Source organism: Ornithorhynchus anatinus, chromosome X1 (genome assembly GCF_004115215.2).
Source record: "Ornithorhynchus anatinus isolate Pmale09 chromosome X1, mOrnAna1.pri.v4, whole genome shotgun sequence".
Classification (NCBI taxonomy): domain Eukaryota; kingdom Metazoa; phylum Chordata; class Mammalia; order Monotremata; family Ornithorhynchidae; genus Ornithorhynchus; species Ornithorhynchus anatinus.
In genome coordinates, this window is record NC_041749.1 from 95,681,838 (window position 1) to 95,753,926 (window position 72,089).

General features: G+C 41.8%; 1 non-coding gene across 1 annotated transcript; it reads right to left on the reverse strand.

The window, feature by feature from the left end:
• Positions 1-32,196: 32,196 nt before the first annotated feature.
• On the reverse strand, positions 32,197-32,334 carry LOC114806765. The gene has a single exon (XR_003754827.1). It is a non-coding gene; the product is annotated as a small nucleolar RNA SNORA7 (small nucleolar RNA).
• Positions 32,335-72,089: the final 39,755 nt, after the last annotated feature.

Sequence of the window (72,089 nt, forward strand, 5' to 3'; positions counted from 1 at the left end):
AGTCCTGTATCTCTTTTAATGGGCTGTTATTATCCTCATTAAACAGGAGGTGAAATTGAAAACCTGAGTGATTGTTTACTGGAATAGGAAGGCCGTAGCCAATATTTTCTCTCAGTCATCTTTTATATTCATAAAGATATCGATCAATCGATGGTATTTATTGAGTGCTTACTATGTGCAGAGCACTGTGCTAAGCGCTTGGGAGAGTTTCAATACTACCGCATTTTAGAGGGAGGTTTTTTTGTATTTGTTAGGTACTTACTGAGTGTCAAGCTCTGTTCTAAGTGCTGAAGTAGATTCAAGCTGGTTAGGGAGGACACAGCCCCTGTCCCACATGGGGAGCATAGTTGAAGTAGGAGAGAGAAGGATTTAATCCCCAATTTACAGGTGAGGTAACCCAGGCCCAGAGAAGCCTAGTGAATTGCTGAAGGTCACACAGCAAGCAATCGGCAGAGCCAGGATTAGACCCAGGTCTTCTGACCTCCAGTCTCAGGCTCTTTTCCACTAGGCCATGCTGCTTCTCTAACAGAGTTGGTAAAACACATTCCCTGTCTGAAAGGAGTTTATAATCTAGAGATATCTTTTCATTCCCAGGTAGAACAGAAAATAAAAGGTTGCTATTGGAACCAATACACTGAACTATAAAGGACTGTTGCAGTACTTTTTTCCAGAACTGTCAACTTTTACGGCCTGAATTCAAAGGTGGGGCTGGACAAGAGGGTGAGGGGAGTTGGATTTGTCAATAAGTTGATCCAGGAGGTATTTGAGAAAGACATGTCAACCCCTTTAAAAACACTCCTCCCACCATTTATCTTCTCCTAATACCAGTGTTTGATTTCCTCCTGCTGTTGACTGTTGCCATTTACTGAGTACCTGTGGTGTGTGTTTAAGGTAATATACCATATGAAAAGCACTGTGTGCTCTTCCAAACAAAGATTATCAGAAAATCAAATTATTGTTGAGCCTTAAAAGTATTTGAGGCTTCTGAAGACATTCATAGTCTGTTAGAATGTAAGCTTGTTGTGGGTGGGGAAGATGTCTACCAACTCTGTTCATTCATTCAATCAATCATATTTATTGAGTGCTTACTGTGTGCAAAGCACTGTACTAAGTACTTGGGAGAGTACAATACAACAATAAACGGAAACATTCCCTCCCCACAATGATCTTACAGCCTAGAGGGGGCTTGTACTCTCCTGAGCACTTAGTATAGTGCTCTGCATACCGCAAACACTTAAAAATTAAAATCGAAGGATTGATTCAGGCACTTCAGTAAGGAAAGCAACCTCTTTCTGCACCCTCACTTCTTATCGATTTTGCCTTCAAGTCAAAAGGATACAGTCAAAGCAGCACAGCTTAGTGGATAGAGCACGGGCTTGGGAGTCAGACAGTCATGGGTTCTAATCCCGGCTCTGTCACTTATCTGTTTTGTGACCTTGGGCTAGTCACTTCACTTCTCTGGGCCTCAGTTTTGCTTATCTGTAAAATGGGGATTGAGCCTGAGAGCCCTACATAGAACTACCGTCAGACCATCCTCTTCTCTTTAGAGATCAGAGGTTCTTCCTAATTGATCTGAGACTATTTCCACCTGATTGCAAAGTGTTCTTGATCAGAAGTTTCTCAGTGGTGAAATTGAACTATTCCCAGCCCTAATACTCAAGTAGGATATCAGGGCTCCTTCAATCAATCATGGAAGGTTGCTAATTAGAAGATGGCTTAGTGGAAAGAGCACAGGTCTAGGAGTCAGAGGGCCTGGGTTCTAATCTCAGCTCTGCCACTTGCCTGTTGTGTGACCTTGGAAAAGTCAAATGGAGATTCAATACCTGTTCTCCCTCCTTCTTAGAATGTGATTCCGATGAGGAACAGGGACTGTGTCCAAGTTAATCATCCTAAATTTATAGCAGTGCTTAGTTCAGTGCCCAGCACATAGTAAGTGCTTGATGAATACAAGTATCAATCAGTGGTATTTATTGAGCACTTACTGTGTGCAGAGCACTGTACTAAGAGCTTGGGTTAGTACAACAGAGTTGGCAGACACATTCTCTGTCCACAGTGAACTTACAGTCTAGAGGGGGAGATAGAAATTAATATAAACAAGTAGATTACAGATATATACATAAGGGTTGTGGGGCTGAGAGTGGGGTGAATATCAGGTACTTAAAGAGCATGCAGATCTAAGTGCTTAGGTGACACAGAAGGTAATGGGAAAAGAGGGCTTAGTTGGAGAAAACTCTTGGAGGAGTTTAATAAGGCTTTAAAGGTGGGGAGAGTGGTCATCTGTCAGAATCGAAAGTGGGCAGAGTTCCAAGATGATGGAAGGATGTGTGACAAGGGGGTTGGCAGCAAGATAGAAGAGATCGAGGTACAGTGACAAGGTTGGAGTTAGAGGAGCAAAGTGTGGATACTGGGTTGTAGTAAGGTACAGTGAAGTAAGGTAGGAGGGGGATAGCTGATTCAGTGTTTTAATGTTGATGATAAGGTGTTTCTGTTTTGATTTGGGGGTGGATGGGCAACCACTGGAGGCTTTTGAGGAGGGGGGAAACATGGCCTCAACAGTTTTGTAGCAAAATGATTTGGGCAGCAGAGTCATTAAAGTGTGGATTGGAGTGGGAGAGAGAGGAGGCAGAGAGGTGAGAGAGGAGACTGATACAGTAGTCAGGGTGGGATAGGATAAATGCTTGGATAAGCAAAGTAGCAGTTTGGATGGAGAGGAAAGTGTGGATTTTAGCAATGTCATGAACATAAAACTGATGGGATTTGCTGACTGACTCATCTCTCTCATTCAACCCACATATTCAGTCTAAGATAATGTCAAGGTTAGAGGCTTGTGATCCAGGGAGGACAATGGTGTTGTCTACAGTGATAGGATAAACAGGGGAAGGGACAGAATGAGAAGATGAGGAGTTATGTTTTGAACCCGTTATGGTTGAGGGGTTGGTGGGACATCTGAGTAGAAATGTCCTGAAGGCAGGAGGAAATGAGGGACTGCAAAGAAGGAGACTGGTCAGAAATGGAAAGGTAAAATTATTATTTATTATTATTATTATCATCTGGAGATAGGTTGGGAAAAAAAAGTAAAGCATGTTAATCAAAACCTTACTTAAAAATCACCTCCTCCAAGAGGCGTTCCCAGACTGAGCTCCTCTTCCCCCTCTACTCCCTCCGCCATCCCCCCTTTACCTCTCCGCAGCTAAAGCCTCATTTTCCCCTTTTCCCTCTGCTCCTCCACCTCTCCCTTCCCATCCCCACAGCAATGTACTCGTCCGCTCAACTGTATATATTTTCGTTACCCTATTTATTTTGTTAATGAATTGTACATCGCCTTGATTCTATTTAGTTGCCATCGTTTTTACGAGATGTTCTTCCCCTTGACGCTGTTTAGTGCCATTGTTCTTGTCTGTCCGTCTCCCCCGATTAGACTGTAAGCCCGTCAAACGGCAGGGACTGTCTCTATCTGTTGCCGACTTGTTCATCCCAAGCGCTTAGTACAGTGCTCTGCACATAGTAAGCGCTCAATAAATACTATTGAATGAATGAATGAATGAATTAGATTGGAATCATGCTTAAGGTTCCTGGGACAGACTGTGGACCAGAAAAAGGAGTACATGGCTGCGCCAATAGTCTCCACATCCCCAGTGCACTGGCCCCATGGATGTTTATTATATCTCTACAGATTCATCAACAAATATTTCTGGTGAAAAAAGAAATCCACTCCAAAAATATACTTTCCTCATGCACACTCAACCATTCTTCTCATACTAAATCAGATTTCTATTATCTATCCCCCACCTCCAGTGCTTAAGTCTCAGTGATACAAAACACTTGCTGCCAAACAAAGCATCCATAAAAAAAACAACAGAGCTGTAACTGTCAGAAAGCACAAATGCCCTCTACTTGAATGCAGAGGACCAGTGCTAATCCTCTACTTCTGCTTAAATCTTCTGGCTCGGTTTCCCATCAAAGGTGAACACAGGTATTATTTACTGTGTGAGGCTTCTGAATGATTGTTGAATCATTTTATGTTGCTAAATAATTTCCATATTAGGGAAAGTCCATTATTTCCCATAACTGCATCATCTCTCCTCCCAGTCTCCTTCCATTCCCACACTTTTTCTCCCTCATTAAATTTACAATGAAGCTAATTCTCCTTTCCCCTTGCTGCAGTTGTGAATGGAGAGAAAATTTGGCCTGCTATTCCCTTTGCAAGCTATAGCCTCAGGCCCTCCAAATCACAGAGCAGTAAAATGTGTCACCCTTTGTCTTCCACAGTGAAATTCCCTTTCATAATCCAATTAATCCATTTCAGAAAAAAAGCTCAATTAGGAAACAGCAGCTGATCTCACAAGTGTTCATAACACCTTTTCTATATGGTTGCATTGAGAGAACTACATTTGAAAATCACCTGGTGAGTGTGTGTGTAATTCCATCAACATTTTAAGCTGCTCATTTCAGGCACTGCATTATGGCAAATTCCTATTGCTCCTTTCTTTCAGATTTATCCGACTTCACAGCTTTCACCTTCATGAAGCAGCAAATGTTTCAAGGCTATGAGAGCAACACATTTGCTTGGTTATGTCTGCAAAGATCAGGGATCATTCTTTAAAGGCACTGTCACAGGGATTATTCCCACTGTGACCCAGACCTATTTGATACAGGGGTGGCCAAACTGTGACTCTGGAGAGCCACTACATGGCTCTGCTTCACAGCCTGTGTGCCTAGCGATGAAATGCTAGACAGGAAAACTGTTCTGCTATCACTTCAGCAGCAGCAGCACCCACGCCTCTTCCGTCGTTTGCTCATTGATTCATTCATTCATTCAGTCGTATTTACTGAGCACTTACTGTGTGCAGAGCACTGTACTAAGTACTTGGAAAGTACAATTCAGCAAGAGAAATAATCCCTGCCCACAACAGGCTCACAGTCTCCTGCTCACCACCTCCCTCCCCACTACACACCCAAACGTCCCTCCTCAGCCCTCTTGGAACACCCACTTGCCAATCCAGTTGAAGGAAGCCATATTGTGCTTTTGGTTTCCACTAGTTCAGGTCTTGAGGTCCGGCCACCCTTGGCCTAATGCTAGGCCCCAAATTGAAGTTATCATAGGCCATACAATGCCGCCAGAATGCAAACATTTAGAGACATGAGCTCTTAGTCCCACTTCCCAGTCCACTCAGATAACTGGATCTCCCTGTATATGCATGTATGTATGTGAGGGCATTTCAGATTTTTTCAGACCCCAGGGGAAACCCCGCTGGATGCAAGCCTCCATCTGCCTGCTCTGTTTCAGGCTGAGTAGACCAACCAAGTGGAAAGAAGTTTGAACTAGGAGTCATGAGACCCAGATTCTAGTCCCAGCCCCGCCACTGGCTTGCTGTGTGACCAGGAGCAAGTCACTCAACCTCTGTAGGTTTCAGTTTCCTCATCTGTAAAATGAGAATGAGACCTGCCCCTCTTACCACTTAGATTGTAACTCTCACATAGGACAGGAACTGGCTTTGATCTTATTATGCTGTATCGATCCCAGTGCCTGGCACATATTAAGCACTTAATAAATAAGGACTGTGCCTAATATCTTAAATCCACTCCCACACTTAAATCCACTCTTACCATCCAGCTTACAAGGATTAATAAGGACCATTTACATTATTAAGCATTTGGAATCTCAAGCCTTGTAAAATATGGAGTCCCACTATACTATCAAACTCTCCTAATATAAGCAATCAGTGGTACTTATTGAACCCTTTCTAATTTAATTATGGTATTTGTTAAGTGCTTACTATGTGCCAAGCACTGTTCTAAGCACTGGGTTAGATACAAGGAAATCAGGTTGTCCCATGTGGGGCTCATAGTATTAATCCCTATTTTACAGATGAGGTAATTGAGGCACAGAGAAGTTAAGTGGTTTTCCCAAGGTCACACAGCAGACAAGTAGCAGAGCGGTGATTAGAACCCACGTCCTCTGACTCCCAAGCCCATGCTCTTTTCAGTAAGCCAAGCTGCTTCTCTTCTTTATGTGAGCAAAGCACTGTACTAAGTGCTTGGGAAAGTAGGATACGAGTTGGTAGAAATGATCCCTGCCTATAAGGAGCTTTCCAGCTACAGGGGGAGACAGACGTTGAAATAGATTATGGATAGGAGAAATAGTAGAGTATTGGAAGCAGCTTGGCCTAGTGGAAAGAATGGAGGACTGGGAGTCAGAGGCCCTGAATTCTATTCCCAACCCGGCCACTTACCTGCTGTGTGATCTTGGGAAAATAATTTAACTTCTCTGTGCCTTAGTTCCCTCCTCTGCAAAATGGGGACTCAATACCTACTCTCCCTCCCTCTTAATCTGTGAGCCCCACGTGGGACCTGGTTATCCTTTATCTACCCCAGGTCTTGGTACAGTGCTTGACATATAGTAAGGGCTTAACCAATACCACAATTATTATTATGATGATTACTATTATTGACAATATTTACATACGTGCTTTAGGGTTGGTGTGAAGTTTTTAAGGGGTACTTGGCCAAGGTCATAGCTGATGAAAATGGGAGGGAAGGTGAGGGAAATAAGGGATTTAATCTGGGATAACCTTTTAGAGGTGATTTTAGTTAGGCTTTGAAGGTGGAGAGTGGTAGACGGTCAGATATGAAGGGGGAGGAAGTTCCAGGCCCGAGATGGAGAATGCGGGCAAGAGGTCAGTAGCGAGATAGATGAGATCAAAGCATAGAAAGTAGGTTGACGGTAGAGTGGTGGAGCAGGAGGGTTGGGCTATAGTAGAAGGAGGTTTCCGGTGGAGTTAGGAAACAAGTGTATTCCACAAAACTGTTTTCATCTTGTCATTAGGTTTGACTCGTGCAGGCTGTGCCATTGACTCAAACCAACTATATTTGAGAAGATGGTGCTAACTCACTTCCGCTATTCACTTATTTCTATAGTTCTAACTCTAAAGTGCAAAAGTTTAAAAGTCTTGTTATTTCAGTAAACTTATTTTCTTCTTTAAATCCTTGATGCAGTTATTTTGTGGGTTTCTTTGGTTAGTCCATTCAAGCGATTAATCCATAATATAACCAAGACTGTATGAAAACAAACTTGTAGCTTATTTTTGATAACCATTAATGCATTTCTGCTCTTTTTAGAAGACTAGCCTTGCACAAACATGTGGTTTCCCAGATTATATCCATGAAAATTAATTATCCATCATGAACCTATGTTCTAATGAGATATTTAGTTGGAATGACTTTTATCGGGTGTGAGAAGCTGCTTTCTGGTGTTCAAGCTAAATAGCTCCCCTAATTTCTTCCACCAATTCAGTTAGGTGATGATGAAATTAAAAAATAAGTACCAGCACATACCAATTCAGTATTTGGGAGCTCATTTGAAAAAGGTTGAAGTTTCAGAAATGAAATGGAGTGACATAGACGATCCATCAGGAGTTTAAACACAGTTATGATTCCTTTTATTTTGTTAGCCATTAAATGCCCATAAAAGTGTGTGTGAAACATAAGACTTGGATCATTTAGTGAAGCAAAGTAGGGGCTTACTATACTATACTATGTAAGCGCTTCACCCAACAATCCAAGCTGGTGATGTCACACTGTTCTCAAGTGTGCAACATAGCCTGGAGGTTCCCATTTGTTGTCTCAGCCGAGAAGGTGCAACTGGAAAATTCAGTCCTGCTGAACCCCGTTACAGAGTGATATAAGGTAGGCTCTAAATTAAGCTAATGTAGAACACTAGATAAATTTATAATATCATTTGGGCACTAGCTCTGGTTTACTGCTCTAGTAACCTTTAACCCAAAACTCGCCAAAAAGCTTTTAAGAGCCAAGAGAAGGAAGCCTAAATTTGGTTTACTGGGATGCAGTGGAGTTAAGATTTATATGGACAGATCAAAGATTAAGGGCAAGGTAACATCACCCCTAAGGGGTTAAAATAAGAGAGAGTGATACCATTACTTTTGAGGGGACCCCCAGTTCTTTGGAGCTGGAAGTGGAGGTAAGATAGTTTCAATTTTTTACCCCCTGCCAGTGGGCTACAGGCTCCACCTCTCAGTCATTAGGAGAAAATGCTAACTGAGGGCCAAATTAGGTTCTCTCTGGGGCAATATCAGGGCTGTGCTCAAGATAAGGCATACTGCTATAATAATAAGAAAGAATAACAAGAATTGTGGTATTTGTTAAACACATTCCACTTAGAAAATTGGGGATTTTCTCCCTGTTCTACCTGTTCTCCCTAATAATGATAACTGTGGTATTGGTTAAATGCTTACTTTATGCCAAACACTATGCTAAGTGCTAGGGTAGATAGAAGATAAGCAGATTGGACACAATCCCTATCCCTCCTGGGGCTCACAGTCTAAGTGGGAAGGAGAACAAGTATTCTACTGATTTTACAGATGAGGAAATGCTGAAAGAAAAGTAACTTGCCCAAGGACACACAGCAGGCACTCATTTACCTCCAACTTTCAGGGGAAAAGGATCCATTCATTTAACCCTAATTTTCCTGGGGCTGGAAACCTAGGTCCCAACTCTGAGATTTCACTAGCCTCCTTCCACCTATGCCCTGCCCTGCTTCAAGAAAGGAAAAAAGCCACGGCATTTGCAGGAAAGTGCAGGAATTGTCACCTGTTATTGCAGAATAATTAATAATTTGTGGTATTCATTAAGTAATTACTAAGTGCCAAGGACTGTACTAAGCGCTGGGGTGGATACAAGATAATTAGATGAGACACAGCCCCCATCCCATTCATTTATATTGATGCTATTCATGACTGTTCACTTGTTTTGATGCCTGTCTCCCCCCTTCTAGACTGTGAGCCCATTGTGGGCAGGGATTGTCTCTGTTGCTGAATTGTACTTTCCAAGTGCTCAGTACAGTGCTATGCACACAGTAAGCACTCAATAAATACGACTGAATGAATGAATGAACTTAACAAATATCACTATTGTTATTACCATTATACGTATTCATAATAAGTAAGCCCTTGGTCTGGCAATCCAAGTTTGACATGACAAATTGTTCTCGGTCGGTTACTTGGCAACCAAAGGTTGGTAACATTCCATTGCATTAAATACTTTTGTTTAAAAAGTGAATTAAGTTTGTTTCAAAAGAAATTCTAGTGATGAAGGCAATTTTTAAATAGCACCAAAGCAATGAGAAGCAGCATTCTTCACGTAAAGAGACAGGACTGGGTATCAGAAGAACTGGGTCCTAACCTGGGTTCTAGTCCCAGCTCTACCACTTGTCTGTTGTGTGACCTTGGGCAAGTAACTAAATTCCTCTGAACCTCGGATGTCTGTAATATATTTGCAGGACTGTTTCACAGGTCACTGAAGGCAGGGGTCATATCTACATACTCTATTGTGCTCTAATAAGCATTAAGTACTGTACTCTGAAAGACATCAATAAACACCACTGATGATAACGATAATGACTTATTGAAGCTCTCTGGGTGCTTTGCAGATGGAGAAAAATGTGCCCTCATAAGACTGGGATTATTGGGTAAAGAAAAGTCATACATTACAGTATTATGCTAAGTAGGAGGTAGTCCCAACAATTCATGCTGATGATGTCACAATGTCCTCGGTGTGTCAGTTGGCAAATAACTGAAGCAGCCAGGCTGTTCCCATTTGCTGTCGCAGCCTAGACGGAACAGCAGCAAAATTCAGCTCTGCTAACCGAGAGACAAAGTATCATGGTAGGTTCTCTGGTAGGAAAATGTAGAAAACTGAGTTCCTAATTTAATGTGGGCATTTGGTCTGGGTGACCACTCTAGCAACCAATTACCTGAAACTCACCATTAATGTTTTAGAAGTCAAGAGAATGAAGTCTAAATTCGCTTTATGCAGAATGCAGTGGAGTTTAGTTACGATTTAGGTGGGTAAGTAAACATTTAAAGAGAGGGGAAGGAAGACCACTGCCCCCATAGGATTAGGATGGAGGGAGTGATGCCATTACTTTTAGGGGGGAAGAGGAACAGCTAGTTGTTTGGAGCCTAAATGAGGTAAGATGTCAGTTTTCATTTCTGTCCTCTACCAACGGGCTACAAGCCCCACTGAGGTGTCATGTGGATGAGAAAATTTTAAGCCAAGGCTGAGGTAGGTGCTCTTTTGAGCAAATCCGGTCTGCCATACAGATATAATGCCAAGGTTATGGGCTTGTGGGAGAGGAAAGATGGGGGTGCTGAGAAAGTCAGATGAAGGACAGGGTTTTGATGGGAAGATAAGGAGTTGTGTTTCAGACATGTTAAATTAGAGGTGACAGTGGTATATCCAAATAGAGATGTTTTGAAGGCAGGAGAAAATGTGAGACTGCAGAGAGGGAAAGATTTGTGAATCATCTGCATAGACATGGTAGTTGAAGCCAGGGGAGCAAATGAGTTCTCCAAGGGAGTAGGTTTAGATGGAAAATAGAAAGGGACCCAGAACTGAACCCTGAGGGACACTCACAGTCACGGGGTGGGAGGCAGAGGAGAAGCCCGTGAAAGAGACTGAGAATGAGTAGCCAGAGAGAAAGGAGGAGAACCAGAAGAGGACAGAGTTGGTGAAGCCGAAGTTGAATAATGTTTCCAGGAGAAGGCGATGGTCTACAATGTGGAAGGCAGATGAGAGATCGAGGAGGATTAGGATGGAGTAGAGGCCAGTGGATATGGCAAGAAGGAGATCATTCATGACCTTAGAGAGGGAGGTTTCCATGTAGTGAAGGGGAGGGAAGCCAGATTGGAGGGGGTCGAGGAGAGAGTTGGAGGAGAGGAACTTGAGGCAGTGGGTGTAGACAACTCACTCAAGAAGTGTGAAGAGGAATAGTAGGAAGGGGATGGGATGATAACTGGAGGGAGCTGTGGGGTCAAGGAGGGGTTTTTTTTAGGATGGGGAGAAATAGGCTTGTTTCAAAGCCATGGAGGAGAAGCCATAGACGGAACAGTTGAAAATAGCAGCTGGGAGGGAAGGAAGAAGAGGGGCAGTTTTTTGATAAGGTGCAAAGGAATGGGGACAGCTGTGCAGTTGGAGGGGATGGATTTTGAGAAAAGGCCAAAGATCTCTGGAGATACTGCTGGGAAAGATGGGAGAGTTGAAGAAGGGGCGGGAGGTACGAGGAACTGGGGAAGGGCAGGGGAGATTTTAGGGAGATCATGCCTAATGTAAGTGCTGGATCTATCCATGCTCGGCGGTAGGGGTGGCAGAAAAGGGCCCTACTAGAATTACCCCCTACATCTGGGTAAAGTCCTACTTTGTAGCTCAAATATTACTCACATTCTTCTACTACATTGTACTCTCCCAAGTGCTTAGTACAGTGCTCTGTGCACAGTTGGTACTCAATTAAAGCCACTTATTGATTTTTCCAAGAGTGAATTCAGCCTTCAGGAAGAAAAAGAAACTTGGTTTAGATTCTAAGGAACACTAAAAACCTAAACAATGAGAGTCAAGTCCCACAGAAGGAAGTACTAAGGAAGTCATTCTTATTTTATTAGTAGCAATGCTGTATGGATGAATCTATGTGGTTTGAAAGGAGTTATATCAGTTTTTTAAAAAACTCATCATTATTATTACTACTTCTAAGAAGTGATTGGTGAAGAAGAGCATTACACCATTCTTAGGTTGTCTCATTTTTCCTCCAGGATACAAGAAATTCCTCTCACTCCGAACCGATCAACCCGGATAATAGACCCGACAATGTGAGTGCTGGGCCTATACAGGCTTAAGGGTAGGGAAGGCAGAAAAGAGCTTTATTAGATATTGCCTTCATCCGGGTAAAAAACCTTCTGTCTAGCTAAAATATTATACTATTATACAGCTCATTATACAGCTCATCCAGAAAATCCTGGACAGAGCCTCACCACAGGTTTCTGGCATAACCTCCCATTTCATAACAATAATAATAATAATAATAATGATAATAATAGTCTTACGAAGAACTTACTACATGCCAAGCTCTGTTTTAAATGCTGGACTAGATACAAGTTAATCAGGTTGGACATAGTCCCTGTCCCAGATGGGGCTCATACTCTCAATCCCCTTTTCACAGATGAGGTAACTGAGACCCAGAGAAGTTAAATGATTTGCCCAAGGTCACACAGCAGACATGTGGAAGAGCTGTGATTAGAACCCAGGCCCTTCTGACTCCCAGGCCCATGTTGTATCCACTAGGCCATGCTGCTTCTGTATTTCCATCACCCCAGTTAGGATCCGGTCGGTAAAATGTAGGGCGAGAAGGTGCCTGCAGGCTTTGCACTTGACTAGATTGATGAACCTTGTCCAGTGGCAATGGGGACAAGGAGAGAAGGGGATAACAGAGGAGTGGTGTAGACTGGTCATATCTGTGGCTCCATTCATTTGAAGTACCAGGTAGTGGGACTGAGCCACTAATTCATGTTTCCCTGTTGCAGGATTTAAAACAGGAGGAAGAAAAACACCTCACTAATCGGAGTATACTGGTGTCAACAGACCAGAAAGATTGCCTGCTTGGCCAAATAAGAGGCCGGAAAATGCAGCAGTCCAAAAGTGGACCTAAATGCAAACCACCATCAACCGTTCACCCAGGTTTATATGACCATTTTGAAAATGCTCATGGCAGTGAGTCAGGAAGCATAACTGAAAAAAAGGAGGTACATTCAACATCCAATTCCACACTGGTTGAAGATCCGATGCAATATGCGGCAAGGAAGAAACTGCCAACTAAGCGATACTCTGTAGCTGAATGTTTAATTTGGTCTACTACGTTAAAGTAGGCAGGTTCAAGCTGTACATATAGAATTGCAATAAAAGCCCAGTGGGTTTCATTTTGTCCACTGTTACTGGGCCACACATCACAGATTCTGAGAATCTTTCCCTTAGCTCAGATCACCATTGCCAACACCTCTATATCCAAAATAACATATGGCAGAGTACCAACCACATTGAAAACCATCAGGGTTGCAGCTTTAACCACTCAATGGACTCCATGGAAACACTGCACTTCCTTCGAGACCCATGTTTCATTTTGGCCAAGTCAGGATGGCAAAGAAAAGGTCATCATCAATTTTCTCCTGTGCATCTTTTACTCTCAGAAACATCCAGTTGACACAGTCCAGTGAACCAGAAGCAGGAGAGGCGGTTGCAGAGGTGACATCTTCTGCATATGGCCATGCTAAGATTACCGGTAGACTAAAGCTCCTTGAGGGCTGGGATCACATCTACTAACTCCATTGCATTCTCCCAAACTCTTAATACCATGCTCTCTACACAGCAGATGTACTTACTGATGGATGGATGGATGGATGGATGGATGGATGGATGGATGGATGGATGGATGGATGGATGGATGGACGGATGGATGGATTGAGAGGGACCTCAGAGTTCTGGTCTACTCCAATAATCAGTGGGGGACCTGGGGCTGATTCAGACAGGTCAGCTTCCTCCTCCCAGTTCACCCCACCAAACACATTAGAAAGTGTTAGAGAGGAGACATAGTCCACCCTAACCATTAGACTGGATGTCATTCATCACAATTTCTCTCTAAGCATCCTATTACTGGCTTGGGTGGATCATAGATCCAATGCCAAGGAATGGCCCTGCTGATCTCATATTTAGCCCCTCCAACAGAACAGATTCAACCTTGGCATTTCCTTCACAAACGTCTCCACCACCTCAGAGGCAGCAGCTGCTTTCTCCCCAAACCTCTATGGATCTACATTCCCTTAGAGAGGGTAGTCCCAGAATACAGCACGCATGTCGATTTTTAGCCTTCCTCTCTTCTAGTGCCTGAGGCCACAGAGAAGCCAAGGAGAGTATTAGAGGGCCATTTGTGACCCTGAAGTGAACTTTGGAGGAGAACTGCCTTTGCTTGGATCCCAGAATCAAGGGATTCCCTGGACTTTCTGCAGATGTAGATTCTAGTCATGTTCAGGGGCTCTAGGAAACCAGGGGCTCTGGGCTTTGACCAGGACAGTGTAAGTTCCTTGTGAACGGTGCATGGGGCATTTTTTTCTTCTGTATTTTCCAAGTGCCTAGTTTAGAGCACCACACCACATGGACTCTCAGTAAGTACTATTACTATTATTACTCCTATTACCTGACTCTTCTGTAGCTCCTGGATTCCATGGCTCCAGAGAACATAGAGGATGTCTGGATCCTATTTAGGATTCTGGGATAGGATTAAGCAATGGGAGGGAAGAGCTGGAATTCCTTACAGCCCATCCCAGGCTTAATTATACATAATAATAATGATGATGGTATTTGTTAAGCTCTTACTATGTGCCAAGCACTGTTCTAAGCACTGGGGGGGGATACAAGGTAATCAGATTGTCCCACTTGGGGCTCACAGTCTTAATCCCCATTTTACAGATGAGGGAACTGGGGCACAGAGAAGTTAAGTGACTTGCCCAAAGTCACACAGCTGACAAGTGATGGAGCTTGTCTCATCTAATATTCTTACTATTCAAAGGGGGGAGAGTCAGGGGTAGTGTGACTCAGTGGAAAGAGTCAGAGTTCATGGTTCTAATCCCTGCCCCACTGCTTGTCAGCTATGTGACTTTGAGCAAGTCACTTAACTTCTCTGTGCCTCAGTTCCCTCATCGTAAAATGGGAATTAAAACGGCCCCACATGGGACAACCTGATCACCCCTTGTATCCCCATCATATCAGGCTGTGTTCCTGGTATTTCACACCCAGAGTCAAGTGACCTGAGGGAGTGGCAAATTATTCCCTGCCTTAGGGTTACCAAATGTCTGAAGGTGGCTCCCAGTAAACACTGCTTCTGTGGGGAGCTCTTTGCAGAGAACAAGAGTGCAAGCACCTCTGTCCTTTTATTCCCTCCACCTGCAGAGATTTTCTGGGGTAGTTAATGGCAGAGATGGGGACAGGCATGGAAGGGGGTGGGAGTTGGAGTGATGCAAACTGCAAGATCTAAACAGTTCCTCTTATCTTTCTTCTTTCTTTTGGTTTGCCCTTCACTATCAAGATTGCCAGGTATTTTCTTCTGTGCCTATTATATTTTGTCTAGTAAAAGGGCACTGTATTCTGATACACAATAAAGGTCCAGATATGTAGTATAAAGAATTCTATTCTGGGGTGTCAAATGTTGAAATATAAGATTCTGTCACTGACACAAAAATATTTCCTAATAAAAGGACATAGACTCCCTATGGATGGATATAAATAAAATCAAAATAGTATAATGAAATGATGAATAGTATTTTATTTTCCTATGGATGTTGAACTAAAAGAAAAATCATCTGATTTGAAGAGTTTTTTCATCATCAGCCTAGTCTAGTTAGAGAAGCAGCATGGCTCAGTGGAAAGAGCACAGGCTTTGGAGTCAGAGGTCATGGGTTCAAATCCCAGCTCGGCCACTTGTCAGCTGTGTGACTTTGGGCAAGTCACTTAACTTCTCGGTGCCTCAGTTACCTCATCTGTAAAATGGGGATTAAGACTGTAAGCCCCATGTGGGACAACCTGATTCCCCTGTGTCTACCCCAGCGCTTAGAACAGTGCTTGGCACATAGTAAGCGCTTAACAAATACCAACATTATTAGTCTAATTGTGTTTATAGATTATGATACAACAGCAGACCAAAGCTAGTCTCATTATTTTCCCCAGAGACTTGCTGGGCTGATCACTCCATATATGCATAGAATTAAATCAGTCATAAATTCAAGTGTTGAGGAGTTTTACCAGGCCTATGATGAAAAGGAAGAGATAGAAATACAGCAAACCTTTGTTAGTTGTTGGAGACTCCTGTCAAGAATAATGAATGAGCCTCAGTCCAGAGTCCTCAGGTCCCAGGAATTGATTGTTTTGATCATGAAGAACATAGAACTGCCAGTTAGTCAAAAATTCTGGATGACTAAGAGTTGAGGAGTCAACAGGTTTGGGAAACTGTTAGCTGGTAGCAGGGTTGGGTCGGGGAGGTGTTCAAAATAATCAATGGGATAGGGAAGACACCTGATGAAGCATTTGAAGAGAAGTAGGAAGGGTCCACGTGAATTCCCTTAGCATAATTGCTTTTGTATTTGTAAGCAAAACCTGCAGGTGGGTAGGGTTCCCCTATGAGGGATGTTGATTACTGGAGCTCTCCAGTTAGCAAAGGGCTAGGATAGGACAGGAGACAAAGAGAGAGAGAGAGAGAGAGAGAGAGAGAGAATATATGTATGTAGGGTCAGTCAGTTTACAGTTGAAAGTTTTCTGTATGATCTGTCTCTGCCTTCATCAGAGTAAAAGAGGTTTTTATGTGTTGTGCAATATCCTGACAGTAGGAAAGTAAATAAAAAAAGACACATTTCAAAAAAGACAACTTCACAAAACAAGCCTCTGTGCCAGGCATACTAACCCTGAATCTCATTTTGGCCCAGTGCACACTACCACTGCTTACAAAAGTAATCTTTATTTCCTCCTCAAAAATTGAATTTATTTATAAAACAGTATCATCAGGTGGAAAGAGCAAAGAACTGGGAGCTAGGAGACATGAATTGTAATCCCAGCTTTGCCCAGTTCCCTGCTGTGTGACCTTGGGCAGTCACCTACTTTCTCTGAACCCTCAGTTTTCTCATCTGTACAATGGGGATTAATCTTATGATCTCCCTCTCTCTAAGACTGTGGGCCATACCTAGGACAAGGACTGGGTCCAACCTGATTATCTTGTGAAGCACAACTCAAAGTCGCATCAGTATAAGCAGTTGGGCAAAAGCACCAACAGACAAACCAGTCTGTGATCCCCCAGAGACAGGAGACTCAGAAGTGAGCTTCATTTAGGTGGTTAGCTCAGATGGTGCAGCGAATACAAGCTGGGGTGTACCATCAGTTTGGAAGGGATTGCCAGTTACATTTTCTTATCACACAAGGATCAAATTTCACCATCAGTTGTAGCATGGGCAATACCATAATGCTGATATCAGGTAAAAATTGGCTGGGTGTATATGAGCGAGAAGAGAAATTATAGATGGTAGAATTCTTGTCATCTATTTGGATCAGCGGCACATAGGGAGTGTTCAAAAATGGGAAAAAGATTTGGAAATGGCATCAATCACCTTCTGCCTTCTGCCAATGGGCAGGTACATATTGTGATGGTTTCCGCTGCTACAGGAGGCAGCGAACAGCTCTCAAATGTCTTAGTCCTTTGGAGCCCCATACTCTTCAATCAATCAATGGTTTTTATTGAGGTCTTCCTGCATGAAGAGCACTTCTATGCGCTTGGGAAAGTACAACAGAGTTGATAGACATGATCCTGGCCCCCAAGGAACTTACTGTCTAAAGGGGGAGAGAGACATTAAAATAGATTAAGGATGGGGAAATAGAGTAAAAGAATATTTATATAAGTGCTGTGGGGCTAAGGTGAGTATCTAAGTCCATAAGGAGTACACAGCCAAGTGCTATAGAAAATTAATTGGAATCTCAACATCGCCAATCACGGCAACTTTCTAAACTCCCCACCCACCCAAACCTCCACTATTCATTAGAGAGCAGAATCACTTCTTACAAGTTGATTTTTATTCCTGTTATAGTACATTTCAGTCTCATTCCACATCGTTATAGTTGATGCCTGTCAAAAACTTGAAATCATTGCTATTTTATTTGTCCAAGTCATTCCGTGTCAGGCACAATCAAAAACCCACTGTGAAGTTACCTTTTGCCTTTGATACAAATACTTGTATGGGTCATCCCTTTCTAAAACAAATGAAGAATCAGACAGACTCAAGAGACCCCATCACTCCGGGGTTTTCTTTTACAAAAGCTGACCCCGAAATACCACCATTCTCTGTATTCTAAGTTCTGGTTCCTATTGCCTACAGTTCAGTGGATGGACAAGTTAAATATTTATGAAATACCCATCATGCTTAATGGCTTTAATTCCTTTTGAACTAAGGTTTCCATCTGGACCACTTATCTGCTGCAACTGTATTTTGACCCTTAAATAAGGCAGCATTGTCATGTCTCTGGTGAATTTATAGGCATCTTTCATTATACAACTGGAGTCTTCATGCTGGACAAAGTGCCAAAAGAAAGGCAACCAGATGCCTACCCCCACCCCCCTACAAGAAATGCAACTCCCACTCCTGCCAGCTAGCACAATGAACAACTGGCATCGGAACTTTTCCAACTTCTTCTTGTGTCTTGTCTTGTGCATTGACAGCAGGAAAGACCAGACTAGTGATCTTATCCCACATGGAAATACTATCAGTTCAGCAAAATCACTTGTCAAAAGATGGCAGAGATGATTGGGTAGCAAGACATTTTATTTTACACTCATCAATCATTTAAAGTACTTGAAACTGTTTAAAGTGCTCAAGGCTTTGAAATTGTTTCAAGTTTTTTAAAATGCATTTATCTTTAAAGCATCATGAATACACTGTTCACATAACAGAACATTGCTGGTGAGATAAAATGAATCTTAAAAAATCACAACTGTGAAACCTTTTTCTAAAATAATTTGCATTGTTTTTAGAGAAAGAGTTGGGATTGATACTATTCCCAATTTTTTTCCCATCTTTGAACACTTCCTATGGTCACTGATCCATATAACTGACAAGAATCCTACCCTCTATAATTTCTCTCCTTTCTCATATACACCCATCCAATCTTTACCTGATATCAGCATTAAGGTTGTTAAGAAATTCAAGGACTAAGACATATCTAGATGAATGACATGCCTTCTGGAAACCCATCCGTTTCCTTCCTTAATATTTTCAGATAATGCTAAGTTTGCATGTGTTCATGTGTGCAGTAACAGGGGAAGTGGGTTGGGTGCTGGGTGGTACAACTGTCTCTTCCCACACTGGGCTTAAGTAAATATCTCCCATTGATATATTATGTATTCACTATTTAGAGTACCACATACTATTTTCAATTCTATCTTTTGGCATCATATCCTTCCTGCATTGGAAAGTTAGTGAGGTCCCACCTGCTTTACTTCTTAGTTCAGTTTTTTTCCAGAGCAGTGAATAATAGTACTATCTTGTATTTATATACACAATATTTTCCCAAATAGCTTAAAGTGTCATCAGGTAATTATTGTCACCACAACCTTGAAAAGCAGGATGGAGGCCAATATCATAATCTTGGCTTTATTAACTCCTGCAGATTAACTTGTGGGCAAGCAACAGTAGAATACAACGCCTTTCCTTTAAACATTCATTTATCATTAAAATGTGTTGGCATATGAAGAAAACTGAGACAGGAGCTACATGTCTTGCCAGAAATTAAACCAGGAGCAAATGGGAGAGATGAGGAGAGCCTTGAAGTTCCCTGGCCCCTGTACTGAGGATACAGACCTTGGTCTTTCCACCTATCTCTCAATAAGGAAAAATAAACACAAAGGACAGCATATCGCTAGAACTTTATGATCATGTAGTCTTCATTTACATTAACAGTGCTATCTCTGCTTGTAAATGTAGACTGTGTCTGACTAAACAAAAGGTAAAATGTCACAAGATACATGGTGAATTCAATCCAAGGTAGAAAGCTAGTTTGGATAATCCACACTCTCTCCACCCCAAAGAATCATCACACCAAAAGAAATTTATAGAGGGTGGGCTATATGAGTTATTTTTCCTGAATTGTCCAGGTATTTGCTTCAATTCAAGCACTCTGCACATAGTACAGTGCTCTGCACATGGTAAGCACTAAATAAATATGATTGAATTCACTTTGACAATGTAGGTTCCAGAACTGTTCTATGGTTTTCATTATTCTTCTAAAAAGAAAGGTGTGTCTTCATATATTTTTAAGAGTTGAGAGCAACAGAGTAGTGATTTACGCTTTTTTTTTCCAGCAGGGGATGGGAGGGCGTTGGGTGGGGTTTAATGGTATTTATTAAGAGCATATGATGTGCCAGGCACTGTAGTAAGTGCTGGGGTCCCAGTCCAAATACCCATTTGACAGATGAGGTAACTGAGGCACAGAGAAGTGAAGTGACTTGTCCAAGACCTCACAACAGACAAGTGGCAGAGCTGGGATTAGAAACCAGGTCCTCTGACTCCCAGGCCTGTGTCCTATCTGCTAGGCCATGTTGTAAGACACACACAAGCACACATGTCCATTTTTGAAGACGGTACTACTGATGACAATATTGTAGCTGCATGCCAGTGTAGCTGAAAACAATTATACATGACCTATATACTTTTATTTGCATTGTTTGCATGTGAAGCTAGTTATTTCCTGTGCAGATGCCTTTTCCATATTGGGGGCTTACCTCTACTTTCAAGCCTTCCTCTTGGGATCCCAATCTTCACAAAGCCTTTGTTCGATTTTGATCACCCCCTTTCCTTATTGTTGCTCAGATGCATGATCCTTAACCATGTGATCACTCTTTTCTGTCAAAATCTTTACTGCTTTTTTTACTCTTTTTCAAGTCCTTCTTGAATAACTGAGTTATAGTCTGCTACCAACCTAAAAATCAAAAGCTTTTCTCTCCTGTTCTCCTCCTCTGACCACTTCTAGACCATTTGGATAGGAAGTAAATCCCTAACGACAGAATGAACACACACCCCCTCTGGGAGGAATTTTCAGTAATAAAAAAAGGCTGTACGCTGCTAAAAGCCACTTTTTGGTGACTTCTTGTCCTATTAATGGGGAAGATGTTGAGGAACTAACAACAGGAGAGATAAACTGAAAAATGTTCTCAATAGCTCTCAGTTCTGCAGTGTATCAGTAACGTAGGGATCAGTGGAGAATGTGTTTAAAACCCAAAAAGTGCAAGTCGAACTGTGATGCCTTTCCAAAGTCCTTCCTGTCAATCCCTACAAGTGATTCTTGGATTTTAGAAAATGTGTGAAGTCATATGACATATTGAGAAATTGAGATAAAAGATATTAAACTTAAAAAAATGCATTTTTCCAGCATGATATCCAAGATTGTTTAAAGAATTAAAGAAGGTTACCACTGTGGAGTATTTTGAAAATACAGGCAGAAATAGTAAGATGAAAAGATAAAGGAAAACAGAAGGACTTTCTTAGAGATTGTATTTTTCTTGTAGAAATATATTGAAACTAATTTAAAAAATTTAATTTTCAAACTCCTCAATCACAGCTTGCAGAGAAATGACCAACTTGGCTTTATGAAGAATAAATGACAACAGACTAACATAGTTTCCTTCAGTAGAAATTGAACCTGTAGATGAAAAAGAAACAATATATATGGTACAACTGATTTATTATGTCTGATTTCCACACATGACAAATTCATCAATAAGTTGGGGCAAATGAAAATGAATAATTATGTGATAGCACAACTGATTAGGACAGTTCTCAAATAGCTTTTCATGCTTTGTTCTTTTTTTTGGAATGTATACTAATCATCCACAATCTCATACTAGGGCAAAGACTGTGTTGAGCTACTCTGTCATATTCTCCAAAGTGCTTAAGTGCAGTGCTCTGCACCCGATAAGTGCTCAATAAATACCACTGATTATTTAGAATACCACATATTTACATCAATGAGCAAAGCTTTGCAGAGCAAAACAAGCACCCTTTTGAAGAAAAATCCCCAAATTCACATTTTTTGGTGGCAAAAATATTTTCAGCCTCATCATTCAATCCAACAACTGGGTGATTACAATAGCAGTTTTTGTTCTGCTGAGGCCATACAGACAAGGTGTTTTGAATGTGAGTGCAGATCTCATCCTCTTGTGTGCTGCCAAACTTGCCCAAAATACTGTCAATACTTTTAAGTCGGCCTCTTCTAATACAGTATAAACTCCACCTGGACAGGGAACATGTTACTTCATCAGTGGTATTTATTAAGTATTTACTGTGCATCAAGCACTTCCCTAAGTGCTTGGGAGATTCCAATGCGACAGAGTTGGTAGGCACGTTCCCAGCCCACAACGAGCTTACAGTCTAGAAGGGTGTCCTTCCTTCCCAACTGTTTACTATAGTCCAGTGGACTAAGTGATTAGGGTAGATGCAAGAGAATTAGGTTAGACATAGTCCTGGTCCCACATGGGGCTTCACAGAGTCCTTTCCCATCTAAACAATCGGAGGAGAGATCCATAATCATGGAAATTGTCCCAAGGAGGTTTTCACAGAAAACTACATTACATGGCTGGGGATTGAGTCCAAAATGAATGGATGGACTGGGGATGAGTCACTAGGATGGAGGGAGGAAGTGAGCAGCAGAGGATATAGAAAGCCCCTTCCCCTGCTAGGATGCCCCAGCAGCCACCCTCCTGCTCTCTCTTTTGCAGCATGGAGCAGAGGACATGGCAGCTGCCTTCGGAAATTTTTAGAACTCCCCCAATATATATCAGGCTCCTAGAAAGTCAGAATCATGCCTACTATCAATGGTATTTATTGAATGCTCTGTGCAGAGAACGGTACTAAGAGCTTGGGAAAGTATAATACATCAGAGTTAGCAGACATGTTCCCTGCCTACAATGATCTTACAGTGAACTATCTCTACTGTTCTCTCCCAAGCACGTCAATAAGCATAAGTTTACTAAATACTCTTGATTTTAAGTGGCTGGTACAGAGGTTTTTGGGGAGCAGGAGTTACATAGTCCCCTTTGTTATTTTGAATATGGGATCTGAGCGGGATCATTTCCATCAGCCTAGCAGGTCTAGCCTTCAACATCCCCATTTTCCCTCTACTCGTATCTTAATACAGAGGGGGTTGTGACCCTGGCCAATCAGATATGGCAGGCAATCAACAGGCAGACCTACACACCATTCAGAGCTGGCCTGATTCACTCAATCCGACGAGTGGCTCTACAGGCTGGAGGAGCTGACTGAATCACTCAAAAGGCAGATTTTCCTACCATTCTCACTGTGGCAACCATTCGACAGGCAGATTTTTACATCAATCAGATCCTGCCTGGGGAAAATCAGTCAGAGGAGCGGGCAGGAGTTGTGGCTATTAAAACAATACTCTAATTGGAGGAATTTCAACAAAGGCTCCCGAAAGCCTATCAAATGTAGAGGGAGTCATAGATTAGCAAGTCATACTCTTTTCACACACCCTGGTGAATTTATACCTGTAACATATGTTACATAAATCATACTGTGAAAGACTTCTGTGACCAAACATAAAAACACCGATCTCTCTCACCCACTCTCCCTTTTAATTAAACATGAGGTGTTTGTTTTTATTTCAGTGATAATCACAAGGTACTAGGTTTATGCCTATTTTGTTATAAAACCAGATTAATTTCAGAAATAGAAATGATTAATACTCACAATAATTGCCTTTTAATCATAAAAGCCTCTAAAATGTATTTTTCTCCCTTGCATAAAGAGACTACTATGGGCAACAAATGATTGAACCATGAAGGTACTATTACTCTCAAAAGTAGGACATCTTACTCTATACTCATTTTCATGACAAAAGCATTCACTTACTGGTGTCACCTCTCTATCTTCTGATGACCTTTCATCTCTCATCTCATATTTCCTCCTGACATACATTTCGATGCATAGTGGGTATTTCTAGCTTAATATTTAGAAAACTGAACTCCTCATCTGCCTTCCTTAACATTCTCTTCCTAACTTGCTGATCTGTCTATCACCCTCTCTGTCCTATAGACTCACAACTGCAGTGTCATCTCTGACTCTTCACTATCTTTTAACCCTCAGATTCAGCCTGTCATTAAATCCTGCTTGTTCTTCCTGTTTTAGTACAGTATTCCATAGCTCTTCTCCTTCCTCTCCACTCTCACAATCACCATCCTGGTGATCACCTTGCAGCTGGACTTGTGAGGCAACCTCTATCAGTCTTCCTATCAGCCTATCAGCCTCGTCCTTCATCAGTCTATTTTAGATAGAGTTGAAAATATCACTTTAAAATGAAAATGGGAGCACTTCACTCCCCCATTCAAAAATGTTCAAAGGCTTCCTGCAAGAAACAACATCCCCTAATACCAACTTCTAGGGAAACAGCATAGCCTAGTGGATAGAGGACAGGACAGGGAGTTAGAAGGACCTGGGATCTAGTCCCAGCTCAGCCACTTGCCTGCTGGGTGACCTAGGACAAGTCACTTCACTTCTCTGGGCCTCAATTACCTCACCTGTAAAATGGGGATTAATTTCATGAGCCCCATGTGGGATATGGACTGTTGTCCAACTTGATGCTCTTGTATGTACCCCAGTGTTTAGTTCGATGCCTGGCACAAGCTTAAAAAATACCATTAAAAAAAAAAAAACTTCTAGGCTCTCCATCACTTGGCTCTGTCTCACCTAGCTCTCTCTTCCCCTACAGTATTCCAACTCAGCCTCTTTCCTCCTCATAAGCAAATCCCCTAACTGCCCTTCACTCTCAACTCTCACATTTCCAACCCACTGCTAACACCTTTCGCTCTGTCTGAACCACCCTTTCTCTCACCTTCACCAACTTATATCCTCCTCTTTTCAAAGTCCTAGAGGTCACCAACTCTAGAGGCCATTCTTAGATTAATCCTCCCTTCCTGGTCATGCTATCCCATCAGTCACCTGTTTAATAGAGATGGGGTTATTCACTTGTGTTTATAATATTTAAAGCTATTTTTTCAGTCTTAAGTATATTTGCCAATTCATATCTGTTGTGTACATGGCAGCTCCTTAAGGGTAGGGTTCCTGTCTTTTGCTTCTCTGATATCAATCCATCAGTGGTATTTATTGAGTGCTCACTGTGTGCAAAGCATTGTACTAAGCACTTGGAAGATTACAATATAACAATATAACAGAGGTGGTAGACACATTCCCTGCCCCTAAGAAGCTTACAGTCTAAAGGGGAGAGGAAAGAAAAGGGGAACAGGGGCTCTTTTAACTCTTGCTCCCCTCCTCGAACTGTGTCTCCTGCACAGAGCCCTGGCCGCAAATGGTTGTGCAGGCCAGTAGCCTCGGCCCTGGCCAGCAGCTGTCACCCTCCCCCAGGACTAGGAGAGGCAGAAGGGAGGTAGGTGTGAGGTGGATGGGCAGCGGGGGAAGTTCCCCACTCACCTAATTGTGTGCTTGGCACAAGATAAGTGCTTAAATGCTGTTGAATAATATTGGGGCAGCTAATTGCCTTCTCCATAGTTTAGGTCATGTCAAGTGTATTCAGGGTTCTTCATAGAAGCTCACAGTCTAGATTTACTGGAATGAACCTGCACTGAATTACGATTAGATTCAGACATGCTATCTGTTCCAGGAGAACTGCTCAGGGCATGGAGGGATCATTTGCAGTGTCAGCAGCAACAGCATTTTGTGAGGTGTAGCTGTGTGCAGAGCCCTGTATTAAGGACTTAAGAAACATCAGAAAAATATAATATCTTATCTCTGCCCTCGACTAGCTGACAAATAAATGAAGAACATTCAATTATTTTATTCTATACTGCCTTTCCCCTTATGTGAAGGTGATAATGTGACCTCATCCCGACTGGTTAATGTTCAATTGTAACTTAAAATTCTACCTTATTTTCAAGATTTATTTTTATCTTTCTTTAATTAATGATAATAATCCTCAGGAACCTAAATAAACTGAAGTCATGGAATGAAGTTAATCTTTCAGCATCAAAACTATTCCCATGGCAAGTCAGCTTCATTAGGTGGGACAAATGAGGAGAATGGATAATAGCAAGGTATCCAAATGACTGCTATGTGGTGAGTTGAAATTGGGCAACCAAAAACATGATGAGAGAAGCAGCTTGGTGTAACGAATAAAGCATGGACCTGGGAGTCATAAGGTCATGGGTTTTAATCCCGACTCCACCACTTGTCTTCTGTGTGACCTTGGGCAAATCACTTCACTTCTCTGTCTCAGTTACCTCATTGATTCATTCATTCAATCATATTTATTGAGCGCTCACTGTATACAGAGCACTGTAACAAGTGCTTGGGGAAGTACAATATAAGAGAGCTGGTACACACATTTCCCTGCCCACAATGAGCTCACAATCTAGAGGGGAAGGTAGAAGTTAATGTAAATCAATACATTATGGATATGTACGTAAGTGCTGTGGGGCTGAGGGTGGGTACATCTCCAGCCCTGATCTTTCTCCTTCTTTGCAGTCTCATATTTCCACCTGCCTGTGACCTCAAACTTGACATGTCCAAAACAGAACTCCTCATCTTCCCACCAAAATCCTGTCCTCCCCATGACTTTCCCATCACTATAGACAGCACCACCATCCTCCCTATCTCACAAACCCATAACCACAGCATCATCCTCAACTCCTCTCTCTCACTCAACCCACAGATTCAATCTGACATCAAAACCTGTTGGTTCAACCTTCACAACATTGCTAAAATCCACCCTTTCATCTCTATCCAAACTTCTATCACATTAATCCAAGCATTTATCCTATCCCTCCTTGATTACAGCATCAGCATCTGTATTGAACTCCCTGCTTCCTCTCTCTCCACACTTCAGTTCATACTTGGCTCTTGGATCGTTTTTCTACAAAACTGCTCAGTAGACTTTTCCCTACTCCACGAGAACCTCCAATGGCTGTCCATCTACTTTCGCAAACAGAAACTCCTTACTATTGGCTTTAAAGCACACGATTACCTTTCCCCCTCCTACCTTACCCCCCTGATTTCCTATTGCAACCCAGGCTGCTCACTTCACTCCTCAAATGCCAACCTATCTACTGTACCTCTATCTTGTCTATCTCTCTGCTGACCCCTCGCCAATGTCCTGCCTCTTCGCAGAACTCCCTACCCCTTCATATCTGACAAATGATCACTGTCCCCACCTTCAAAGCCTTATTAAAATCACATTTCCTTCCAGAGGCCTTCCCCATGGCATTTTCTTTTCTACCACTCCTTTCTGCATCACCCTTGTTCTTGGATTTGTACCCTTTATTCACCCCATATCTGCACAGACTAAGAGTGAATCTTATCTGGATCCACACAATGGCACATAAATATAAGAATAATTATATTCTTATAAGAATTATAAGAATAATGGTAAGAATAATCTATGTGATTATGTGCATCATTTATATTAGGAGAGCTCAATACACTACAAGCCATGAAATGTTACATCTGTATTTCATACCATCTTGCCATTTCCTACTGAGGTTAGTTCCAACCAAAACAGTTCGCTAGCAGCAAGTGATGATGACCTTTCTTTGTGGGTGTCTTGCCATGAAACTGAAGAAAAAAATAACAATCTGAAGACCCTAGAAATAATAGTGGTATTATTTTTCTGTACTAAGCACTGGGGTAGATACAAGATAAAAAGGATGGTCACAATGCAGTCTAAGTTGGAGGGAGAACAAGTATCTTACAGATGAGGAAACAGGTTCAGAGAAGTTAAGTTCATTCATTCATTCATTCAATAGTATTTATTGAGCACTTACTGTGTGCAGAGAACTGTACTAAGCACTTGGAATGTACAATTCAGTAACAGATAGAAACAATCCCTGCCCAGTGACGGGCTTAAAGTCTAATTGGGGGAGACAGACGGACAAAAACAAGACAATTTAATCACCGTAAATAGAATCAAGGGGATGTACACCTCATTAACAAAATAAATAGTGTAATAAAAATATATACAAATGAGCACAGTGCTGAGGGGAGGGGAAGGGAGGGGGGAGGAGCAGAGGGAAAGGGGGGGGAAAGGGTGCTTAGCTGAGGGGAGGTGAAGAGGGGTAGAGAGGGAGCAGAGGGAGCAGAGGGAAAAGGGGAAGCTCAGTCTCGGAAGGCCTCTTGGAGGAGGTGAGCTCTTAGTAGGGCTTTGAAGAGGGGAAGAGAGTTAGTTTGGCGAAGGTGAGGAGGGAGGGCATTCCAGGACAGCGGGAGGACGTGGGCCAGGGGTCAATGGAGGAATAGGCGTGAACGGGGGACGGTGAGAAGGTGAGCAGCAGAGGAGTGGAGTGTGCGGATTGGGCAGTAGAAAGAGAGAAGGTAGGAGAGGTAGGAGGGAGCAAGGTGATGGAGACCCTTGAAACCCAGAGTGAGAAGTTTTTGTTTCGTGCAGAGGTTGATAGGTAACCACTGGTGGATTTTAAGGAGGGGAGTGACATGCCCAGAGCGTTTCTGCAGGAAGATGATCTGGGCAGCGGAATGAAGAATAGACTGGAGTGGGGAGAGACAGAAGGAAGGGAGATCAGAGAGAAGGCTGACACGATAATCCAGCCGGGATATTATGAGAGCCTGTACCAGTAAGATAGCCGTTTGGATGGAGAGGAAAGCGCGGAACTTGGTGAAATTATAAAGGTGAGACCAGCAGGCACTGGTGACAGATTGGATGTATGGGGTGAATGAGAGAGCTGAATCAAGGATGACACCAAGGTGGTGGGCTTGAGAGACGGGAAGGATGGTCGTACCATCCACAGTGACAGGGAAGTCAGGAAGAGGACAGGGCTTGGGAGGGAAGATAAGGAGCTCAGTTTTGGACATGTTAAGTGACTTACCCAAGGTCACAAAGCAGGCCCCTGGTGGAGTCAGAATTAGAACCCAGGTCCCCTGACTCCCAGAACAATTTTCTTTCCATGGGATCATGAAGTTTCGCTTGCTTGTGGAGAGGATTGTGAGTCCCACAGTGGACTTCCAGATCAAAGAGCTAAATTAAAGACACTAGATCAAAGAGATAAAAGTTAGGACAGTGTGTTGTTCTCTATGACTGGCCCTGACTTTAACAAGTATTCTTGTAGTCTATAAAGATATGCAAAAGAGGGGAAAACATTTAGTGCTAAATAGCACAATTGGAAATGTTTACCTTGTGTAAACAATCACTCAAGTCCACAAGATTGGAAGCTCCTTGAGAACAGAGATAACATCTTTCACTTCTTCTTTCTGTTCTATAAATCCCTAGTGTGGGCCTTTACACACAGTAGATGCTCAAAAATAATAATATTAACTGTGATATGATATTTATTAAGTGTTTACTACATGCCAAGCAGTGTACTAAGCACTGGGATAGATATGAAATAATCAGGTCAGAGGACAAAATCTCTGTCCCACATGGGAGTTCACAGTCTTAAGTAGAAGAGAGAACAGGTATCGAATTTCCATTTTACAGATGAGGAAACCGAGGTACAGAGAAGTAAAGTGACTCTCCCAAGGTCACACAGCAGGGAAGTGGCAGAGCTGTGATTAGAACACAGGCCCTCCGACTCCCAGGCCCAGACACTTTCCAGCAGGTCATGCTGCAAATGCTGTTGATTCTGAACAACTCTGGAATTTGCAGATAGCAACAGAATGGTGGGAGGCACCCACACAACAAGATTCTAATTCACATAGGCATCTCTGGTAATCACCATAGCCATGAAGCCTAGAGACAAATCATCTGTCAAACTTAATCACAAATGCCATAACATCTAATAGTGCATCAAAGGTTTTAAAAAAACAGCTCATTAAATCAGTTGATTATCTACCAATTAATTTCAACTTTATAACTGCTTATAAGATCAGCCATATGACTGGGAACTCTATTTTGATTTTTATCAACATCTGTAAGCTAAACATAGCTAGGCTAGGTCACCACTTGGGTCAGAGAAATAGAGCTGCTGGGTAAGAGCAATTTGGGTTCTATATTTTCTGGGTCATTTCAAAACCCAAGTTGCAGTTGATGTGCAACACCATCTAAGTTACTATCCCTTCTGAGTATCTAAAATGCACTCCATAAGCCCCACCCATTACTTGTAGACAATAAAGCAACCTATTTACCTGCATCAGTTCAAACTTTGCTACTTTAATTATATTCCCCCAACTAAATGTACATTTAAGTTTCAACTGGATGATGTTTTATTCATGATCTCTACTGGCACAAATTGGTGCAAGATTTACTACGTGCTGTTAGCAGTTGCTGTTTCATCAGACCAGGCAGATTTGTTGCCTTGAAAGATGAAGAAATCACTAGGCAATTCCTATATCAGTGAGTCTCTGGGATAAATGGTGCCCTCTCCCACATTCATACTTGCCCAGAAAATATTATTATTGGCAGGCTCATGGATTCCCTATGCTAACAATTATACTTGCAGCACAAGGTGTTACCAGCTGCTAGATATATTATTAACCAGCTATTGGAGCCATTACTCCAGTGGCACTGTTATCAAGGTAGCCTGAATTTCATAGTCTTCAAACAACAATTGGAATTGTGTGTGTTTCATATAACAAGTAACTGATCAGTGTTTCAAAAATTTGGTTGTATTAAACTATAGAAAATACCACCTTGTGGAGCTTCTCTCAAAGATGGTACTGAAAACAATAATTTCCTTTTCAGCAATTGTTATAGGTATCAGGAAAATCAATCAATGGTATTTATTGATGCTTATTGTATGCAGAGCACTGTACTAAGCACTTGGGAGAGTGCAGTACAACACAGCTAGTAGACACATTCCCTGCCATCAAGGAGCTTACGGTCTAGAGGGGGAGAAAGCGTGTTTTAACAGGTAATTTGAAATAGGTTCCATTTTTATTGATATTGGTGGTGGTCCCACATAAGACTGACAATTACACTTTGGTGTTTAACTACAGAAACCACATCCAAGGTTTTACGTTCAAAACTAAAGAGTGTCTTTTTTTTTTTTAAGTAAAACAGCTTTCTATGTCCTGACGGCTCATAAATTAAGGTGATGAGGGTACTATTCTGTCACTGTTTAGATCCCAAAGTCTTACTTTTGTTTCACCAGGCTGATACCCTAAACACATTCTCAATTCAATTGTTTCTGAAAAGCAGGTCAAGCACGAGATTCTATTGTTGTATTCATTAACAGCAAAGCAACATGTTGACTGAATCAGAAATCTCGACTATGGAGGTTTCTTAAACTTGTAAGATAACTCCCTCTACCCTCTACCTCAGTATTCACCATTGAAATCAAAAGATTTTACTCCACTCAAAGTTCCCACAAACTGGCAAATCAATTGGTCACTTTACTGGAAATAGAACCAGGTTAAAAACGCATAGCCTGTTCATTTCTCAACCCTGTCCAAATTCTGTTGATTTTTCCTCCTCAATATTTGTAGAACTCACCTCCCTCTCTTGCTTTCAGTACTGTTAAACCCCATCTTTAATTAATCATCATTTGGCCCTGGCCTTCTGTTTCCTCCTTTGACTTTTCTGTTTACCATTTGTTTTCCTTTTGTTTAGGCTGGTACTGCATATCAGATTCTTACTTCACCAAAATGTCTTCACCAACTTTATGTCCAACAGAAGATTCATTCTTGCTGAATATTCATTCATAAATTATGCACAGAGCACTGTACTATGAAAAAAAAGGAGAGCTGCGATAGGAGGAATAAAGAATAGATGTTTGCTTTTTCTTAGGCAATCCATTGACTCATTGGAAAAAATGTCTGGTCAGTTTCCCCAGTTATGCTGGAGAGACTTTTTATGGTATTTGTTAAGCACTTACTATGTGCCATGCACTGTACTAAGAGGTGAGGTAGATAAAAGCTAATCAGGTTGGACATAGCCCTTGTCCACATGGGCTCACAGTTTAAATCCCCATTTTACAGATGAAGTAACTGAGGCAAAGGGAAGTTAAGTGATTTACCAAAGGTCACCTAGCAGACAAGGGAAGCAGCATGATGTAGTGGCTACAGTCCGGGCCTGGGACTCAGAAGGTCATGAGTTCTAATCCCAGATCGGCCACTCGCCTTCTGTGTGACCTTGGGTAAGTCACTTCACTTCTCTGGGCCTCACTTACCTCATCTGTAAAATGGGGATTGAGACTGCGAGCCCCACGTGGGACAGGATCTCTGTCCAAGTCGATTTGCTTGTACCCACCCCAGCCCTTAGTACAGTGCATGGCACATAGTAAGTGCTTAACAAATCCCATCATTAAAAAAATTAAATTAAGTTTTGGTGCCAGGATTAGCACCCAATTTATCTGTCAATCATATTCATTGAGTGTTTACTGTGTGCAGAGCACTGTACTAAGCACTTGGGAAGCTACAATATAACAGAGTTGGTAAACATATTTCCTGACCACAAGGAACTCATAGTCAGGAGGGGGAGACAGACATTAATATAAACAAATAAATTAAGGATATGTAAATAAGTGCTGTTGGGCTGAGAGAAGGGTGAATAAATGGAGCAAATCAGAGTGACACAGAAGGGACTGGGAAAAGAGGAACTGAGGGCTTTTCCAGGGAAGGTCTCTTGGAAAAGATGTGCCTTGAATAAGGCTCTGAAGGTCTTGTCTTTTGCTGTTGAGTCATCTCCAACCCATAGCGACACCATGGTCACATCGCTCTCTGCAATCATTCTATAGTGCATCCAAAGAGTTTTCTTGGAAAAAATATGGAAGTGGTTTACCATTGCCTCCTTCTGCTCAGTTAACTTCAGTATCCACCCTTGACTCTCTCCCATGCTGCTGCTGCCCAGCACAGGTGGGCTTTGACTTGTAGCAGATTGCCTTCCATTCACTAGACACTGTCCAAACTAGGAATGGAATGGCTATGCCTCTGCTTCATTCTCCCTCCCATAGTTGAGACTGATAGAGTACTGGAAACTCTCCAGGTGTGACCCTGATAGGGGACTCTGAAGGTAGAAAGAGTAATTGTCAGTCGGATATGGAGAGAGAGGGTATTTGAGATGTGGGTGAGAGGTCGGCAGTTTGATAGATCAGATCGAGGTACATTGAGTAGGGTGGCATTAGAGAAGCGAAGTGTGCGGGCTGGGTTGTAATAGGAAAGTAGAAAGGTAAGGTAGGAGGGGACAAGGTGATTGAGTGTTTTAAAGCCAATGGTAAGGAGTTTCTGTTTGATGCAGAGGTGACTGAGTAACCACTGGAGCTTCTTGAGGAGTGGGGAAACATGGACTGAATGTTTTTATAGAAAAATGATCCAGATGGCAGAGTGAAGTATGGACTGGAGCGGGTAGAGACAGGAGGCAGGGAGGTCAGCAAGGAGTCTGATACAGGAATCAATGAAGGATATGATAAATGCTTGGATTAACATTGTAGCAGTTTGAATGCAGAAGAAGGGGCAGATTTTAGTGATGTTGTGAAGGTTGAACCGACAAGACATAGTGATAGATTTAATATGAGGGTTGAATGAGAGAGAAGTGTCAAGGAGCATGGTCTAGTGGATAGAGCATGGGCCTGGGAATTAGAAGGTCATGGGTCCTAATCCAAGTTCTGCCACTTGTCTGCTGGGTGACCTTGGGCAAGTCACTTCACTTCTCTGTGCCTCAGTTCCATCATGTAAAATGGGGATTAAGACTATGAGCCCCGCATGGGACAAGGGCTGTGCCCAACCCGATTATCTTGTATCCACCCCAGCACTTAGAACCACCCCAGCCTACTACTACATAATAAGTACTTAAAAATACCATAATCTTTATTATTATTATTGATAACGTCAAGGTTACGGGCTTCTGAGATAGGGAGGGTGGTTGGGGCTGTCAGTGCTTCTGACTCCCAGAATCGTGCAATGGGCAATTCTGGCAGCAGCAACAAATATAGGAAAGTGACCAGACTGCTCCAGGTGAGTGTGCCAGACAAGGGGCAGGTGAGAGGAATTGCACCAGGAGCAGAAGCAACGTGGCATAGTGAGAAAGAGAAGGGAAAGTCACAGAAAGTCAAATGAATACAAAATCAATGTATCCCAAACTACAGGCAATTTCATAACACAAAAGCATGGAAATTCTGAGGCTCCCATGATTCAGAATATTTAAGGCAAATTCTTAATAGTGTACTTTTATAAACTATACCATCAAATTACATTTACAGTGAAATAGTAAAGCTGTGGAGGTTGTGCTAGGCCACATCTGCTTCTCTCTGTCCTGCTGGGGTGGTGCAGGGCAGGTCGGGATGGAGGTTCCTCAGTGATTCAGAGGAGAGCTGCTGCAGGATCCCAGGGAGGCAGTATGGCAGTCCTCTAGAGGAGGATGTTGAGGGCATGGAGAGCCACTATGTGTCCCACTATGGGAGCTGTGGTAGATTCACACAGCAGCCTGGTGGATAGAGAGGCCCGGGAGTACCATCTGCAACAGCTGAAGTAATGCAGTCCACGCTGGGAGTCATGCATTAGGGGACAATCTTCCTAGAACATGCCTCTGTCGGGATAGATGTGATGCAATGCAGTGTCAGAAGAAACAGTCGTGGGTATGCACGAGGTATCAGACACAGCATAATTTCTACAACTCGAGTTTGAGGAAACATGGGGTATTTCAAGAACACAATCTGGCATTATAGGAAAACAAACTGAACTAGCAGAGAGGGACTTGTCTTCAGAGATGACCCCATTCATAATCAGCCATTGGTGAACTCAGTATGGAAGTTTCATGAATATTCTATAATATTCATATATTCATAAACTCCTCTATTGTGAGCAGGGAACATGTCTACCAAGTGTGTTATACTGTACTCTCCCAAGCTCTTAGTACAGTGCTCTGCACACAGTATACTCTCAATAAATAGGATTAATTAAACCTTTCATTATTTTGGAAATAATGGAAATTCTCATTTTGCCACATATACATCCAGTCATATTTCAATTTACAAAGTGAACACAATCTAGAAAACTGCACGCTGGAGGACTTAAATGCTTAAAGTTCTAAACTTAAGTTCAACACAAAGCATTTGCCCGTAAATAAACCTGTCACAGTGATGCATGTGTATCACTATACTGCCCTCCAGTGGCTCTAAAATAACCAATTTTCTTATCTATAATGGGTTAAAAATATAACCCAACCCAAATACGGAGTGCTCAATTTAGCTTGCATCTTAAGTCTGATTGCCACCAGTTATATCAATCATGGAAATTATAGTGAGGAACTGTTTCACATAATGCAATTCAAAGCATCAATGTTTTGTTATACAATGCAATGGGCTAGAATAACCTGTATAGAAAAGAGTATTCTGGGCTTGGCAAAAAAGTAAACATATCATGATGGATGCAAAATGCAGAGGACAACTCAACCTACCCTACTATTTCCATATTTACAAAAAGAAAGCTTACGGCATTTCAGAAATCCAACAGCCTTGTAAATTATATATTTTGTTCCATGAGAATTATACAATGAATAAATATATCATACACAAAGAACCTGAAATCCAGGACAAATGAATGGGACTTTAGAGGACTTCTGGCGGTCTGAACTGAGTATTAAAAGCTATACAATATTACTAACATTACCCTACCTGGGTACACATTGTAGTACATTAGACAAATAAATCCCTGCTCGAAAGACTCATGTGGTCTTTAAACACAAATAGCTGTAATTCAGAATACAAACTGGAGATATCAGAGTGAACAGTTACTGTGTTGAAATAATGCCCCAAAACTAGAAGTGAATGTACATTGGACCATAACTAGAAGATATATAAATATACAGCTATCATTGCTATTTAAAGATGGTGTTACTGACCATGCATGGATGTGGTTGAAAAGGCCGATGATGGAGAAAGAATGTTAATGCTATATATATATATGCATATTCAAATATCTGAAAACATTATATGAATTCTCCTATCATTACTATGATTTTCAATCTATGGTATTTATTAAGCACTGCAGGGCTCTGCACTAAGCACTTGGCCGAGTACAATAGATCAAACATATTTGATCTGTCACAAATCCACATTATGCCTAGGTAGGTAAATGTTCCCCAAATTTCAGTGACTTCTGTGAACTCAGAAACCAATCATATAGCTCAAGACATTTCAGAACATTTAAATCCTAGGGTATAGCTCAAAATGTTACACACAGGTCCTCTTGGCATTCCCCACAAATTGGGTTTTGAAAACAGGGTTGTATTTTTTAATTTATTTTATTGAAGGCTTGGTAGAGACACCTTGAAGAAGAAAAAGCAATGAATGTGGTTGTAATTTTGTAGAAGGTTGAGCAACCTGAGTAAACTGGACTTTCAAAAGTGGGAAGAATGCCGTGCTAAAATGGTAACTCAACAGTGGCTATTTAAAACATATGAAACAAAACCTGCTTCATGGTGGAAAGAAAGTTAGACCACCAACAGCATAAACAGATATTTTAATTCTTGAAGCTTCCTGGTCCTCATATAAGGACGCTGAAATGGTCATTCACTTACACTTCCAGAGTGATGAACAGTTTTTACTAGGCAAAGACTATTGCATACATTTATTTCATTCTCAGGGTAGCCCTATGAAAAGGAAGGGTTGGTAAAAAATTGCAAGTGAATTGGTCAATGTTTTAAACTCCAGAGTAGATATGCATCGAGTGAAGAAAACCATCACAATCACAAATATGACCCAAATCCCTGCCCTGGCTACCAAAGGACGACTTGGGATCTTTCTCCACCGGTCCCCATGAGAACCTCTACTTCCCAAGAGCTCCCTACCCATGAAGGAACGAGTGCATCCAAGAATGTGATGGAGAATGGTGGAGATCCTAAGTTCACAGCTGTCAAAAGCCCTGTTCAAACCCCAGTCCACCTTATTCGCACATCATCACTCCTTCAATCAATGAATCGTACTTACTGAGCACTTACTGTGTGCAGAGCACTCTACTAAGTGCTTCAGTTTCAAATCCTATGTTCCAGAGGGATTCAGGCCCTGGGTGTAATCACCAGCCCCCTCCCCTTCACATGGGCTGACCTAGTCTATCTCCATGGCGCTGCCTCTCTCCACCAAACAGACACAACCCGAGATGCCAATTTCATGCTTGGCCACCGGCCCCCATCCTGAGGCTCCCTCTTCTCCCCTCGGATGGGCACCAAAACCAGCCCCCAGACACAGCACCAATTGCCTCTCTTCTGTCCCCTGATGCTCCTCCCACTACCAGCTCTTAGAAACACAGTGCAGGTCCAGAAGGCAAGGCTCCCCCGAGTGCAGGACTTGGGGTAAACTTGAGTTCTATTCCAGCTCCTCGTGGGCAGAGAACATGTCTACCAACTTTATTGTACTTTTCCAAGCGCTTAGTACAGTGCTCTCTGCATGCTGGAATTGCTCAATAAAGACCACTGATTGATTTGACAGCCCCACATTAAAATTAGAAGAGAATTATGCTGGAAAGGTTTGGGCTTTCATTATCCTTTGGAACTGGCAAATCTCCAATATGCATGGTGCGAAGTGAGAGAATTGCGTTTGGGATGATCGGAATACCAAAATGAAGCAATATGTGCTGTTGCTCTGATTTATGCCCCCCCCCCCCAAACAGTAGAGACTTGTCTTAGCATAATAGAAACATTAAAGCTTTATGAATAAAGCCCATAGATTTTAAAATATTGTAATTTACTGTGTCTGCTGGAGAAAGTCTTCTTGCTATTTATGGATTTACTGCCTAGCAGCTCCATACTATGCCATGGAATTCTGTAACAGTCTGATATACATAAGAAAGTGTTTGGAACTTTAAGAAGTTGGTCAGGCTTTACATTCTCCTCTTATTTCTCAGTCTCATTTTGGTATATGAACAATACTTCTATGTTTATTATGGACTTATATACTCCCTGTCTCCAAATCTCTTCACAGTACTATCCAAAATACTAAAAGATGAAGACAACCACACTTTCAGGTGGTTATTGTTGCTACGGAAACTGCTTACCCAAAATCCACATTTGCAGTGCATCTGTCTCCCGCTCCACAAAAAATTCAACATTCACAACACTTCTAGCCATCTCAAAATGGAAGAGAAAAATTGTCATCAAGTACTTGAAATTAGAAATTATCGTGTGCAGAAGATGCATCAATTTTCAGTCCTGCAGAAAACTATTTCCAAACTGCTCCATATTTTTGGCCTAACTGCATAATAGAATGGAATTAAAAGCAACCTTAAAAATGATAAAATGATAAAAAAGATTCCTCTCATAAGTGTCGCCATTGGACATGCAAGCCAGAGAACTATCCCAAATAACCTTTTCCTTTGTACTCTCTTGTTTAGTAATTGCTGGGCAAGAAATATAGCTAAGTTAGACATCTGCCTTTTCTCCAACTTTTTATACCATGCCCTGTGTGATGCAGTGGTCAGATGTTGACTATGCAGTTTGCTTCTAATCATTCTGAACCATATGCTGCTGCTGCTTTTTCATTTGGGACTGTAAGCAGGGAACAGATCTGCTAATTCTGTTGCATTGTACTTTCCCAAGAGTTTAGTATCGGGTTCTGCATATAGTATGTGCTCAATAAATACCATTGATCGACTGACTGATTGTGGTTTTTTTAATGGTATCTGTTAAGCACTTACTATATGTCAGGCGCTGTACTAAGCACTGGGTGAGACACAGTCCATGTCCCACAGGGGCTCACACCCTTAATCCCCAATTGAAAAATGAGGTAAATGAGGCACAGAGAAGTGAAGTGACTTGCCCAAGGTCATACCTCAGACAAGTGGCAGAGCTGGGAATGGAACTCAGGTCCTTCTAACTCCCAGGCCTTTGTTTTATCCACTAGGCCAAGCTGCTTCTCTAGGTCACACTGCTTCTCTTGTTTGTTCTCCCTGTACGGCAGGACAATTCTGATTGCAGAAGGTAGCTCTGGGACTTTGTCCTCAGCACTGTAGAAAATATACTTTATTATAGCACTCTGTACACAATAAGCAATCAATAAATACCATTGATTGGTTATTTTAACAGAAATATTCATTTAGAGTTTACTAAGTGCCAAGCACTGGGGAAGATACAAGATAATCAAATCTGAGACAGTTCTTGTTCCACAAAGGGCTCATAATTTAAGAATGTAATGAGAGCATCTACCTTCTTCCCATTTTAGAGATGAGGAAACTGAAGCCCAAAAAGATTACATGACTTGCACAAAATCATAATGATGGTATTTCTTAAGCACTTACTATGTGCCAAGCACTGTACTAAGTGTTGGGGGCAATATAAGCAAATCAAGTTGGACACAGTCCCTGTCCCATGTAGGACTCACAATTTCAATCCCCATTTGACAGATGAGGTAACTGAGGCATGGAGAAGTGAAGTGACTGGCCCAGGGTCACATAACAGATAAGTGGCAGAGCCAGGTTTAGAACTCATGACCTTCCGACTCCCAGGCCCGTGATCTATCCACTATGCCGTACTGCTTCCCAAATCACACAGCAGACCCGTGGCACAGCTGGGATTAGAACTTTGGTCTTCTGACTCCCAGTTCCATGACTTTTTTGTTACGCATGCTGCCTTCCACATTGTCAAATGTCTAAGGGCGCTTGTTTAAAGGTTGGAAAGTGTGCTTACCATCCTTCACTGCTTCAGATTAAAATGTTACAGGCAGCAAAGCAAGAAATGTATCAACAATGCCTTGTAACTCCTCAAGATCATAATCAAAGGACACTTACAAAGTCCTGGGAAAGGAAGTACGACTCGAGCTACAAAACATGAGTGACAAGTCATGTGATGCCCAAGCCAACGAGAACCAGGGACATGCTGACCACCATCAAACTAAAGGCTTGTATGCATTGTTATAGAAGCTATGTGACCCCATATACACCACTAAGGCACCCTATTGGAAAAACTGATAGAACCACTCTCATCAAACACAAAGAGGGAATTGTGTGAAGATGCCAAGACCTCTACAACTATAACCTCTTCATGTGTTCCTTGAGGACAAGGCCCCTTGGGGCCCAGAAACCAGCCCCAGTGTTAAGGGCCTTGGCCTTAGCTTGGACTTTTGAGTAAAGTACCTTTTAAAGTAAAGTACCCAGATTATCTTTCTACAGAAATGCTCAGAGCATGTCACCCCCCTCCTCAAAAATCTCCAGTGTTTGCCTTTCCACCTCCTTATCAAATAAAAACTCCTCACTATTGGCTTTAAAGCTCTCTATCACCTTGACCCCTCTTATTTTACCTCCCTTCTATCCTTCTACAACCCAGCCCGCACACTTTGCTCCTCTGGTGCTAACCTTCTTACTGTTCCTCGACCTCACCTGTCTCACTGCCAACCCCTGGCCCACGTCCTACCTCTGGCCTGGAATGCCCTCTCTCCTCAAATTCGCCAGGTAATCACTCTCTCCGCTTCCAAAGCCCTGCTGAAAGTGCATCTCCTCCAAGAGGCCTTCCAAGACTAAACCCCACTTTTTCTCATCTTCCATTCCCTTTCGTGTCACCCTGACTTGCTCCCTTTGCTCTTCCCCCATCTCCACACTTTTGTATATATCTGTAATTTTATTTATTCATATTGATGCCTGTTTACTTGTATTGATGTCTGTCTCCCCCCTTCTGGACTGTGAGCTCACTGTTGGCAGGGATTGTCTCTCTTCATTGCTCTATTGCACTTTCATTCATTCAATCATATTTATTGAGCACTTACTGTGTGCTGAGCACTGTACTAAGTGCTTGGAAAGTACAATTCAGCAACTAATAGAGACAATCCCTACCCAATGATGGGCTCATCCTCTGCACACAGTAAGTGCTCAATAAATGTGATTGAATGAATGACTGAATTATAGAGTCAAAGTCTACTTAGACTGTGAGCCTGTGGGATAGGGACTGTGACCAACCTGGTTATCTTGTATCTACCCCAGAGCTTAGAACAGTGTAAACTCGTTCTGGGCAGGGAATGTGTCAGTTATATTGTTATCTTGTTACTCTCCCAAGCACTTAGTACAGGGCTCTGCACACACTCTGCACTCAATAAATATGATTGACTGACACATAGTAAGTGCTTAACAAATACCATTCAAAAAAAAGTCACGAAATATGGTAAATCACCTGAATTTGACTTCATTCCTGCAGAAATCTACAGCACAGGAGCAAACCAACTCCTCAGGTGTCTGTGCGAGCATTTCCTTAATATAAAGATTACTGAGGAATGTCACAAGACTTCAAATCTTCAAGAAGAAAGGAGAGAGCAATGAATGTGGAAATTACTGGGTAATCTCACTGTGCTCCATTGCTAGCAAGATTCTAAACTGAATCTTTCTGGTTAGGCTGTAGAAGAATACAGTTAACGTTGGACCAGCTGTATACCAAAGGGGTTTCAGATCACAGTGTGACATAGCAGCCCAAGAGAATTCAGAAGTTTGGTGTATATGCTGAGACCCCTATACTCTCTTCATAGTCCTGACTAAAGCATTGGATGCCATCAGAGCAGCTAAATTAGTTTTAGGGTTAGGGTCAGCTTCTCTGAGAAGTTCACCAAGACCCTTAAACAACTGAGGCTAGTATAATTGGTCAGGTTAGAGCTGAAAGTGCCCTAGAGGACGAGAGAGAGTGCCTTGATAGTACTGCAAGATTCCCAGGGGGCTGCTGAGGGGGAACTGAAAGAGGACCTACTCAGACAAGAAGAACAAAATAAATGGCATAGCACAGTCTCCAACAGATACAAGGTCTGGCAATCCACAAACACACTTTGAAGACAAATGCTTTCTTATCCACACACGATGCAGGCAGTGGAGTATGTTGGGCACAGGTTTAGCCACATCCATGGGCACAAATAGGATATTACTGGCAGTAGCAACATTTTCATAAATGAAGGGCCAATTACATGAGAAGCAATGGGACTTAGTGGATAGAGCACGGGCTTGGGAGTCAGAAGTCATGGGTTCTAAGTGGCTCCACCACTTGTCAGTTGTGTGACTTTGGACAAGTCACTTAACTTCTCTGTGCCTCAGTTACCTCATCTGTAAAATGGAGATTCAGACTGTGAACTCCACCTGGGACAACCTGATTACCTCGAATCTACCCCAGTGCCTAGAACAGTGCTTGGGACATAGTAAGCACTTAACAAGTACCATCATCATCATAAGGGCAGAGATCATGTCTATGAACTCGTATTGTCTTCTCCCAAGTTCATTCATTCATTCATTCAATCATATTATTGAACTCTTACTGTGTGCAAAGCAGTGGACTAAGCACTTGGGAGAGTACAATATAACAACAGACACATTCCTGTCCACAATGAGTTCAAGGTCTAGAGGGGGAGACAGATATTAATATAAATAAATAAATAGATAGATAAATTACAGATATATACAGATATACATATATGCTGTGGGGATGGGAGGGAGGATGAATGAAGGAGCTAGTAAGAGTGGCTCAGAAGGGAGTGGGAGAAGAGGAGAGGAGGGCTTAGTCAGGGAAGGCTTCTTGGAGGAGATGTGCTTCAATAAGGTCTTGAAGTGGGGGAGGGCAATTATCTGACCTCCCAAGTGCTTAATATAGCTCACTGCACACAACAGATACTTAATAAATGTTATTGCTAGACTATGAAGTTAGCAATGAATTGGTTGCTCTGCTGTCACCACACTCAGTTTTGCAGTCTGCTTTAGCTATGCTGGACTTTTTCATTCTACTTTCTATCTCCTTATCCATGCATCACTAGACAGCATTCTGCTAAGGTAGCAGAATTCAGTGAGACCTTTAAGTTCTGTTTGTCCGTGAAAATCCTTGCTCATATGTAGAGTTGCTCAGGTCTGGATTGGTAAATAACCTCCATTTTATTTAGATTTAATGTCAGTCCCCTGCAGTGCTGACTGTACATAATCATTTTCATCTCTTCTTGAGATTGTGCCTCCAGAGCATAGTCATCTGCATAAACCAATTCCTGGACCACTGCCTCAGTGACTTTTGAAGTAGTACTAATAGAACTGATTTTGTGGGCACTGGGTGCAATGTACTTTACTAAGTGTTTGAATAGTACAAACCAAGCAAGTGACACATTCCTGGTCCACAGTGAATTTACACTCTAATGGGAAAAAGGGACATAAAATACTTAGAGTAATCAAAATAAATACTGCTTGTACAAATGCACAATGAAGATGTTCATTGCCTTTAAACTGTAAGAATCCAGTGGCTCTGAAGCATATTTTGACTCCATCTTGCAGATCCCTCATCTCTCTCATTCAACCCACACATTCAATCTGTCACCAAATCCCGTTGGTTCAACCTTCACACATCACTAAAATCTGCCCTTTCCTCTCCATCCAAACTGCTACATTATCCTATCCCACCTTGACTACAGCATCAGCTTTCTTGCTGACCTTCTTGCCTCCTGTTTCTCCCCACTCCGGTCTATACTTTACTATATTGCTCAGAAGCACATGACATAGTGGATAGAGCATGGGCCTGGGGGTCAGAAGGTCATGGGTTCTAATCCCAGCTCTGCCACTTGTCTGCTGTGTGACCCTGGGCAAGTCACTTCACTTCTCTGTGCCTTAGTTCCCTCATCTGCAAAATGGGGATTGAGACTGTGAGCCCCACGTGGGACAGGGACTGTGTCCAACTTGATTTTCTTGTATCCACTCCAGCACTTATTACAGTGCCTAGCCCATAGTAAGTGCTTAACAAATACCACAATTATTATTATTATTATTTTCCCATAAAATCATTCAGTCCACGTTTCCCCACTCCTCAAGAACCTCCAGTGGTTGCCCATCTACCTCTGCAGCAAACAGAAACTCCTTATCATAAGCTTTAAAGCACTCAATCACCTTACCTCACTGATTTCCTACTACAACTCAACCCACATACTTCACTCCATTAATGCCAGCCTTCTCAATGTACTTCGATGTCATCTTTCTTGGTGCTAACCACTCACCCATGTCCTGCCTCTGGCCTGGAATGCCCTCCCTCTTCATATCCTACAAATGATCACTCTCCTCGCTTTCAAAGTCTTATTAAAATTACATTTCTTCCAAGAGATTTTTCCCATTCTTGAGGCCCCAGGCCTCAAGACCCCACTACCATTCCATTTGGAAATCCTCATTTCGCCTACTCCCTCTCTTCAATAGCAGACACTCAATAATTGTTACCACTATGACTACTGCTACTTCTAGGACATAGCAGGTGAAGAAATCTAACATTGTGAGCAGGTAATGTTGTGATTAGTTTAGTGTTCTGTACATAATAAGCACTCAATAATTATGATTGATTGATTATTGTATAAGATGGAGATGGCTAGTGGAGAGGCTCAATGCCAGTGATATGGAGTTTCTGCTTGAGGAGCCAAGAAATGGGTAGCCACTGCCATTTTTTGAAGAGGGAGAGTTGTGCGCTGAGTGTCATTTTAGAAAGATGGTCTGTGCAACAATGTACAATATAGATGGTAGTGTTTCTTTAATGGTCATAGTGCTTTTAAGCATTTACTATGTGCCAAGCACTGTTCTAAGCACTGGGGAAGATACAAGATATTTCAGGTTGGACACAGTCCCTGCCCCACATGGGGATTACAGTCTACGTAGAGGGAGTAGGAGTTAATAACCATTTTACAGATGAGGAAACTTGTGCACTGTGGAGTGCCTTGCCCTAAATCACAGAGCAGATAAGTGGTAGAGATGGGATTAGAACCCAGGTCCTCTGACTTGCGAGTGTGCTCTCTCCACTAACTCATGCTGCTTTCAAGAAGGAAGGAGTGAAGAAGGATTGAAGGAAGCAAATTCTGGAGTCAAGGAGACCAATTCCAGAATCCTGCAATCTAGGTGTTATTCTTGATTCCTAATACTAGTGGTATTTCTTAAACGCTTACTATATGCCAAGCATTGTATTAAGCACTGGGATAGATATAATACAATCAGATCAGAAGCAGTCTCTGTCCCAAGTGGGGCTCACAATCTAAGCGGGAGGGGGAATTTAATCTCTATTTTACAGATGAGGAAACTGAGGCACAGAAAAGATAAGTGCAGCCTTTCAGTGTTCACATTCTATCTAACTGTTAAATCCTGCTGGTTCTTTGGCCACCACATTTTCTAGATCTGTCTCTTGCCACTAGCCACTTGCCACTAAGTGCCACTAACACTGCCCACCTCCTCTTCATGTTGCCCTCCACTACTTCCCCATCCCCTTGAAAACTTCTCACAATCAATTCCATGTCCTGATGATTGCCAACTTTGCCCAACTCAGTCAGAGCTACTGGGACCAGGGAGTGGCTAAGAGTGGCAGTGGCTGGAAGCATCAGCCCCTAGGAGCATTGAATAGTGACATCTGGGAGTGGCAAGAAGTGACAGTAGTGGGTAGCTACAGTGGGCCACAGCGGCCTCACCCTGGGAAAAGTTTAAGACTCCAGTAGCGGAGGAGAAGAAAGAGGTCAGCAGTTTAGTGGAAACAGCACAGAACTGGGAGTCAGGAGACCTGGACTCTACGCCTGGTTCTGCCACTTGTCTGCTGTGCAACCTTGTGCAAGTTACTTCACTTCTCTGGACCTCGGTTTCCTCATCTATAAAATGGGGATTCAATGCCTGTTCTCACTCCTGGATTGTAAGCCCCATGTGGAAGAGGGACTGTGCCTGATCTGAATATCCTGTATGTACCCAAGTGCTCAGCACTTTGTAAGTACTTAACAAATACCATGATTATTAATATTAGTAGTAGTAGGTAAATACCCCCAGCCCTATGTCTCCCATTTTCTCTTCTATCTCCTTTTCATTCTTCCCTTTTCCTACTTTTTCCTTTTCCCTTCCTCTTTTTCCCCCTTCCTCCTTGAGTTCTCCTGTTTGAAGCCCCAGGCCTAAGACCCCACTCCCATTCCATTTGGAAATCCTTTCATCTGGCCACTTTCTCAGGATCCCCAAGAGCCAATTGCAGATGAGACCAAAAAAATAGATCATGCCCAACTCAAAAACTTCTTAAACAACCAAATGAGAGACATCTGAGCTCTTCAAAGTAAATGATCTTACATGACTTACAACCGTATAAAAGATGATGTACTTGGAAACCTGTTTTAATTTATGTAGGCCAATCATTTTAATCATTGCCATTGTCACTTTATAGAATGATAATGTGATTGGCAATAATAAAACAACCTAGTATTTTGAAAGTATAGCTCCTTCAGGATTCTAAATTCAGGGTGAGGGTGGAGTCTCAGGGGTTATCATTAAAATTCAAAACCAGCAAAGAAACTGAATGGCACTTGCTAATGAAATCTTAAAGGAAAAATATCCATTTCTCATCTTGACAAATTCAACCATTTCCGTTTTAGCAACCAGTCATCAATTAATCGATCAATCAATCAATTTTGTTTACTGAGCGCTTACTGTCCATAGAGCCCAGTACGAAGCACTTGGAAAAGTACAGTGTAACAGAGTTGGTAGTCACGTTGCCTGCCCACAACAAGCTTACAGTCTAGAGGGGGATATAGACATTGATATAAATGAATTACAGATATGTACAAAAGTGCTGTAGGGCTGAGGGAGTGGTGAATCCATGTGCCAGGGTGATGCAGAAGGGAGTGGGGGAAGAGTCAATGAGGGCTTAGTTGGGGAAAGCCTCTTGGAGGAGACGTACTTTCAAATAAGGCTTTAAACGTGGGGAGAGGGATTGTCTTTCAGATATGGAAAGGGAGGGCGCTCCAGGCCAGAAACAGTATGTGGGCAAGAAGTCGGAGGCGGGATAGACAACACAGAGGTACAGTGAGTAGGTTGGCATTAGAGAAGCGAAGTGTGGGGGCCTGGTCTTAGTAGGAAATCAGGAAAGTAAGGAAGAAGGGGGACTGGTGACTGAGTTATCCTACCAATATCCCTACTAGAAATAGGTGCTTTAATTTTAGCTGATGAAACAATTTTACTATAATTCCTACTTCAGTGTACTATACAGTACTTAAGATAGTAAGAAATTAATTCTGAATTTGTAATTTGGTACTATGAGTCAAACCAGCTCTCCCTTATTTAATCAACGACCTCAGAGTAGTTCATTAAATAAATGAAAAAATGAATTATGGTCCTTTTTCATATCAGAAATATTCCAAACGATAGTTCTGTAGCATGGATTGCAACTGCTGAGGGTGATTGAATCAGCACTTTGAAAAGGGCTTCCTATTTTGGGACCCCTTATACTTCCAGGATCCAAGTGATATACAAGATTATCATTCTGAGTATAATTTTTATCTTTTCTTTTCATTTTTGCCATGCTTTGCTAAATCTCTTTGATACTTCATTTTATTTTTCATTTCTCCCATTACTTAGTTTAAATATGGGATGCTCTAAAAGATCATTGGTAATTCACATTAAATATAGTCTTTTTATTTTTCTTTTCTTTAAAAAAAGCTTGATAATTGCAAGCTGCAACAAACGGAGCTGAAAATAACTCCCAAGATAGTTGTACATTAGGAATTAGATTAAAATGAGCCCAATTTATTTTTAAATGACCTCGTAATTTGTAGAAAAGATTTAAGCTACTTAAATTTTCATCAGTAGTAAATGTTCAGCTAATGATCACAACCCTTAAGGGTCTAAATTCGGTTAGGAGTAGATCCATTTGCACAAAGCCAAAAAGTTGTTTTTGAAAAAGATTTTCATGAAAATTGAAATTGTGAATGGACAATCTAACTTCATATTGGCTCAGTATAGACAGATAGCCCTCCAAATCATGGGTCCAAGTTCAGGTTTGAATATGGTTGCTTGCAATTATGAATTTCAACACAATCATAATTTATTTCACAATCTGGGCTTAAACTGACAAGAAGGGAAATTTTCAAGTGAGGGAACATTTTCTACCTTCACTTGTGACACTCTGCATTAAAATCCCAGTTCAGTGAATAATGTTTTATAAAATTCTATAGGTTAGGACATCTAGGTGCATGGGTTTACTTCTGAATTTTTATTTATTCATCCCAGTTAAAATATTTGAATTATTGCAATGAGGATGTTGAAACTGAATTTCCTTTTTTTTCCAGGAAAAATATTTTGGCTAATCTCTTACTTCTGAAATGCTAGAGCCAAAATGGCTTGAGCAATCAAGTTATGAACTTCTCAAATTTAAAGAAAGATCATGAAGATGGCATCAGTGCCTTAACTATATTGATGCTTCCAAGGAGGCCTGTAATGGTAATTGTCATTAGAGCATCACATCACAGTAATCAATCCTGATTTATTTTGCAGTTAATCCATAGTATTGACAATATTATTCATGGTCACTGAAGGTGGAAGAAGGGACTAGGTTTATCAACGTATTTAATTAACATGGATTTGACTGAATTTAGTTTAAATTCAGCAAAATATGCCTAATGAGTAATTTGTCTATTTCTTATCATTTAAGATAAATCCACCTTATCTTTGATTTGTATCACTATTTCACCTACTCCCCCTTCACATTCAATTTTTCCACATGAATTAAGTCTCTCAGTTCATATATCTAAGTCAAATATCCTTTTAGAAACTCACATTTCAGGGAGAGCAATTACATCTGTTCACTGATATATCACATGCTTTAAATCAATGATTTTAGGGAAAAGATATTAGTATGATTGAGTTTAGCATCTTAATAATGATTTTGTTTGGTGAAAAAAGGAACAGATAATGGAATAAAGATCCATTAGTCATAAAATAACACCCCCAACTTAGAATTATATTTTTGGACAGGGAACACCAACTCTGTTATATTTTACTCTTCCAAGTGCTTTAGTACAGTACACATTAAGTGCTCAATAAATACGATTGATTGAAGTACAAATCTGAAGCTATAAACAAAGGTCAAACCACTACTGAGAATAAAAATAGCTTAGGATATTCATTTTCTGGATTGGTTATCTCCACTCCCTCAAATCACCAGATACAGGGAGCTTTCCTATAACAAAGGGGTTTTGTCCTTAGTAGTAATTGTGGTATTGGTTAAGCACTTACTATATGCCAGGCACTGTGCTAAGCACTGGAGTGGATACAAGCAAATCAGGTCGGACACAGTCCCTGTTCCACATGGGACTCACAGTCTCAATCCCCATTTTACAGATGAGGTCACTGAGGCAAAGAGAAATTAAGTGATTTGCCCAAGGTCACAAAGCAGACAAGTGGCAGAGATAGGATTAGAACCCATGATCTTCTGACTCCCAAGCCTGTACTCTATCCACTACGCCATGCTGCTTCTCTACAAAATGTTGTGGAAAAATATCATAATAGTGGTACTAGTCGTTTCATAGGAATTAATGAGTTGGGGGTAAATGGTTCAAAGATACTGCCATGACTGACCTCTCTTGCTACAAATTCTTATGTCAGCATTAGGTACACTCCTAGCAGAATTCTTTCAACCCCTTGTCACTCATTACTATTTTTACTGTACTAAAATACTGTAAAGTTGCAAAAGCACAGAGAAATTGAAAGTACTATACTCTGGATTACAGAAAATTTGAGGCAGAGACTGGGAACCACAGCAGCAGCACATCTTGGCTGAAACCACACACATATGACTGTTTCTTCCTTCATCTAATCTATTTGCACCAACTTGTGGATCGCTCTATTTTAGAAAGACTCATGTTGTGGGAAAAGAAAAACATTCCCTAATTCTTCCGTCATGCTATAGTCAAGGGTTCCACAGCGGTTTGGTGAATTTTTGCTCTACAAAATGTTAATGGAGCGAACTTCTTCAAGATGATCCCATAAAGCAGGGCTTTATGAAGTGTCCCGGCTGGCTCTCTACATAATTTAACTTATAAAGTCGCCTGATCTTCTGAACAGGGGCAGTAGTGGGGTAGAAGTGGGACTTTCCATGAAGCTCAGGAGGAAGGAATGCGGGATGACCGTGGGGGCACATATGCTTTCCTTCATCATCTCAGTTCATTTTCCCAGGCTCTGAAGTGGTGGCTGCAGCTGGGGAAAAAGCAGGAAAATGTACTTTCCTCTGCTATCCTGGATCCTTTTCCCATGTTCTGGAGCGGCAGCTGCAGCGGGGGAGGGAATCAGGAAAACATATTTTCCTCCACTGTCCTGGCTCATTTTCCCAGGCTGATCCCAATGGCGGCAGTGAGCGCTGCCACTGCCCCATCACCACTGCCATGCTCAGAAGTCTGGGAGGAGAAGGAACCAGACTGGGCTTTCTCTCCAGGGAGCCGAGAGCTCCGGAAGGTTCATGCTGCCCGAGGTCTGTCTCCCCACAGGGAAGGCGGAGAAGACAAAACAAGGAGGGTTATGCTTGTTTTCTCTTCATTTTAAAAATGAAAAACCCCTCTCCTACCCCTAGAGCCACGGTGATCCCCTAATGTCACTGACCCCAACCTCATTTGGCCTGGAACTTCCTGGAAGCTCTATTCCAGTTCTCTTGAGCTAGAAGGTCGCTGAGAGACTGAGTCATTTCTGAAACCTCCCCTATGATCTAGGTCTAAAGCAGAGTCCCAGACGTGACCACCAAATGAATCTGAATCCCTAATGAAGGTCTGGTAACAGTGTCGTGTCTTGTGCTCTTCCCAGAGCTTGGATCGGAATCAGATTTCCCAGGGTCAATCAATCAATCGATTGTGTTTATTGAGCACTTATTGTGTGCAGAGCACCACACTAAGCACTTGGAAGAAGACAATATAACAGAGTTGGTTGACAGATTCCCTGCCCTCAACAAGTTTACAGTCTAGAGGACGAGTTTACAGTCTAGAAGATCGGTTCTAGAGGATTGGGTCTGAGCCAAGGGTGGCTCAGACCCAACCAGCTACTCCATTCAGAGCCTGTAGTCCTGTGATGTACACATGGGAAAGTCTTGGACATCCCAAATCCAGCTGAGGCTCCCCGAGCAAGGACTGAGCAGCCTGGCATTCCATTCAGTCATTCAATCAATCATATTTATTGAGTGCTTACTGTGTGCAGAGCACTGTACTAAGCGCTTGGAATGTACAACTCAGCAACAGATAGAGACAATCCCTGCCCAACAATGGGCTGACATGCCCATTAGACCATCCAGCAAACTCAGGTCTCATTCGCTGGTGAATATTACTCTAAGTCACAATGCATACTCTTCCCCATAGGGACCAAATATCAACATCCAAAGTCAAAAACTTTCATTCATTCAATAGTATTTATTGAGCGCTTACTATGTGCAGAGCACTGTACTAAGCGCTTGGGATGAACAAGTCGGCAACAGATAGAGACAGCCCCTGCCGTTTGATGGGCTTACAGTCTAATCGACTGTAAATTTATTCTCCTCAAAAAAAACTTATTCTCCTCGAAACCATTCCCGGAACTATCACTGTAGTCAAAGCAATGGGTAAGCTTTTTTTTTTTTTGACCACTCGATATGGCCTATTCTCTGGAGACTAATTAAATCGATACCTGACAAAATGATTTAATTTGGGGGGGGTATGTTTTCATTGCTATTAATGGCTCTTTTTCCAAGCCTTCTTTTTTTCAAGCAAAATGCAAAAACACAAGTAATTCTGTGATCCTATATAATTAGTTTTATGACAATACATGTTTAATTAAATTAGGAAGGATTAATTAAATTACTCAAAAGAGATAAAAACATCAAAATTAACATGTCATTGACATTAGCGCATCAAAATGAATATGTCATTATGGATGCAAATAGATGAGTAGAAAGTGAAATGTATTTAAAGAGAAAAAGACTTCCCACTGAATGCACCTAAATTTGATTTGTACAAAACTATTCAATCATTGGGAGTAGGTCAAGAGAAATTGTGGATCTCAAGGCTTTCTGAAGGAAGCATTACACCAAATGACTGAGCAAAGATACAATTTGTAATGAAAAACAAATGAGATTATCCCTACATTTTACTTCTTTTTCACTCTTTCCAAAATTGGGTATTCTTGATAAATAGATGAAGTCCCATGAAATATCACGTTTCAAGCTAGATGAATGCTTACTTCCCCCTGATGGAAATGTGGTAACCAAATGATTAGAAATATTAGCCAATCATACCCATATCTGAAGAAAAATGGAAAAATGGCAAGCTTCCCACCTTATCATCAAGCATCAGTATGAACTAAAGCAAGCTCAAAACCGTAACTGTGACATATTTATCTCATAGAAATAGATTCAGACCAGCAAAAAACACTGGAAGTCATTTCAATGAAGCACAGCATTGAAGAGGGCAGGCCAACTGTGACTCTAAGAGAATGTAGCAATATCACTGGCTTTCTACAGTGAATATTCTTCAGTATTCTATAGTGATTATTGGAAAGCAGCATGGCTTTGTGGAAAGAGCAAATGCCTGGGAGTCAGAGGAACTGAGTTCTAATCCCAGCTCTACCACTTTGTTGTGTGACCTTGGGTAGATCACATCTTCTCTGTGCCTCAGTTTTCTCATCTTTGAATCCTATTCCCTCCTTCATCGACTGTAAGGAGATAGGGATTGTATCCAACCTGATCATCTTGTACCTACCCCAGCACTTAGTACTGTGCCATGCACACAGTAAGCACTTAAGTATTATCATCATTATTATTTTATGTCTCAGTCTTCAGTTGTTATTACTTTCCTAAGTGGATTACAGTACATCATATCCAATAAGTCTCCATACTGTAGCAGATGCTAACAAGTATTTTCAAAGCTGGTGCTACATAAGATGAAACCTATTACATGCTTGCCAATATACTTACACTGTGGGGTATGAGCTTTGCCAGACAGTGCAGCAACAAAGGCAATCCACTAGGTTGCTACAACACGGCCTTAGTGAACAAAACATGAGAGCTTTTTCGGGCAAGGTACCTAGGCGACTCATGTATGGAGTGAGCTGAAATGGGGCCCCTCATAAATAGGGACAACACAATCAACCTTTTAAAAAAACAGTGAAGCACAGTCTTAAACACAGTATAACAGAGGACTGTGAGAAGAGTAACAAGCAGACCAGTCCTGAGTTTGGCTATCGAGGAAGGAAGGAGCTGCCCTCCTTGAGCAGATGCTTCAGAGGGATTGGGTGTACCAAAAGGCATGTTTTTGAAAACCCTGACAAGAACTGCAAATAACAAAGGTATATATTTACATGCAGATGGTATGGAACAGTTTGCAGGTGGCACATCAGCCTTTTCAGCCTCTCCCGCAAGCACAGAGATGATCTAACTAGTAACAAGTCAGAACTGAGAAGTCACAGCTACCTGAAAGAGAGTCATCTCCTGTTTCTGGCCAGGATTCATGACTGAGGTGGTTCAAAAGGCTAGCCCTTTACAGAAGGTAGGTGGAATTTGCCTATGTTTCTGGAAAGTTCCAGTTCAGGAAGTTGCTTGCTCCTCAGGATCCTTCACTCACATATTGACATCAGCTAGGCAGAGCCAATAACAGAGGAGGGGTCCGGGAAGGAGGTGGAGGGAGGGGCCCAAGAGAAGGGGAAAAAGTCTTAGTGCCACAAGAGGAAGTGTTCCAGGAGGTAAGTCTTCCAGGATGGGGAGAAAAGCTTGTAACTTGTCTTTTTCACTGCTGACCCTTTGCCCACATCCTCCCTCCTGCTTGGAATGCTTCGTATCCAACAGACCACCCTCCCCATCTTAAAAACCCTCTTAAAATCACATCTACATCCAGGATGCCTTCACTAAGACCTCACTTCTCTAAGACCTCTCTTTTGTGTAGCCTATGGACTTGGGTCTGTTCTATTTAAGAACTCTGATACTCTCCCAGCCCATACACATATGTATATATATGTAATTTATTTATTTATTCATTTATTTATTCATTTGTGTATATTAATGTCTGTCTCTCCCTCTAGACTGTGAGCTCACTGTGGGCAGGGAATGTGTCTGTTCTATTGTATTCTCCAAAGCACTTAGCACAGTGTTTTGCACACAGTAAGCACTCAATAAATATGATTGAATGAATGAATGAACCCCACTCCAAGACACACAGCAGTTACATACATAACCACCAGTAATTTATTTTGTCTATCTCTGACTCTAGTCTATAAGTTCCTCGAGAGTGAGGATCATCTATACCTACTCTTTTGTATTGTAATCAATCACTGTTATTTATTGAGCACTTACTGCATGCAGACCACTGTACCAAGCATTTAGGAGGGTACAATATAACATGTAGACATGTTCCCTGCCCACAAGGAGCTTATAGTCATATATATAAATATGTAATAATCATATTTATGAAGTGCTTACTATGTGCCAAGCACTGTTCTAAGTGCTGGGGTAGTTAGGAAATCAGGTTGTCATACATGGGACTCACAGTTTTAATCCCCTTTTTACAGATGAGATAACTGAGGCATTGAGAAGTTAAGTGACTTGCCCAAAGTCACACAGCTGACAGGTGGCAGAGCAGGGATTAGAACCCATGACCTCTGACTCTTAAGCCAGTGCTCGTTCCACTGAGCCACCCTACTTCTCTAATTCTCTCATTCATTCATATTTATTAAGCATTTACTGTGTGCAGAGCACTGTACTAAGCACTTGGGAGAGTACAATATAACTATAAACAGACATTTGCCCTGCCCACAAGGAGCTTACAGTCTTGAGTACTCTCCCAAGTGGTTAGTACAGTGTTCTGCACACAGTGCTCAATAGACACCATTGACTGATTGATTGTCTAACTTGTGCTCACCAACAGAATGGCTGAGTTTCAGCAGTGAATGAACCAGAGAAGCACCTGTGGATGGCGAGTCCACAGAAAAGCTACCAAGACAAGTACAGCAGCATTCCAAGGAGATGAGAACCCCTAGATTTAAATTAGGAACAAGTTTACTATGGGGAATAGACATTTACTCCTGGATCGATCTAGTTTAAGATTCTACTGCACAACTTCTGTTGCTACTGAAACCTTTAAACTGAGTAAATACTGGTTATCTATTTATAACCAGAGTGAATGCCTGAGTAATCTGTGTATGTGGAAACTGCTAATTCAAAGAGATGCTGAGAAGTAGCAAGACTTAGTGGATACAGCCTGGGCCTGGGAGTCAGAGGGACCTGGGTTAGGATCCCTGCTCTACCAATATCTCTGCTGTGTGACCTTGGGCAACTCATCTAACTTCTCTATGCCTCAGTTACCTCACCCATAAAATGGGAATTAAGACTGTAAGCCCCTAGTGGCACATGGACTGTGTCCAACCTGATTATCTTTTATCTACCTAAGTTCTTAGTACAGTGTCTGGCACATAGTAAGCACTTAACAAATACCAAACACACACAAAAAAGGAGGAGGTGGGCAGTTGGAACTCCTTCCTAATCTCAGCAGCTGGGCATGCAGAACCAGTTAGCTGAACCCCAAATGCTTCCTAGACCCCTAGGGAGTTACACCGCAGAGTCACGAGATGGTGGCAGCAAACTACTGGGACAATCTCAGGGTGTGCTAGCATGTAGCCCCCGAAAAAACTATCTGCCATGGCTGTAAATTGCTCTGGACACTAGGACCCAAGGGCTAAAACTAGGAATCCACATTCAACATCAACACTCAAACATCACAATGACAAAATGAAAATTTTTATAAACATCTGTAGACCCTGTGCTTCTCCTCTGGTCCTTGGTATTACAATGGTTCAATATTCCAGGTGTCAAGTTGATGGTCCATCTCCCCTTCTGGTCACCTGATGAAATATCACTGGGACATTCTTCTACCTCACCATCAGAGGCATCAATTTAGATAATAAATATGGATACAGATCAATACATATACGGAGAGCAAGGCAAACCAATATACAGACACACAAATATATGTAACACCTTTGAAAATTTACAAATTGCCCTCTTTATGAAATTCAACATCTTTATACTCCTGAGGCATTCTTCCAATAATAAATGAATAGAAAATCCAAAATATTAAGGTCAATCTTATTTAGTGAGCCTGATAGTGTTCTTTTCTCAGCCTAGGAGATCTGATTAATTGTTCAGCTTTCAGTAAACAGATCAGCATGCAATTCAGCAAGGAAACCAAATACAAACATACTCTTTCATTAGCTTAGTGGCTAGTGTAACAATCCATTTCTTTATGAGCTATGATTTGTAAAACACAGTTTGAAACCACTGTGAAGAATGCAATATAAAAATGTTTCACCAACGGTCCAATGAAGTCCCCAGTACTCTTTTATTCATAATATCAGTACAGATTCATCCATTACAAATTAAACATTACAGATATCTTCTTTTTAAGCCACTCAAGGGCAGGTCGAACTTATTTATCGGGGGGAAATTTTTCTCCTAGATTACCAGGGTACCGTCTCCTCAGCAAGGTTAGATGAGTAATTTGTGTGAAAATGTGCGTTTTGCCTGGGTTTCCTCAACTCTGCATCTTCCTAGACGTAAGTAGACCATGGAAATGTCCTTCAAAATACTATTTTGAATTTCCAACTCCAAGAAGTTTATAACATTTGATAATTATTCAATTATCATTAACATTTGATAATTATTCTTGTAATATATGATGCTGATCCTTAACAGTGATCAAAGTCCTCTGCTGAAATTATATTAGCAAAGAAAAGAGATGTTTTGTAAACCAGAGAAATTTGAGCCAGGCAACTCTTGCTCTCCCTTGAGAAATTCCAATGGAGTGGTTGGTGGAGAACAGGAAATGTGAAATTACCCAAAACCTTTCACGCAAGAAAAGCACTTAGAAGACAAATCCACGTCCACAGCTACTGTTTCTGGAAGATAATTAGCTTTTGTATTTGAATAAAAATGAATTAAAAGTAAAATGGAAATTGCACTGTTGGTCATTATGCTAAAAGCTAAACTTAAAAGAATTTTTATAAACCAAAAAGGACAGTAAATTTGAATAAAAAGGATTGACACTAGACAATGAAAAATCCATGGATGTGTCTAACCATTATGTGTTAAACATTGATACACTATTTTTCTAATTTGAATGTGAATCCTACAAGTTATTTACTGGTATAAGCAGTACTCAGAAGTTGGTTACTCAAAGATGGTATCCTATACCGGCATTTCTATTAGGGACCCCAGTCTTGTCAACTACACTCCATGTACATGAAAAGGGTGATTTTCTTATGCTATTTGTTAAGCTCTTACTGTATGCCAGACACTGTACTAAGCCCTGGGATAGATACAAGATAATTAGGTTGAACACAGTCCCTATTTTACCTAAGGCTCACAGTCTTATTCCCCATTTTACAGATGAAACAACTGAAGCACAGAGAAGTTAAGTGACTTGCCCATGATCACACAGAAGACAGGTGGCAGGCCTGGGATTAGAACGCCAGCCCTCTGATTCATAAACCCCGTGCTCTTACCACTAGGCCACAGTGCTTCTCTCCTGCAGAGTTTGTGCCTATGCTCAATTGACCTGACTCCACTTTTAAAATTTGTCCATTGCTGAATATAGATGAACCAAGATGTGGGGATGGGGACCTGGAAATTGTCACTCTGCTCCTTTCTCTAGCAATAACTCACCAAAACTCCAAAGGAACACAGAGAAAACAAGGGCTCCACTGGAGAAAAAGAGGAAAGGTGAGAGGGTGAGAAGTAGAACGAGAGAGAGGAACAACTCTCCTCAGCTATTAAATACATCTGCATGTCTTGGGGCATTTGGAAATTATTCTTATAGGCTTAGAGGTACTGGATAAGCAAAAGAAAAAGACAAAAATAGCATCCCAAGGCAAATATTAACCCTATTTTGATATAACCCCCAAAATTGTAAAAGTTCTAATTAATAACTAGAAAAGTTATCTAATGAGTGTTTAAAGAATTTTTGAAGTTTTTTTCTACCTCAATTGAGGGGTGATGGTCCAACGAATGTGAATGATTTATTGAGTTCCTAAAACATTTTTAATGATTTGAGAGTGACTCAAAATGGCAAGTATTTTTCCCTTCAGACTCCGGATTAGTAAAAACTAAGTGGAAATCAAATACATATTCTGTGTAAAATACTGTCTTGCCTGTTTCCATTTCTTCAGCAGTTTATTCCAAACACCTCAGTAAGTGGCAGCTAAAATAGTTTCTTTTTGCAAGTTAAAGCTAATAGGAGAGTATATCTTACCACTTTTGCACTATTTTGACCCATTTATGACATGAATGCTTCTGACTGTAAACCCGTTGTGGCAGGGAATGGGTCTAACAACACTGTTGTATCGTCACGCTCCTTTTTCTCCTCACTGCATACTGACAGGTGGATTAAATAAAGGACAACTTGGAAACATCGTTGTCTTCATCTGGTTTCTAATTTGGGGATTTTAGACCATTGACCCTGACCCATAGCTAAAGTTCTAAGAGTATTGTTATGCAGATAATCTGATACTGCTTTCAGCAAACCAAAGAACAATAGTAAAATCCCTCTGAATGCTTGAAGGAATAAATTTGCCTTACTGGCCTATGCCTTCATGAGTGCAACTTAACAGACGGTGCCACTGATCTGAGCCATAATTTAAGATTGAAATAGGGAGCTGTTACTGACGTGACCACATGACCGTAGCATGACCAATAGCATGACTATAGGGATCTGTAAGCACAACTACACATCACCATTCTGAATGCAAACATCAACTGAGAGAGCTGGCAGGAATCATTGTCATGATCATAAAGATCCATTCTGGGTCAGCAATTATTCCCTGGAAGGAGTTTCCCCCTCCCCATTTCCTAGGCCTTTAAGGGATTTTTTATTGAAAGAAATGTTTGCACTAATTTTGTTTTTATTGTGAGGCTATAGAAACCTTTACTTTAATTATACATAACATATATTGAGGCAGCGTGACTTAATGGAAGAACAGAGGACTTGGAGATGATAGATCTGGATTCTAACCCCAGCTCTGACATGGCCTGCTGTGTGACTATGGGCAAGTCACTTAACTGCTCTGGATCTCAGTTTCCTCATCTGTAAAAAGAGACAGCTGCTCTCCCTGCTTCCTAGATTGTGAGCCTCATGTTGGGTAGGGATTGTATCTGATTATCCTGTTTCTACTCCACCACTTAATACTCCATAAATATCATAATGATTTAACCCCTGAACTACCCCTCCACTCAGTGTTGCCAAACCACATCCATCCCCTCTTTCAAAGCCCTTCTAAAAAGGCATCTCCTCCACAAAGTGCTCCCCAATTAATCCCTCCACTTTCCCAATCATGCCATCCCCTCGAACATCTCAGCACTTCTATACATTTGTTTGTCATTGACTAATACATCGGTTTGTATATGCAAATATTGTTCTACACTTTTAACTACTAGTTTATGCTGGTTTCTCTTCTCCTTCAGATTGCAAGTTTCTTGAGGGAAGGTATCCAATCTTATATTGCTACGTGTCCCTGAAGCACATAGGATAGTCTCGGTCTACTGTAGGCACTCAGTAATGCTGTTAATTAGGATGACGGTGGGGAGATAGGAAAAGCAAGTATCCTCTAGTCTAAAAAATGGCTTCACAGATCTTCAAATGGACTCACTGGATCCAAAACAGTGGAGAAAAGGAATTCATTCCTTATGATAAGAGAAATTCCATTTTTCCTTCTTATAACTACTCTACTTTGGTATTCCACATGTATTTTACTCCTTACAGTCTGCTAGAATAAATAGCTTCAGGTGGCAAGAAATGAATTACCAACCACTATCTAACTCAGCACATCTAGAGGCCTTGGCTAATACACAAATTTCCGGAGACTAACTTCTAAGATAAAGCAAGAGGGTGTTCTAGGATTTTAAAGTTATGATGAGGCAGCTGTCAAAAAGGTTATTTGCTTTCCTATGTGCAGGGAGAACACTGCGCCTTGACTAAAGCCATCAAAAAAGATCATCGATTTTTCCCCCTCTCCTGTTCAGAGGCTGGACACAAACATGGGATATTACAACGTGTATGTATCACCCAGTTCCAGCACACTGGCTCCAGAGAAAATCAGAAAAGACTCCCTCTTGCTCCAGATCACAGTACCATAAGTAACGGTAAGGGAGCGCCATATGGCTAAACAGTTGCAGGCGGCTGTGTTGTTCATTCGTCTTTCCTTTTAACATTCTGATTAACAAAGGAATGACTATTTTGTAGCTTCTGAATTTCAGCCCTAAACTCTTGTCAGCAATACATTTAGGGATCAATCAATCAATTGTATTTATTGAGTGCTTACTATGTGCAGAGCAATGTAGGAAGCATTTAGAAGAGCATAATATAACAATTTAATAGAGTTGGTAGACACTATCCCTACCCCAAATGAGCTTACTGTCTAGAGCAGGAGACAGACATTAATATAAATAAATAACTTATAACAGATATGTACATAAGTGTTGTGGGGTTGGGGAGGAGCGAATATCCAATGTCCAAAAGTCACAGATCCAAGTGCCTAGATGATGAAGAAGGGAAGGTGAGCTGAGGATACCAGGGTTTAATAGGGGAAGACAAGAGGCCAGTCAACATAAATTTAAATGGCGCTTAGGAGAATACTATATTCCAGAGTTCGTATACTTGCTCCCTGCCCACAAGGAGCTGACAGTATAGAGGAGGAGACAGACAGTAATGTAAGTGAATTACAGATATGTACAAAAAATGCAGTGGGGCTAGGATGAGGTGAAGAAAGGGTACAAATTCAAGTGCAAGGATGACAGAGAGGGAAATGACAGTAGGGGAAATGAGGGCTTAGTTGGTGAAGGATGTCCTTCCTCCACCTAACACTCAACATGTCTAAAACTGAGTTCCTTCTCTTCCCTCCCAAACCTTGTCCTCTCCCTGACTTTCCTGTCACTGTGGATGGCACTACCATCCTTCCCATTTTGTAAACCCACAAACTTGGTGGAATCCTTGCCTCCGCACTCTCATTCACTTCACGTGTCCAATCCGTCACCAAAACCTGCAGGTCTCACCTTCACAACAATGCCAAGATCCGCCCTTTCCTCTCCATCCAAACTTCTATCACGTTAGTTCAATCACTCATCCTATCCTGGCTGGATTACTGCATCAGCATTCTTTCTGATCTCCCAAGCTCCTGTCTCTCCCCACTTCAGTCTATACTTCACTCTGCTGCCCAGATTATCTTTCTATGGAAACGTCTGGGCATGTCACCCCCCTCCTCAAAAACTCGAGTGGTTGCTTATCAACCTCCATATCAAGCAAAAACTCACTATTGGCTTCAAAGCTCTCCATCAACTTGCCCCTTCTTACCTCATCTCCCTTCTCTCCTTCTACATCCTAGCCCACACACTCTGCTCCTCTGGTGCTAACCTTCTCACTGTGCCTCGTTCTTACCTGTCCCATTGACTCCTGGCCCTCCTCCTACCTCTGACCTGGAATGCCCTGCCTCCTCAAATCTGCCAAATAACCAACCTTCCCCCCTGCAAAGCCCTACTGAAGGCTCACCTGCTCCAGGAGGCTCCAAATGAAGCCCCCCTTTTCCTCTACTCCCCCTCCCCTCCCCATCACCCTAACTCACTCCCTTTGCCCTAACCCCCTCCCCCCCACAGCACTTGTGTATATATGTACATATTTATAATTCTATGTATATTAATAATGTGCATATATCTATAATTCTATTTATTTATATTGAACCTATTAATGCCTGTTTACTTGTTTCAATGCCTGCCCCCATCCCCCCTTCTAGACTGTGATCCCAGTGTGGGCAGGGATTGTCTCTGTTGTTGAATTGTACTTTCCAAGTGCTTAGTACAGTGCTATGCACATAGTAAGCACTCAATAAGGACAATTGAATGAATGAATGAAGGTCTCTTGGAGGAAGTGTGATTTTCATAAGGTTTTCTAGGTAGGGAGAGTGAACATCTGTTGGATAAGAAGAGGGGATGACGTTCAAAGCCAGAGGCAGGATGCGGACAAATGGTCAGGTGCGAGATAGACAAGACTGAGGTACTATGAGTAGGTTGGGGTTAGAGCAGCAAAGTGAGGTTGCTGAGTTGTTGTAGGTAATCAGTGAAGTAAGACAGGAGTGGGCAAGGTGAGTTCTTTAAAGCCAGTGGTAAAGAGTTTCTGTTTGAGGTGGACCTGCTCTCCACACCTCCATTCTCAAACGATCTGAGTCAACTTGTGAGTTCCAAAGCCTTTTTTACCAGGAAAAATCTTTGCTAATACTACCTCCCATTCTACATGCCCACCTTTGACTATGTCAGCTAAAGTTCCCCAGTATGGGATGAGTTCAGAAATGCGGGTAGGGAAAATGGTGAAAATTGTTTTTCTAATTCACTCGTTGTGGGCAGAAAACCTATCTACCAATTCTGTTACAGTGTACTCCCACAAGCATTTAGTACAGTCCTTTGCACACAGTAAGTGCTCGATTCATAGTTTGGCTTCACTCCTATTTAGCACCTGCTATACTGCCTCAACCCCTTGTCCCAGAGCATAGAGAGGTTAATCTCTGAACCATATGCCTACAAGTTTCTCAAGCCACTGAAAGGTCGCAGGTATAACTGCAGTCATTTTGCAGTGGGGAATATTGGCTAGGAACATGACCTACCAGCACCCATAACAACCTGGGTAACACTGTGTTCTAATGGCTAGAGCACAGACCTGGGAGTCAGAAGGTCATGGGTTCTAATCCCAGCTCCACAACCTTGGGTAGGTCACATAACATGTTCAAAACTGAGCTCCTTATCTTCCCTCTCAAACCCTGTCCTCTCCCTGACTTCCCTGTCACTGTGGATGGCACGATCATCCTTCCCATCTCAAAGGCCCACAACCTTGGTGTCATCCTTGACTCAGCTCTCTCATTCACCCCACACAACCAATCCATCACCAATGCCTGCCGGTCTCACCTTTAGAATATTGCCAAGATCCGTCCTTTCCTCTCCATTCAAATGGCTATCGTGCTGGTACAAGTTCTCATAATATCCCGACTGGATTATTGTGTCAGCCTTCTCTCATATCTCCCTTCCTCCTGTCTCTCCCCACTCCAGTCTATTCTTCATTATGCTGTCCAGATCATCTTCCTACAGAAAAGCTCTGGGCATGTCACTCCCCTCCTTAAAATCCTCCAGTGGTTGCCTATCAACCTCCGCACAAAACAAAAACTTCTCACTCTTGGCTTCAAAGCTCTCCATCACTTTGCCCCCTCCTACCTCACCTCCCTTCTCTCTTTCTAATGCCCACCCCGTACGCTCCCTCCTCTGCCGCCCACCTCCTCACCCTCCCCTGTTCTCGCCTATCCCGCTGTCAACCCCTGGCCCACATCCTTCCGCTGTCCTGGAATGCCCTCCCTCCTCACGACCACCAAACTAACTCTCTTCACCTCTTCAAAACCCTACTGAAAGCTCACCTCGTCCAAGAGACCTTCCCAGACTCAGCTCCCCCCTTTTCCCTCTGCTCCCCCTCCACCCTCTGCTCCTCCCCCTTCCCCCTTCACCTCCCCTCAGCTGAGCCCTCTTTCCCTCTGCTCCCCCTCCCCTCCCCTCTCCACCCCACCCTCCACCCCTCCCCTTCCCCCCATCCCCTCCCCTCAGCTCTGTGCTCATTTGTATATATTATTTATTACCCTATTTATTTTGTTAATGAGGTGTACATCCCCTGATTCTATTTATTATGATAATGTTGTCTTGTTTTTGTTTCGTTCTGTTTTGCTCTGCCGTCTCCCCCGATTAGACTGTGAGCCCATCATTGGGCAGGGATTGTCTCTATCTGTTGCCGAATTGTACATTCCAAGCACTTAGTACAGTGCTCTGCACATACTAAGCGCTCAATAAATACTATTGAATGAATGAATGAAAATAACTTCTCTATGCCTCGGTTAACTCCTCTGTAAAATAGGGATTAAGACTGCGAGGCCTATGTGAGACATGGACTGTGTCCAACCTGACTGTATCTACCCCAGTGCTTAATATAGTGCCTGGCACATAGTAAGTACTTAACAAATACCATTTTAAAAAAACCTTCAGAAACATATTAAAAACTTGCAAATTTGCAAAGTGATTTCAAAAGTCAACGATTGATCTTAGCCTGGTACTCTTCTATATGAACAGTGAAAACCCAGAGAAAATATAAAATTTGGTCCTATTCTTAATAGAGAGAAACATGGTCTAGAAGTTGTGAAATGCAATATATTTTAAGCTGCTTGAGGTCATTGACCATCTCTTCTCCTTCTCCTTCTTCCCAAGTGCTCAATTAATGCTGCTGCTGATGAGGATCAATATCCAGTCTCCCCAGTTTCATGTGTGTACACACACACACACACACACAAATCATTAAAATGCATATGGTGAAAGCATCATATCTGAGTTGGCTGCCTGGTTCAACCTGTTCAGTTTTGTTTGGATGTAGGAAACTCTCCCAGGTCTTCCAGAATGGAGAGGTCTCTTCATCCTTCTCAAAAGCAGCTCTATAAAACCCCTGGAGTTTTTTCTAGCTTATTCACTTTCTAAGGCTTAAAAGAGCCTCCAAACATCATTAAAACATATTGTACCTTGTTAACATATCAGAAAACAAGACTAGGCCAACTGCCAAAAAATAAATATCCAACAAGTACCACATCATTTACATAGTGCTGTTCAAATACCCGTTAAGGTAAAAGCTGTTGAGCTGACCTTCGAATCAACTGGGTGTTTGTTGATGGTCTCCAAAATGGGGATGCTACGTATTTTTTAAAACAATATATATATTTTTCTGGTTTGTATAGTCTGGCAGTAATCCTACCTTAATCAGCTGTTTCTCACAGAGACTGACGCTTTTGTTGTCTCACCCAACAGCTCCTTTGCACTAATGAGCCCCCACAAGGAAGAGGACAAAAATTGTGCCTGTGATGGCTGCTTCTGAGCTGACTGAAAAGGTGTATGGTCCCCTGGCTCCCATCTATTAGCGTGGCTCAGTTTGTCTGCCTTTTCCTGTCCTGCTAATTTCATACAAGCTTGCCACTTCTAAAATTCCTGCAGCACTCTCAGCTCCGTAAATCAGAAATGATAGAAAAACATCAGTAAAATAAAATAATAACCACAGAGTAATTAAACATTTCATAATATATACATGGGCTGGACCTGAGAAAGCGGCACACAATCTCTCTACCTGGCTTGAGTGAAGGGAAGGTGGCAGGAGTCACTGGGAACACTTTCTCTGCTGCTTTTTGGGGCAAATTCAGTGTTCCCATCTGACCCCTTGGGGGTGGTGTGTCTGGACCAATGGCTCTCCAAATAATAATAATGACTGTGGTTTGGAAAAACACTTATTCTGAGCCAAACACCATAGTAAGCACTGAGGTAGATACAAGATAATCAGGTGGGACAACAGTCCATTGTCCTACATGAGGCTCACAGTCTACGGAGGAGAAAGAACAGGTGCTTAATCTGCATCTTGCAAATGAGGACACTGAGGCACAGAGAGTTCAAATAATTTGCCCAAGGTCACCCTGCAGGCAAGTGGCATGTATTTGAGTCAGAGGGTCCTGGGTTCTAATTCTGACTTTGCCACATCTGCTGTGTGACTTTGAGCATGTCACTTAACATCTCTATACCTCTATTTCCTCATCTTTAAAATGGGGATTAACTCCTACTCCCTCCTATGTAGACTGTCAGTTCCATGTGGGAGAGGGACTGTGTCCAATCTGATTATCTTGTGTCTACCCCAGCACTTAGTACAGTGCTTGGCACATAGTAAGCACTTAACAATTAGCATAATTAATCAGTCATATTTATTAAGCACTTACTGGCTCAATATGTGCACAGTACTGTCCTAAATGCTTGGGAGAATACCACAAGCTTCCAGTCTAGAATGGGATATATCATTTGTAGACATGAACATTTATAGAGCATGGTAATTAGGGACACTTGGGGAATATGCAATAGAATTAAAGGATATCCATGACCCTCCAGGTGCTTACAATCTAGCGGGGGAGAAAACCATACATAAACTGGCAAACCGTAGATGAAAGAGTAAGGAAAAAAAACACACAACTGAACTAAGGAACCCACAACTAGGCAATTACATGAATAAATGCACTGAAAATAACCGGCTTCGATGACTGCCATCTCCAATCAGATGGGCATCGGGACCGAGAACCTACAAGAAGGCGTCAATTACTGCCCCTGCCGGGTCATGTTCCTGCTGGGACAATAGATGCGACACACAAGCGGGCTGGCAGAGATGTAGCATACTGTGCTATGCAAGCAAGCATTCTACATTCAAAATGCATCGACCACCTAAGTTTCCACAGTGTAACACTGACCAGCAAGCTTCGCTACCCACATCTGTCGGCCATTTGCAGATTCTCCAAAGGGTCAGAATTTCTCACTACTGGTAATAAAGTCCCTGCAGGCATGTCCATACCATTGTCAGGTACCCTAAAATCTTGATGAATAATAATAATGATAATAATGGTGGAATTTGTTAAGTGCTTATGGTGTTCCAGGCACCATACTAAGCGCTGGGGTGGGAACGAGAAAATCAGGTTGGACACAGTCCCTGTACCACATGGGAATCACAGTTTTAAACCCCATTTTGCAGATGAGGTAACTGAGGCACAGAGAAGTGGACTTGGACTTGGACTTGCCCAAGGCCATTCGGCAGACAAATGGACTTCTCAGGTCAACCTTATTTGTTCCATATTTCCCAAATCCCAAGTCTGCGAATGGAGTCAAATGCTCCTCAGAGTAACAGTATGGAAATTTTGGTATTGCTTCCTGTGATTTCTGCCAGGCAGTCAGTCAATTGTTTAAATTGAGCCCTTACTGTGAGCAGAGCACTGTACTATGCACTTGGGAGAGTACAATATAAAAGACACATTCTCAGTCCACAATAAGCTTATGCAGCTTTCTGTTGTGCCTAAACTGCTGTTTGTCATGTAGGTGTATTGTTTGGGTCAATTGTTTTGATCTTAGAAACACATCAATGCACTTTCCATCATATCTTATAGGAAACTACACTTTGTCTAGAGCTCTTCCAGTTAATACCCTATTTTCCTGGAACCAATTAAGAGGGTAGCAGTCAATCAACCAATCAGTGGTATTTATTGAGAGCCTACTCTGTGCAGAGCACTGTACTAAGCACTTGGGAGAATACAATATAACAGTTGGTAGACACATTCCCTCCATATGAGGAGCTTACAGTCCACAGAGACACCATTTCCGGCTGTATTTGGATGTACTGTCTCTACAGTGCGAGGGAATCATTCAATAGCAAATGGGGGCTTTATCCAAAGCTCATATGGGTCTCTAATACTAGATGCATTAGAAAACAAGAAAGAAGCCAAAAAAAGCACTTTTTTAAAAACAGATCTAGATTATTGGACATCGGTAATAATTCACTTCCAAACAACTTATTTTTACACTAGTATTCAGGAGAAGATAGCTGAATAAAAGTGAAAAGACACAGTCCAGATTATATCCACTGCTCCATCAGCTCTCTCATTCTAGAAATTTGAATCAGATGGCAGAGGTTGCCTATACAAGTTCCCAGATTTTCCCATAAAACAGATTGGTTGTAATTATTTTAGTGTGCAATTGTCCTACCCAAATTGTCCTACCAAATTGTCCTACCACTGCCCAAGGTATCCTTTTAAATTTACTTGAAAGGGACAAGTTGAAATGAAGATTTTATTTCCTTATTAGAAATGATGAAATACATTACCTTTTAAACAAGACAGGATACATTTGTTCCAGATATTAAAACATAGCAAGGAAACTGGTCATTCATAAGAAGTGGACTAAGGATGAGAATCAAACAAATGGCTTAGTGTCTTGAATTCTGATTGGTTGGTTCCAAGGTACTAAACTCAGCTGATTCAATAGAACCAAAATGGGCAATTAAAAGCCTTAAACAATTCTAACATAGCCTACTCCTATTTTTTTCCTGTAGGCACACCCTAAAATTGAGTTTTAGTAAGTATTTCTTCTGTTCTCCCTGCTTGTGTGCACTCCATTTCAGTTCACCCCACTGCATAGGTATCCTGCTGCCATCTATATTCCTCAAATATCCCATGAAGAATTATGATGAACATTGCCTCCACGCTGGTGAAATAACTGTCTTTCAGCACCTCAAGGTTGATTATCTGACTTGATTATTTGATGGTGGGTGTGGTTCATAGGTGATCCTGAATGAAATGAAGTACTCAGTGGTAATCCAGCTCTAAACAGTCAAATAAAAATGCTGGACATCATTACTTTAGCTTTGTTAACCTTTCACTTCTTATGAAGCTGGATGAATTATTTTTCACCACAGCCACATGGCCTACTGGACAGAGCAAGGGCCTGGGAGTCAGAGGACCTGGATTCTAATCCTGGCTCTATCATCTGCCTGCTGTGTGACCTTGGGCATGTCACTTCACTTCTCTGGGCCTCATCAGTATAATGGAGATTTAATAATACCTGCTCTCACTTGTAAGACAGGGACTGTGTACAATCTGATTATTTTGGATCTTAGCCTATCACTTAGTAAAGTGCTTGGCACATAGTAAGTACTTAGCAAATTCCACAATTACTATTATTATCATTATTCTCAAAGGACATGCTAGCTTTCTTGAGTCACTGTTCTAGTTCCTTCTTCATCCATGTATCATGGGATAGGGTGCTGCCTAGGTTGCAGAACTCAGTGATACCATTAAACTCCTTCTAGCCAATGAATATCATTGTTTGTAGGTAGGAATGTACAAGGGTCAGTTCATACCATGCTTCTAATTTTGAGGTTTGCTGTAATCAATAGATCTTCACTCTGTGAAGCAGTTCATAATAATCTGGATGCCTTTACTGTGGGCAAGGAACATGTCTACCAACTCTATTATATAGTACTCACCCAAGTGCTTAGTAAAGTGCTCTTAGTAAGTGCTCAATAAATATGATTGATTGGTTGACATCCTGTGGTGTATGTACCTCCAAACCCCATTCATTAGCTTACAGCAAAGCTTGCATAACTGTCTCAATGATCTTTGAATAATCAAATACTTGTATTCTGTAACATGTCTACCAACTCTGTGGCACTGTACTCTCTCAAGTACTTAGTACAGCGCTCTGCACACGGTAAGTGCTCAGTAAATACCACTGATCGATTGTTGGTTCCAAGACTTTCCCTGTGGTTCTGAACCACACTCTGACCCCAACTTTCAAGTCCCTTATCACATGCTCAGGCATTGCATAGAATAGGTTGAATAGGACAATGTAAGTGCTCAATAAATATAACTGATTTGTTGATTGACTGATGGGGCAGTATTGTACTTTCTAAGCACTTAGTACAGTGATCTGCACATGTAAGCACTCAATAAATATGACTGACTGAATGAATGAATGGGGCACATTCAACTCTGATTCAATGTCATACCATCATGGGACAGCCCTAAGATCCTGGTGAACTTCTTAGGTCAGCCAAATCTGCTTAGTCGTTTCCAGAGCCCTGATCTGATGGTGGTGTTTATCATTTTTCCCGAGGCCTCTGGATCCAGCAAAGACAGCCTAGGGTGAAGATAAAGTTATTCACAGAGCTAGAGTAGACACCTAAACAAGAAAAAGATAAGTATCCATATCTGAAAAGTCTGTAATTTCTTTATTTATATAGATGTCTGTTGTGCCATCTAGACTGTGAGCCTGTGGTGGTCAGGGAATGTGTCCAGCAACTCTGTTATATTGCTATACTGTACTCTCCCAAGCACTTAGTACAATGCTCTGCACACAGTAAACACTCAATAAGTATGATTGACCAAATAATTAGTAAAGGAGATTTTTGGGTTTTTTTTAGAGATCTTTTACCCTACACCAACAAACAGCTAGTCAGACTCCCTCCTTTTGCTGGACCCCTAAAGACTAACAAGCTCAGACCTGAAGCCGGGATTTCCTGCTCTTTTCTTGTAGAAAGAAAAGACTATGAATAGTATGCATGCATGTATGTGTTTATGAAAGGCAGGAAACTAATCAGAGCAATAACATTAAGATTAAAAAGCAATTGAAACAAATTCCAAAACTATTGAATAGTAGAGATGACTGATTGGAATTTTCCACAATCTGATTATAAAAATCATATTTAGGTAAGTGAAGTCATTCTGGGCTTATTGCACTAGAAATATTGATGAATATGGAAGGCTGACTCACAGCTCAACTGAAAAATTTATTCAGGCCCTTTAACGCACAGGCCAGATTTACCAGAATGTCCAAACCCATGGTGAATCTGCCACTTTCTCTGGTACAAGCTCTCATAATATCCCAACTGGATTATTGTGTCAGCCTCCTCTCATATCTCCCTTCCTCCTGTCTCTCCCCTGCAGTCTATTCTTCATTCCACTGCTCGGATCATCTTCCTACAGAAAAGCTCTGGGCAGGTCACTCCCCTCCTCAAAAAACCTCCAGTGGTTGCCTATCAACCTTCGCACAAAACAAAAACTCCTCACTCTTGGATTCAAAGCTCTCCATCACCTTGCCCCCTCCTACCTCACCTCCCTTCTCTCTTTCTACTGCCCACCCCGTACACTCCGATCCTCTGCCGCTCACCTTCTCACTGTCCCCCGTTCACGCCTATCCCGCCGTCAACCCCTGGCCCATGTCCTGCCGCTGTCCTGGAATGCCCTCCTTCCTCACATCGGCCAAACTAACTCTCTTCCCCTCTTCAAAGTCCTACTGAGAGCTTACCTCCTCCAGGAGGCCTTTCCAGACTAACCCCCCTTCCCTCTGCTCCCCCTCCCCATCCCTCCCACTCACCCTCTGCTCTTCCCCCCTCCCCTCAGAGCTGTGCTCATTTGTATATATTATTTATTACCCTATTCATTTTGTTAATGAGGTGTACATCCGCTGATTCTATTTATTGTGATAATGTTGTCTTGTTTCTGTTTCGTTCTGTTTTGCTCTACCGTCTGTCTCCCCTGATTAGACTATGAGCCCGTCTAATCTATCTGTTTACCGAATTGTACATTCCAAGCACTTAGTAGAGTGCTCTGCACATAGTAAGCACTCAATAAATACGATTGAATGAATGAATGTACAGAGAACTTTGCACACATTCAATCAAGCAATCGATCAATTGTATTTAGTGAGTGCTTACTATGTGCAGAGCACTGTACTGAGCACTTGGATGAGCACAACAGAGTAGGCAGCCAGGTTCCCTGCCCACAACAAGCTCACATTTCCCTTGGATACTTCATTCATTCAATCATTCATTCAATCATATTTATGGAGCGCTTACTGTGTGCAGAGCACTGAACTAAGTGCTTGGAATATACAATTCGGCAACAGAGAGAGACAATCCCTGCCCAACAACGGGCTCACAGTCTATAAGGGGGAGACAGACAGCAAAACAAAACAAGCAGTCAGGCATCAATACCATCAAAATAGATGAATAGAATCATAGATATATACACATCATTAATAAAATAGAGTAATAAATAATATATACAAATATATGCAAATGCTGTGAGGAGGGGAAGGGGTAGAGCAGAGGGAGGGAGTAGGTGGAATGGGGAGGGGAGGAGGGGCAGAGGGAAAGGGAGGGCTCAGTAGAGAGGAAGAGAGATTTATCAATCAATCAATCCTATTTATTGAGCACCTACTGAGTGCGGAGCACTGTCCAAGGCACTTGCAAGAGTATTATAAAATTGGTAGACATGATCCCTGCCCTCTAGGGACTTAAAATAAAACAGCAGAGAGAGAGAGATTAAAACATACTATGGATAGGATGAATATACATATATATATATATAATAATCATGGTATTTGTTGATTGCTTACTATGTGCCAAGCACTATTCTAAGTGCTGGGGATACAAGGTTATCAGGTTGTGCCATGTGGGGCTCACAGTCTTAATCCCCATTTCCTAGATGAGGTAACTGAGGGCACAGAGAAGTTAAGTGATTTGCCCAAAGTCAAACAGCTGACAAGTGGTGGAGTCGGGATTTGAATCCATGAGCTCTGAGTCCCAAGCCTGTACTCTTTCCACTAAGCCACACTGTATATATATATATATATATATATATATATATATATATCAGATATGAACATAAGTGCTACTGGGAATGGGGGGCTACCAGGTGGGGAGATGAGAGATTAATCAGGGATAGCCTCCTGGAGAAAATGTGATTTCAAAAGGGTTTTGGAGATGGAGAGAGCAGTAATGGGATGGATGTGGAAGGGGAGGGAGTTCGAGGCAGGGGGGAGAATGTGAGCAGGAGGTTGGCAGTGAGAGTGATGAGAATAAGGCACAGAAAGTAGGTTGGCTTGGGAGGAATGAAGCATGCAAGCTAGAGTGTGGTGGGACAAGAGCAAGCATAAGTTGGGAGGAGAGAGATTCATTCAATAGTATTTATTGAGTGCTTACTAGATGATTGACTGCCCTAAAGCCAGTAGTCAGGAGTTACTGCATGATGAAGAATGAGCAACTATGAAGGCCTTTGCAGAGAGGGGAACATGTACAGAATGACGTTTTAGGGAAATGATCCAGTTGGCAGAGTCAAGTATGGACTAGAGAGGGGAGAGACTGGAGACAGGGAGATCAGTGAGGAGAATGATGCAGTAATCAATGCGGGATATGATAAATGGTAGTGGTTTGAGCATCAAGAAAAGGGAAGTTGGGTACAGCTTCCAAATGGGGTGAGTGGTAGGGATCCAAGGGATCAGATATTGAGGCCATTTTTGCAGGGAGGAAGTCCTTAGGAGAGAAAGCAGGTCAGCAGGTTCTGACCGGAGGGTGGAATTTCAGAATTGATGATGATAGAGATGGTACAATGACTAGGGATGCTGACATACGATATGTGTCCAAGTTCATGAGTGGTTGAGATGGGGTGAAGCAGGAGGTCAGCTCAGTGCTGGTGTTTGAGGCATGTGCTTTCCTTACTGATGTTTCCAATACCAGTTATCTTTAACCATAAACTGTGGAGGGAGACACATGAGGGAAATGAAGTGCTCTTTTCTTAAACTATAGACTGCCGTTTTTACCAAAACCCATATGAAAACACTTGTTAACCATCAAAGGTAGTTCCATTGACAGCTTTCTA